Source organism: Mirounga leonina, unplaced genomic scaffold (assembly GCF_011800145.1).
Source record: "Mirounga leonina isolate KUSES-001 unplaced genomic scaffold, KU_Mleo_1.0 Mir_115, whole genome shotgun sequence".
Lineage (NCBI taxonomy): Eukaryota > Metazoa > Chordata > Mammalia > Carnivora > Phocidae > Mirounga > Mirounga leonina.
Window position 1 is genome coordinate 27,851,261 of NW_023270268.1, and position 72,089 is coordinate 27,923,349.

General features: G+C 40.1%; 1 protein-coding gene across 2 annotated transcripts; it reads right to left on the minus strand.

Moving 5' to 3' along the window:
• Positions 1-20,257: 20,257 nt before the first annotated feature.
• Positions 20,258-59,297, minus strand: MRPL3 (mitochondrial ribosomal protein L3). 2 transcript variants are annotated; one of them, XM_034994663.1, is made up of 10 exons: positions 59,037-59,297; positions 57,843-58,027; positions 56,516-56,607; positions 54,519-54,617; positions 46,443-46,542; positions 44,299-44,359; positions 32,575-32,683; positions 27,697-27,774; positions 25,528-25,605; positions 20,258-20,750 (listed from the first exon to the last, which is right to left on the minus strand). In XM_034994663.1, exons 1-10 carry the CDS (start codon positions 59,126-59,128, stop codon positions 20,598-20,600), a joined length of 1,047 nt encoding a protein of 348 aa, XP_034850554.1. In that variant the 5' UTR covers positions 59,129-59,297; the 3' UTR covers positions 20,258-20,597. The 2 variants fall into 2 exon arrangements, with proteins under 2 accessions (XP_034850554.1, XP_034850561.1); XM_034994670.1 differs by lacking the exon at positions 25,528-25,605 and having other exon boundaries at positions 59,037-59,280.
• Positions 59,298-72,089: the final 12,792 nt, after the last annotated feature.

A 72,089-nucleotide genomic window follows, 5' to 3' on the forward strand; every position in this document is an offset into this window, starting at 1 on the left:
GGAAGGCCACCTGCACTTCTCAGTGGCTGCAAATCGTGGGTCCCCACTTACCTCCTCTTCAGGCTCAATCATTTGCCAGAATGGCTCACTTTACTTATGTTTACCGTTTACTGGTTTCTGATAAAGAATACAGCCCAGGAACAACCAAATGAGAGAGATGCATAAAGCAAGGTATGGGGCTTCCATGTCCTCCCTGGGCCTCCCAGCACCCTGAGATAGTCACCAGCCCGGAAGCTCTTGGAATCTCCTTATTCAAGAGTTTTTATGGAGCTCAGTCTCCATCCCCTTCCCCTCCTTGGAGGTGGGGCTGGAGCTGAGAGTTCCCACCTCTTGATCACTTGGTCTCGCTGGTCACTCACCCCATCCTCGGACTGTCTAGGGACCCCCCCTAAGTCACCGCATTCACAGGAACTCAGGTGTGACCAAAAGAGACGCATCATGAATAACGAAGGGCACTCCTCTCACTCGGGAAATTTCAGGGATTTTAGGAGCTCTGTTCCAGGAAGGACCACATATACTTCTTACTGTACCACAGATCGTGTGCACTGGTAGAGGGTTGTCTGATGTCACTTCTCTGTCACTGAATAACTTTTCTTTTGCTTGCCTAAGATTTTACAAAGGTAGCACAAGTCTGATTCTAAAGAGAATGGATTCTGGAACCTGACCGCCTGGGTTTGAATCCGACTCCACCAGCATCTGTATGGTTTGGGAAGTGATAGGATCTTCCTTGTCATGGTCGGGGTAGATCAGGCAGTCCATGGAAACGCAGTCCGGCACAGAAGGTGTGCGAGAGCCGGGGGCAAATTAGGGAAAGAGCCCTTTACGTTTCATTTGCTCTTTAAGGCAGCCAGAATTTAGTGTGCAAACGTGTGTATCTCTCTTTCTAGAAGTATTTGCAACAGTATCTCTATCAGTGTTTACAAGTCAAATGTGTGTATTTGGTGGGGCACAAACCAAATAACATTTTCCTTCTTTGACTCTGCATGTTTGTAAACAGCACCGTTTGAAGCAGAATGACATCATATGAATTCGAACAGCCTATACTTCTGTATATGAAAATTGTAAAAAAAAAGAGAGAGAGAGAGAGAAGAAAAGAAAACAAAGCATAAAGCTGTTATTTATGCTCTGTTGTTCTGTGCCCATTACTAGTGGGTATACATACAGACTGGGGACATATTGCTTCTATACAAAAAATTTTGTATTATCAACCATGAGCTTTATAATTGCCTACCCTGTAAGTCATCCCTCTGGGAAGGATTGTCATGTCAGCATGATATGGAAGTGTGTATAGTAGCTTATTAAGTGATAATTTAGTAATTTATTTAATTAGCAACTATTCTTGTAGCCATTTCACTCACTGGGGCGAGTGACCAGCAAGACCAAGTGATCGGGGGGTGAGATACCTTTATTTATTTTTCTTTTCTTTTTTTTAAGTAATGTCTACACCCCATGTGGGGCTTGAATACAAGCCTAAGATTGAGACGCCCGCTCCACCAACTGAGCCATCTAGGCACCCCAATAAAGATCCCTGTAACTTTACATACATGGTCTTATTTAACCTTTATAACAAGTGGAAGGAGAAGGTCTCCCCAGGATAATGATGGCACAGAGGCACAGAGAAGTTAAGTTACTTACTCAGGATCATGATCATAGTGGGCAAGCAGCAGAATTGGGATCAAAAACCAGGCCAATCTGATGGTAAAGCCCCGTGTCCAGTCTACTCTACCGTAAGATTTCTGATTCCTTCCAGGCCTTGTCTTGCCTTCCTTGCCCTCACTCGGCCTATGCAGCTTCTCCCCTCAACCTCCTTGATGATGCCTTGGGTTTTATTTTTAACGTGTGGGGTAAATACGAGGGACAGACGAAGAACTGTGGGTAGGCAGTGGCTCGGAAACCAAGTTTGAATTGTAGGTTCACCAAATGTATAGGCAGAAGAAAAACAATTAAGATACAACAGTTAAAAGAAAAGACAATATACAGAATTTATCCATCCATCCAATTAATGCATTGCACTCAGATTTGTGACAGGCGCTCTTCTAGGTCCTGGGAATGTTCTGAGGTGGGGCCCGGGACAGAGTCCCCAAGGAGCCAAAGGGAAGACACTTTCAGTAGATAAGGAGGCAAGAATCATACGTGGACTTTCATATTGTGGTGAGGGTGATGAGGAACATAAAAGCAGGCAGGGCAAAGTGATGAAGGTGCAGCCTTTCCAGGTGGGGTGGTCAGGACAAGCCATCGGGAGTGGTGGTGCAGAGCTATAATGCTCTGATTGCAGCTTTCTGAAACCAAGGGAAAACCACGTAAAGAAAGAAATATTCCGGGGGCGCCTGGGTGGCTCAGTCGTTAAGCGTCTGCCTTCGGCTCAGGTCATGATCCCAGGGTCCTGGGATCGAGTCCCACATCGGGCTCCCTGCTCGACAGGAAGCCTGCTTCTCCCTCTCCCACTCCCCCTGCTTGTGTTCCTGCTCTCGCTATCTCTCTCTCTGTCAAATAAATAAATAAAAATCTTAAAAAAAAAAAAAAAAAAAGAAAGAAAGAAATACTCCAAAATCCTAATGGTGGGTGGGTCCACTAGAGAGAAGACTGTATGCTTTTTTCCCCTCTCCTAGTCTCTATTTTAAAAAGTTTTTGTAAAATCCTTATGTATTTTAACTATGAAAACAACTATTCAAAAGGGAAAGAACAGGGTGCCTGGGTGGCTCAGTCAGTTAAACGTCTGCCTTTGGCTCAGGTCATGATCCCGGGGTCCTGGGATCAAGCCCCGCATCGGGCTCCCTTCTCGGTGGGGAGTCTGCTTCTCCCTCTACCCCTCCCCCCTGCTTGTGCGCGTTCTCTCTCTCTCTCTCAAATAAATAAAATCTTTAAAAAAAGAGAGAGAGAGAGAGAGAAAGAACAGTTGGTTGAAGGGATCCCAGACTCCTCCTGGGCACAGCATGGCTCACACTCTGGGAGGGACGTTTTTGCTGTTCACACTAGCCTGGGGAAGGGGTAGGTCTCAGAGGCACGAAGAGTTTTTGTTCTGTTGGAAAGTTTTGGTTCCTTAGCACCCGACAACATTGAAGTTAGGTGAACTCAGGGATTGTTTGAGAAAAGGAAAGGAATTTTTGCAAAAGGCTTCAGGCCCCGGTGGTTCTAGCCCCTTCTATACTGACAGCCCTTAGTAATGTCAGCTTACCTTGGGCCAACCCAGGACAGGTCTTCCCCTGGGCCTTCCTCTTCTGTCAGCCCAGGTGCCATATCTGCCTAATCAAACACTGGAAGTTTGCACAGGCCATGACATTTCAAAAAAGGTCACTTCCCTGAAGGCATTCCCTGAAAATGTCTTCTACTCCAAAAACGGTCCCTCCAACCCTGCCAAGAAATGCTATTTTGGAGCTGAGGGCTTCTGGGTTTGTGTGAAGCCACAAACTTTCTGCCTCCCATTGGGTAGTGACCCACATCACCCAAGGACAGGTCAAGAGTAGAAATGCTGGCAAAGAACAGGCTAGAATCCGCGTGCTTCTCCAACTCATTTATTTGTCATTCTGTGTCTCGCTCCCATTCCTGTGCTCCCTGGTGGCTGCTCCCCAGCTCCCTCAGCTCTGTGACCCAACAGGAAAGAAGTTGGGAAGGCGGTTTCTCAATTCCACATCATACTTGTGGTGGATGCCACAGCCGGGGGAGAGAAGGGTGCCCCCACTCCTGCATTAGTGTCCTAGGGCTGCCATGGCAAGTTACCACAAACCTGGGGTGCATTCTCTCAGTTCTGGGGCAACCGTCTGACTCTCAAGGTGACAGCAGGGCTGCACTCCCTCAGGAGGCTCTAGAGGAGAATCTGTTCCTTGCCTCTTCCAGCTTCTGGTGGCTGTTGGTGTTCCTTGCCGTGTGGCTACATCACTCAGTGGTCACACTGCCTTCTCCTCGGCCTCCTTCTTATAAGTACCCATGTGATTGCATTTAGGGTTCACCCGGACAATTCAGGAGAATCCCCTCATCTTAAGATCCTTACCGTAATCATATCTGCAAAGTCCTTTTTGGCCACGTAGTGTAAGGATTAGGACTCCTGTATATTTTTTTTAATATATATATATAAAGACTTCATTTATTTGTGAGAGAGTGAGAGAAAGAGAAGGAGCAGGGGGAGAAGGGCAGAGGGAGGGGGAGAAGTAGGCTCCCCACTGAGCAGGGAGACTGATGTGGAGCTTGATCCCAGGGCACCGAGATCATGACCCGAGCCGAAGGCAGACGCCCAACTGACTGAGCCCCCAGGCGCCCCACGACCCCTGCACCTTTTGAGGCACTGTTTTTTACCTTGCGACCCTCCCCCCGAAAGAATGCTTCCCTGCTTCTGTGTGGGAGCATTAAAACTAGCTGCCCTGAGGCTCTGCCTTGAGCAGAAAGGCTTCCTTTATTAACACTGAAGGTGTATTTAGGGACGAGGCAGGTGACAGGGCGGGAAGGGGGCTGGTGCTCAGAAAACAGGCATCTCTTGGGAGAAGATTCTAGAATGGCCCAAAATAGGAGAAAAAAATACGACAGGTGGGAGCAGAGGACAGAACAAAGGATAGGCAGAGGGCTTGTGGGACAGGGAGGAGGAAGATTCCATGCCTGCCCATGGTCTGGGCAACAGTGAGGCAGGACTCAGCAGAGACTAGGCCACTCTGAGACTCCCTCGCACTGCGTGCAAACACAGCACTAAGCTAGTTGGTGGCACTTTTTTGTTAAATGAACCTCCTTCTAAAATATTGTAAAAGGGCTTATAAATAGGATAACTCAGATCTTGGGGGATGGGTAATAAAAGGTCATGCTCCCAACAGGAATTGGTTCCTTTCTGTTCCAGAGACATTCAAAATGCCACTTGCTTCCACTAGACGTCAGTGCTTCTGAAGATGACACCCCCATTCCTGATTCTCCTTTGCTCCTTGTTTTCTCCCTCAGGACCTCTCAGTTCTACTTCAAACGCCTCTTCCCTTCCCTAGATTTTAACACTGCTCAATGTCACCCCCAGAAAGACCCCCTGCAGGATCTGTGCCATCACCTGAAACCATTTGTGAGCAGTCTGCCATCATCCGTGTTCACGAATTCAGGGGAAGCAGTCAACCCACTGCGGTGATTTCGTCTAGCAGTGTTCAGCTGCTGAGGCCGGGCCTGGGAAGACAGCAAGGCCAGCTCTGCTTTGGTGAGATCAAGGCCTCTGAGATAAGACGTCGGAGCTAGAACAGGAAGTCGTGGTCAGAGAAGAAGGGATCTGAAATCAGGAATGTGGAGGTCTATTCAACCCTTCTATCTTAAGTGGCTACTATGCGCTATGTGCTAGGAGAATTCTATGATCAGGTGCCTTAATAAATCTTATCTAGAAGGAGGGAGGAATAGACCAAGGCTAATGCTGGACCTGACAAAGAAGCAGTGGTCACTCCTTTTAGCCAGGAGAGTGGGATGTGTGGTCATCTTTGTGGTTTGGACAGTGTTCATGTGTTGTGTGTGTTCAGACACATTTGTAGGGTGTTTCTGTTTTTGTCTCTATCCTTCAAGGTCGCAGAGAGATCCCGTCTGTTGCAGATGCTCTGCGCACATGTTATGTTCGATGGGAGGGCACCAAGCCAGCCTTCGAGTGTCAAGGACCGCTTTTCTCTCTTTTGCCCCACGCAACTGACCAAATGTTAAGAGAAAGAAAATTCCAGCTTTCACTAAACGGGTTCTGCGATTCTGACATTCCTGAGAATGGTTAACAAATTTCCCAAGCTCCCAGCAGCTGACATACGATGACTTTTGAAGACGAATTAAAATTTCATGTCAAAACCATTTACATGCAAGAGCAATGAAACATTTGAGTTTCACTTATTATAGGTATAGTCTAGAGACACGTAGTCTCAGAAGCTGACCTACTTTAAAATTTTGATAATCTTTGGGGGGATTAACTCCTGGATACTGAATAATTTACTTTTAAATTCTATTACAGTTGCTGGTTTTTTATTAACAACATACTTCCTATTCTCATAATCTTGAATATGTAGTGACCTCCCAACATTATAGTTACTGTAGCAAATGAATACATCTGGAATAAATATATGATTCCCAAATTCATACTATTCAGGGTAAAAGCAAATAATACAGTGTTGATGCCCAAAGGAGGGTATCGGGGTCCTAATCACCCAAATCACCAGGCTAGAGTGGGAGCACACAATGCTGGTCCTAGGTCTCCAAACTGAACTCCCGGCTTCAACCACATGGGGTACTTCCCTCCCAGTCCCTAGAAAGGCAGCTCTTGGTGGGCAGAGACATGTTCTGTCTGCTTCACCGCTGGATTCCCAATGCCTAGCGTGGTGCTTAACGAATTGTAGGTGCTCAATAAATGAATAAATAGATTACTTAAAAAGATAGACAAGCAAAGCTCGTTTCTGCCAAGTCAGCTCTAAGGAACTTCAGACCTTGTTATTCAAGACAGCAGCATCAGCATCTACTGGGGTCTTGTCGGGAATGCAGAATCTCAACTTCCACCCCAAATTACTGAATCAAAATCTGCATTTTAACAAGATTTCCCAGGGCAGCAATTAACATGCTAAAGTTTGAGATGTGCTAGGGTACACATATCTCCCTTGGCGTTTCTCAAGTTTGGCTGGCTATCACGGCAGGGAGCTTTGTAATACGTATGACTACTTGGGTCCCATGTCCAGAGATGCTGATATACAGGTGGGGTTGAAGAGCAGTGATTGTAGCCCTGTCATCTGTGTGACTTTGAATAAATTACTTAGCCTCTCTGTGCCTCAGTTTTCTTATCTGTTAAATGGGCTTGCCAATGCTCTCCAGCTAAGGACCATTAGGAATACACTGTTGGGGAACAAAGTTGATTTAGTGGATGGTAGCAATGAGGGAAATAGCACACCGCAAAGGGCCAGGAGGCATTTCAGAGAGAAGGCATTAGGAGGGTTGTTTTGCTGGATTAAATTGTGAGGTGCATAGCATGTCATGATAAAGCAATCCACTTTTGTTTCCCTTCTGTCTGTTTTTATTTTGTTATTTTTTACCATGCTGAATAGAATTTAAATGTTAGCCATCCCTTCGAGCATCCTAGATGCATTAATTTTCAGATTTTTGTTGTACTGCTTATAACTTTAATTTCGTGTCGGGGGTATTCATTCTGATTGTTGATTGTATTGGCTTTCTCTTAGTGTTTGGTTTCTTCTTGTGTTTTTAGAATTTTGGTTTTGAAAGGGAGACATTTCATTGATTTCCTCTTAAAAATGTATTTTTTCTTTCTATTTTTACCTCATTGCTCATCTGTCCTCATCTGATAGTTTTGTAGTTGCTTCTACTTTGCTTCTGGGCCCTTCATCCAAAATGATTTCAGAAGAGCCTAATCTCTGGTGCTAATGGAGACGTTGCAAATCCAGGTACTGGGCCAGGGGGAATTTGGTATATCTCTTGGTTATAAAACTTAGACTGGAATCTCTGACACAGCAAATGTCATAAACAACAATAGTTTGGGTTTTTTTTTTTTAAAGATTTTATATATTTGACACAGAGAGAGAGATAGCGAGAGCAGGAACACAAGCAGGGGGAGTGGGAGAGGGAGAAGCAGGCTTCCCACAGAGCAGGGAGCCCGATGCGGGGCTCAGTCCCAGGACCCTGGGATCATGACCTGAGCTGAAGGCAGACACTTAACGACTGAGCCACCCAGGCGCCCCATAAGAAACAATAGTTTTGTTTGTGTTTCTTTTCCCTTGTCTTCATTTGAGGAAGATATTGGAATGGGAAAGCCATTCCCCTAGCTTCATGTAACAAGCTCACTTTGGTCTCCCCTCTTGGGGCAAGCGTTTTGATCCCTTTAGCCCCATGCTCTCATTTTCTTTCTTATTCATATCTTAAGAGGCATATGCTTCGGTTTGTTCTCTGTTCTATGTTGTTGGTTTCCCCCGCCCCCCACCTTCTAGTTTATTTGCTGTGAAACCCGGCTATACCGATTTACACATTTTGACTCTCACTGCTGTGTTTTGGAGCAGAAGGGGTGGGGAAAATGTGACCTCGTTTAACTTTGCTGATGAGAGGTCCTAACTTGCCCTTTGTACTATCAGCCCGTGAGTGCGTAAGCTCGTGAAGGGCCAGGGCTGGGAACAGCTCACTCATTGTCCCCAGACTTAGCCCAGTGCTGAGGACATGGGAGAGGCTCCTCCATGAATGTGGATCTAATTAAGTATGCTGACTTGGGTAATGCCTGCCTTCTCTTGCAGCCCAGGTTTGAGAATCTATCATCATAGTCCTTTTTTTTTTTCTTTATATGATTTCTTTATTTATTTTAGACAGAGAGGCGGGAAGGGGCAAAGGAAGAGGGAGAGAGAAACTCCAGCAGACTCCCCGCTGAGCGAGAAGCCCAACACAGGGCTCAATCCCACCACCCTGAGATCATGACCTGAGCCGAAATCAAGAGTTGGACACTTAACTGACTGAGCCACCCAGGCGCCCCCCCATCCCATTTTTAAATCTAGTCTGATCATCTATTTTTTATTGTAGTGCTTATATCATTTACATTTAATATAATTATTGATTATAATATAAATGTATTTATAACTGCCATTTTGCTATTTTATGTCTCATGTATTTTTTCTTTTCTATTTCTTTCTTCTTTTTTATTATGTTATGTTAATCACCATACAGTACATCATTAATTTTTGATGTAGTGTTCCATGATTCATTGTTTGCGTATAACACCCAGTGCTCATCATAGTCCTTTAAAAAACTTCTTCTCAGAGAGATAACATATATGCTCTTTGATTTCTTTGTCCCATAGGTATGGCTTTCTTCAGTTCTGTATTTGCACATTAAAAAAGAAGACCAAACCAGTTTCAAATGAAAGCCACCCAAAGGTAAAATCTTACATAAATGGTCAAAGAAGGGAAATTAGGAAGACGGATACTGTACACTCCTCTCCATCTCCAACTCCTACATTTACGGCCAAGCCTCACTGCAAGTACCCTGGACATTTTCCTAACCAATCTCCCTGCCCATCCTTCTCTGACTTGGATTCCTTCAGCAGCGATGGGTAAGCTAGATCATCCTGTTGCACATGGTTCTCTGGTACTCTAGGATAGTTTTGTTGTTTCATGTGTGAAAGCTCTGAGGCAAATTTTGAAGTAATTATTTCCTGGTATCATGTCACCTCCGTCACTGCATCCTTCACTTCCTGTTCCTACCCTCTCATACAGGTGACTTGCTCTCAACTCCCCATTAAATTTTTTAAAAATTTAATTTATAACCAAGGTATAATGTGTATAAGCACACACATCTTAAGTCAACAACTCACGGCATTCTTACATATAAACATATGCACTCACGTAGCCATTACAGAGATCAAGCTATGAGACATTTCCACCACCACAGGGGGCTCCTGTGAGCTCCCTTTTTTTTCTTTTGTCTTTTATAAAATTAGACATTTTTTTTTGAAGAATTCAGTCCTTTATTTCTTTTGGAGGCATTGCCTGACATTCCTTAATGAATAGATTCAGGTTATGCATTCTCAGCTGGGCTATTACACAAATGATATTATGTCCTTCTTAGTGTATTATAGCTGGTGACATATGATGTTCATCTGTCCGTCATTGGTGATGTTCATTTTTATCAGCTGGCAATCACTCTATAGTTGGTATTTCCCCTTTCAATTAATTTAAAGCAATCTCTGGGGAGCCACTTTAAGGCCATGCCAATATCTTGCTCCCCATCAAAACCTATCCCCGTCCCCTTTGATTTAGTATCTTTTGATGATTCTTGTCTGAACCGGTCTTTATCGTGTTGGTTATAAAATGATAATTTTCCACCTCTGGCGCTCCTGCCTCACTTACTGAATGTTGCCATTCAACATTCTATTGCAAGTGACCATCCTCCCTTCTCTCACTTACTTATATTTATTATTGGTATGGACTTTTTTCAAATGGTTTCAAATTAATAAGCTGACTTTCAAAAATATCTTTCTATACTTGTTTTAATTTTTAAAAATCTGTTTATATCTTACGCCAGTATCACAAGAGCCTTGTTCACTCTTTTTTTCCCTAAATTTTATTTATTTATTTTAGGGAGAAAGAGAGAGAGCAAGTGCGAGTGCACACAAGTTGGGGGAGGGGCAGAGGGAGAGAATCTTTCAAGGAGACTCCCCACTGAGTGCGGAGCCTGATGCAGGGCTCGGTCTCATGATCTGTGAGATCACAGCCTGAGCTGAAACCAAGAGTCAGATGCCCAGGCATCTCAGGCCTTTTTTCATTCTTAAAGCAGTGTCAATGGTTTAGAGTCTCAAAAGATAAATCTTTTTCCCATTTTTCATTATCTAGAATTTTTTTGTATATTTCCTCCAGTTTATTACTCTGGATGAATTTTAGAAACTTTCTTACAAAATTTTACTCCCTATGCCTTTTCTCTTCACTGCCTTCCCTCAACTCTGGTGGCATTATGATAGAACTGTGTTGGACCTACAAACCAATTTAGAAATAACAGGCAATTTTGTGATATGTAGTCCTTTCATCATGAACAAGTCTGCTCTCCATTAATTCAAGTTTTAATCTGATCAACAACGTTTATAATGAACACATTTCTATAAGCATAGGGTACACAGATGTGCTATTGCTCTGTGTTTTCTCAGAAGATTTCAGACTTTTACAAGCATGTCACTTTGTCACTATGGTGCTGGGGTCAAACGAGAGAAAAGCAAATAAAATAACCAAAGACATGTAAAGACAGACAGACAGACAGACAGAGGGAGAGAGAGAAAGGAGACTCGAGACTCTTCAATATGCTAATTTTATTTGCTTACCAAATCAGCCTTCTGGAGGTTCTACTTGTCACCTGCCGGGCATTGTATTAGATGTGGGGACACAGAGGAGAAACCAGACCAGAGAAAAGTAAATAAAGTCAAATGGATAGAAGGCAAAACAAAGTCTTCAATATGCCCATTTCATTCCCTTTTTGTACAGGGCCTTTTGGAGACCCCCCCCATGTCACCCTTGAGACACTCCCAGCCCTGGGGACACAGAAATGAGTAAACCACAGGCCTTGCCTCTGGGAGTCCACAGGAGACTAAGGGGCCTCAGGGTTGATACCTAATGAAGTGGGGACAGAATGATCATGAACTTCTCTATCAAATTTCAAAAGTCTTGACTATAGTGTGGCTTCCTGGAGCTTGAAGACAGCGGTCTTAGGCAGGTAATAGGAAACCTTGCTTAACACAGCAGGTGGTAAAGTGCTGGCTGGAAATTATTAATGTAGTCTGATGATGAGCTTCAATAAAATGTTATATGACTAATTCATAATGTGTTAAGTTACAGCCTGGAAAAGCTGCACACATACCAAATAAGAGCACATGGAGCAGAAAAAAAGCGAGGAGAGTATATATGATGATTTTTTTTTTAACATATTCTTGAGAAAAATATAATTTAAAATCTGGAAACTCTTCCTGAGAGTTTCACTCTCTACATCCTGCTCCAAGGGACAAAGCTGTCTGGGGAAAGGGCAGGGATTCCCAGGGGCATCACCTGGAAGCATTCAGACCTCTGCTCTCTGTGCTCTGCAATACACAACTAAGATCATTGGACACCACTGGCCATTACAATGAAGGGGTCTGAAAAGTGCTCAGCAAATTTTTTTGGCTCTGTTAGTTTCTCAGCACCTTTTAGGAGGCTGTCAACTCCTGGGATGTGGCCTAGATCACTTGTGGCTCCGCCAGACTAGGCCTGAGCTCCCAGACGCAAGCATCATGCACCCGGTGGGGAGAAATGGCCCAGGTCACCATGCAGTGATGATTCTAGTCCTGGGCGCCATCTGTGGTTTCAGGTGAGGTCCCCAGGCCATAACTTATTTCTCCCTCCTTCTTTTCTTCTTCCCTCCTCCTTCCTTCCATTTCTCCTTCCCTCCCTTCCACAGGTATTTAGGAAACATTCTAGTGTAGAACCTCCAGAATAGTGTAGAACCTCCAGAAGGCTGATTTGGTAAGTGAATAAAATTAGCATATTGAAGAGTCTTGAGTCTCCTCTCTCTCCCTCTCTCCCTCTGTCTGTCTGTCTTTACATTTCCTTGGTTATATTATTTGCTTACCACCCATGAGATGGAGAGAAAATTGGGATATGGTCTGTAAAAAGCTGTGAGAGTTCTCTATTCAATTAAATTTTTAATCAATGCTTATTTTTTAAAAAGTTGGTTCAGCAGTTTTAGTTGGTATGACCTCTTTGATATTCTGGAAACTCAGGATTTTTTTTTTTTAGGTTTCATACTGTCTTACTGCCTGAAGCTATTTGCAGGTCTAATCAATATCTGTTAGTCAGGCTTAAGACCCTTGCTCAGTTCAAAATAATCTTTCTAGAGCTGGATGAGAGGGTAATACGATTGTCTTGACCTGTCCTGGGAGTGAAGGGGCAGAAGCTCTCATGCCCCCAACCCCTCGACCCTCTCCTCTGAGGATGGCGAAATAGCCCTGTCAAGAGAGCAGTTTCACCCCGTCGTAATTAAGAGGGGCCTCCACCAAGGTTCCACGGTCTGGTGGCAAGACCCCACCCTCACACCCCGCTCTTCCTCTCACACTGACTTCTACCCTGCGTGGGAGAAACTATTCCTCAGGAAAGTTGTCTAAACATGTTTACAGGTGCAGCGAGGAGGCACACGGGGCTCCTATCTCTTCATGGTGGAAAAGTGGGTGAACTCAGTGGTATCCTCCAGAATGGTTAGGAAACTTGGGTGCCTGGAAGCTGGGACTCTGCCCAGAATGCATGACTTGGAGTCCGGAGGTGACCTGCAGTTCCTGTCTCACAGCTCAGCCATTCCCTGGGTATTGGACTAGGAAATACTATATCATCTCTGAGTCTCAATTTCCTCATGTACAAAGTAGAGGTGATAACAAATACCTGGCAGAGTGGTTGAAAGGACTGAACGAGACCCTATGTGTGAAACATCTGACACTTTAGTGGGTGTTCAAGAAATGTCTCAGAGCTCTGACTGCTAACCTTCAAGTCAGAAGGAGGAGGGGCCCTGATGTGGCCTGAGAGGAGGATTCACTGAGCAATATGTCAACCCTTAGGAATGTGCTGGTGTAGCTTCACCTTACACCCAACACTCCATCTTCACATCACCTTCTCTGGAGTTGTTCTAAAGCATTCAGCCACGAAAAGAAAAGAACAGTCTTCATCTATCCCAACTTGTAGAAAAAGAAACTAAGTTTGTGCATATAATTCTCTCCACTTTCAAGATTTCCTCTCAGTAATTTTTCCAGAACCTCTGATACTTGCTGCAGGTACAGGACAAGTGAAATAAATAAGTAGCAAATATTGACAACAACAATAACTAACTGAAACATTCAGACTTACTAAGATTGACAGTTTGTTTCACTTGTGATTTTTTTTATCCTTGAGGTGAGATACTGAAGTAACACATTTCCAAAGGAGGCTGAAACAAATTATTTTTATTTTTTTAAGATTTTATTTATTTATTTGAGAGAGAGAGTGAGTGAGAGAGAGAGAGAGATCATGAGGAGGGAGTGGTAGAGGGAGAAGCAGGCTTCCCGCTGAGCAGGGAGCCTGATGCGGGACTTGATCCCAGGACCCTGGGATCACGACCTGAGCCGATGGCAGACACTTAACTAACTGATACACCGAGGCGCCTGAAACAATTTAATACATACTTGTGTATGAGGCTAAATCACAGTTCATAATAGAGGAAACCAAACATATCAATATTATAGGTTCTCTTTAAAGATAGTCATGAATCTCAGCTGTGTAGAGGGATATGGGGAAAATCAGAAGCCCTGATTTTAGTACAAGCTCTGCTCGTCACTTGTTTAGTGAGGTCCTATACAAGTCCTAGATTTCTCATTCTGCTTATTTTCTCAGTTATACGAGATTGACGGTATCTAACATTTGTATAGTTTTACAAGATGTTAGGCATTTTCCCAGGACAGTACTCTCATAAGAACATAAAAACACCTTAAAATATAAAGTACTATACACATATAAAACATTACTAGTATTACATTTTTATAAGCATTTCTCCAATGTGAATGGCTTTAAGGAGGCTCCCAAATAACGGGCCTTGGTACCACAAATGACTTGCCCGTCTATACATCATGTTGTTTTAGGCCAGTGGTTCTCAACCTTGACTGTGCATTGGTGTTACCTGGGGAACTTTAAAAAATACTGATGTCTGGGGCTGAGCCCCAGAGATTCCAAGAATACTGGACTGGACTTCTCAAAGCCTCCTGCGTGGTTCTGATGTGTTGCCAGGGTTGAGGAGCACTGTGTCCAGTGAAGGTAAGACCGGCTTTTGTCAACCACTGTGAGAATTACCTGTGCCTGATGGGCTCCCTTCCAGGGTCCTGGTGTTTGGCTGGGCCTCATCATCACTGTGCAGCTCAAGGGCTCCTGGGCCACAGCACTTTGAGCCTCTTTATGGGAAGTGGCGTCTAACAAGGGGCTTTGGATCTTTAAAACAACCTTCCTCCTAGGCAGAGGTGTCCTTATCAGTGACTGGTTAGGGAATTGAGCCATGCATGCATGGAAGAGAGCCTCCCTGTTCTAATTTTACAGGTAGAAAAAGGTTCAAGTTTTTTTTTTTTTTTTTTTTTTAATTTATTTATTTGACAGAGAGAGAGAGCACAAGCAGGGGGAGCAGCAGAAGGAGAGGGAGAAGCAAGCTCCCTGCCGAACAAGGAGCCTGATGCAGGACTCGATCCCAGGACCTGAGATCATGACCTGAGCCGAAGGCAGGCGCTTAACTGACTGAGCCACCCAGGCGCCCCAAGGTTCAAGTTTTTGTAGAACAGGTCTCTTCCTGTTTACTTTCTTTTTATCCGTTTTTTTTCCTTTGCTTACTTCCTCAGCTTTGATTCATGTTTTCCTAAATACCCATTTTTCTCTGTGGATCCTGTCGCCTTGGTTCTCATTCATAGATATTTTGGCAGCAGGCCGGCTGTTACCAGCAGCTTGTGAAACTCTCCGAGGAGGGGAAGGGTGCCCTCCTTATAGGCACCAGTTCTCCTGCTTGAGGGGAAGCATCGCTTCAGTGTTTCTGCTGTTGGCAGAGCAAAATGGACCATGAGCCAACAGCCCTGTGGCCATTTTTGCTTCACCACTGAAACACATCATTGTAGATGAGGCAATTTATGCTGGATGCCCAAGAAAGCCATCTTTTATTGTTCATCCTGACACAGTCCCTTTATACAGTCATCCATGCCTCTTTGTCAGGAAGTTTGTGATGGAGTATTTAATTCGTTCCTTCTCAAAGCAGATTTGATGCACTGTCTGAACTTGATATCTTATCCCTTTTTCTTTAAAAACAATGGACTTTTGTCCCAACACATACTTGGTGATCGTATAAAGTCCGTGTTAGGAGGACCGAGGTCACAACTGTCCCTTTCACTCCTCCAGTCAAAGCCAGGAAAGAACAACTAGGTGCCTCTCACACCAAGAAGATGCTTTGGCCAGCTTGAGTTAAAGTCACTGATGTGCTTTTATGGGGTTACGGGTTGCATTCGTTAAGATTAATTTGGCTTGTCTAACTTGCATGGGCCACCTCATTAGTCTAAAAAGAATGAAAAACAAGGCATGAGGTGGACTCTAAGTTCTGAGGTTTGAAAGCAGAAAACCAAATGATGAAATGAAGGCTGGCAACCCACACACTCAGGACTCTGGCTATTTTCTGGAGGGGGTGAGGACACCCTATTTGGGTCCTCTTCTTTCAGGGACTCCTAGGCAATTGCTAGAGGCAAAATGGATGGCATTCTGCATGGCAGACACATTTGTCTTGTAAGGCATGCTCTGAGAGACCATGGCCATTTTTGGGACCAAGCTCCCTCCTAGAGCCAGGAATTATTACCAGAAGCTGGCAGATGAGGTCTAAAAGCATATACAGCAGTAAAACTGGAAACTGAGGGAGAAATGTGTTATTATAGTAGAGTCAACTTGGTAGAAACTTCCTGAAAGTGGGGCACCTAGGTGGCTCAGTTGTTAAGTGTTTGCCTTTGGCTTGGGTCACGATCCCAGGGTCCTGGGATGGAGGCCCTGCATCGGGCTCCCTGCTCGGCGGGAAGCCTGCTTCTCCCTCTCCCACTCCCCCTGCTTGTGTTCCTTCTCTCTCTTTCTCTCTCTCTCTCTGTGTTAAATAAATAAATAAAATCTTAAAAAAAAAAAAAAAAGAAAATTCCTGAAAGCGGAAGAAACCTTGTCCATCATTAGTCAAGTAAATCTCATGTGAAGAACTGCTTCCTGTATAGAAAACAAGTAGCCATGGAGTGACCCATGTGATTCTAAAGCTCCTGAAAATGTTTGCCCAAGGCGCCTCATGGCACAGTGACCTACCTCTGTCTGTATTTAAATGCTTGCTTTTGGTTCAGCAAAACTGAAATCAGCAACATGGCCTTCCTCATCACTAAAGTGCTCCACTACAGAACTAGTTATAAAAACAAGGTAAACAGTTGAAGTCCACTCTCCCCGCCATGCTTCCTGCAAGAGTTGGGGAGAACTTCCAGAGTACTGACCTCAGATGACACAGGCAGGAATGGGCATTTGTGGAATAATCGCAAGGGCAAGAAATCAGCCATGGAAAAGCAAACTACAGTTGATGGAAGGCATCACACTGCAGGCTAGACCACGTTGCAAGGTGGAATGGCCCAAGGAGCCATGGCAGGATATTTCCCCTGGAACGAGAATGAGGAGTGATACAGATACTTAAAGGCATTCACCTGGGGCGCCTGGGTGGCTCAGTTGGTTAAGCGACTGCCTTCGGCTCAGGTCATGATCCTGGAGTCCCTGGATCGAGTCCCGCATCAGGCTTCCTGCTCGGCAGGGAGTCTGCTTCTCCCTCTGACCCTCCTCCCGCTCATGCTCTCTGTCTCTCATTCTCTCTCTCAAATAAATAAATAAAATCTTAAAAAAAAAAAAAAAGGCATTCGCGTGAGTATCCATCCCAGAGAGCCAAACAGTGGACCGGGTGGCAGCGGTCTGAATGCCCCCCTACCCCCGCAGTGGGTTTGGCTGCGAACAGCCCACACAATCTCTGTGGGCAGTGGCTTAGGACCAAGGTCCAATTTCACTGCAGAAACGAGGGTTCTCATTTTGACACTTTTTTTTCCCTCAAAGACACGTTCTTTTGATTACTAAAACAGAAGCTGCTGAACAGGAGACAAAGCTCCCACAGACTGGTGGAACTTACCCTGCGATATCAGGAACCCTGAGCGGCTGCTTTAGCTCACATGCGTCGTAACACTTCACATTAACCCTGCCCCCAAAACCCAAACCCCGTAGTTCTGTACATATCTCATCCTGTCTTCTCAGATGCACTCGGGTTCCATTCACAAATTTCCCTTTGGAAATAAGCTGTAAAAGTCATAGTCCCCCCCCCCCCTTGTGAAAAGTTGAAAAGCAAGTCTGTATCTCAGCATTAAATGTTACAGAAAGCACTATTTATTGACCTTGAAAAATGTAATCTCCTTGCAAATTATATCCTCACATCTGCTGTAGGTAAGAAATGCTTTCCTTGACATTTTAGTGTTTGTGACAGCTTGTCACCATCCAATTTTCCCCCCATGCCAGGGCCCACTGTGGAGACAGGACTAGAGAGCATTAGCATTTCAGCTTCAGCTACTCTAGTAAGGTTATGGTCCTGGAAAGGAAGCAGGACAACCAAAGCTTAGTGTAACTAGTAAAGCAGATGGGCCTTGACCAGTCGGCTTTCCTGAGGAAGGAAATGGCCGTAACTGTCGAGGCTTCTTCCCTTTCCACTTGGCTCAGTAGACTACAACTCGTGTTACTTCTTCTGGGCTACTGAAGAATTTTGCAGGAACGGGGCCCAGATCTTCTTCAATAGGTAAGGTATCTATTCAGGGTCCTGGCAGTGGGGAGTAGGTGGATGAAGGTGGGGAGTGGAAGCGGATGCTTTGCTCCCTGGCTCTCTTAGAAGATAGGGTTCATGCTCATTATCCTAAAAGAGGATCAGAAGTTTTCTCCTTAAAACTCAAATGCAGATCCAAAGACCACTTGAAGACTCTATAGACAAATGGTGATGGTTCTAGGGCCGGCTCTCCAGTGGAGACGGCTCCCTGCCTTCTTCAAAACACTGCATGTCCTGGGCAAATGACTGCTGAAAGGCTCCTTGCTCTCCCCGTCATCTGTCATCTGGTTACCTTCAGGTGCTAGGATTCTCTCCATCTCCACAAATACTTCAGAGCGAAACAAGATTTTATGTTCTCCCAGCAATGATTGTTCATTTGCCTTGCAAGGGAACACCTGCTTTCCTTTGGTGTATCAGCAAATTTCACGCATCCCTAAGTTCATTAAAATCTTTTGATCAAATGCAACTGAAGTAGTAGAATTAGGCATATGGTATACCGAATTTCAAAGTTAAGTAAGTGTAAGTCCCAAAGCGTAGTATGGGGCACACCAAACTAATGGTTATGATTTTATGTTTTGGCTATTCTTAAATTTTCACGTTCACATCCATTTTTGAATCAGTTTGAACAGTTCAATTGGCAAATCCTGTTGATATTTTAAAAATAGGATTGAATTCTTTACAATATTAAGACTTCCCACTCATAACCATGGTATTCTTCTCCACTATTTCTTTTATATCCTTCAATAAAATTTTATCTTCTCCAATAGGACCCCAGAACAATCGTTAGGCTTTTTTTTTCTAGGTAACGTTTTAAAAAACTGCTATTGTGAATGATATCCATTCCCTCCCCACCCCATAAAATTTCTCAATTGAATATTGCTGATATTAATCTTATTTTCGGTCACCTTTCTGAACTGTCTTCATTGGTTCTGATGGCTTGTCAGTTGATTGTCTTTGATCTCGGTAGATATTTCTTACAAATAATATTGTTATCACTTTGTAATATTTTTATCATTACTTTTTCTTGTCTTAGTAATTGTACTGACAAGGACCAAAAACATTGTCGAATAGCGGTGGTAAAGGGTATCCTTGTTTGATCTCTGACAAGAATGTGTCTAGTATCTTATCCCTGAATACATTTGAGATAATCTTTTAACAAGTCCAGGAATTTGTAGTTTGATAAGTTATTCTTAATAAAAAATGGTACAGTGACCAAGAATACTCCAGTTTAAAATAGTTCCTCTTGAGGAACTCGTGATTAAAGAGAAATATGTAAAAGATCAATGTTGTTCTACTTTGGTACCCAGGCAGCTCAGAGTCAAACTGAGTGTAACTCTGTCGTACTCTGCTCATCTGTATTGTATTGTCACTATTCTTTCCCAACTTCCCACCTTTTTTTTTTTTTAAAGATTTATTTTAGAGAGAGAGCACACCCATGAGCAAGTGGAGGGGGGTGGTGGTGGGCAGAGGGAGAGGGACAAGCAGACACTGTGCTGAGCACAGAGCCCAGTGCAGGGCTCAATCTCATGACCCTGAGATCATGACCTGAGCCGAAACCAAGAGTCCGACACTCAACTGACTGAACCACCAGGCACCCCTTCCCACCTATTCTGATTTATATTATCCTTGGTATTTTTCCTCTTCATTTACTATTTTATTGTATGGACTTCCTGTCATTTGCAACAAATCTTAGTGGAATTAGGTGAACAATAAATGAAAACTTTAAGAAAATGTGGCTACATTTGGATTTAAAATTGAGAATGAGAGAAATGTAATATAAGCAAAAAAAATACTTTTTTAGTTATCAGGAAATTATATGGAGACCTAACATTATGATTAATAAGTCTCTTGGGTGACCATATGAATCAAGTCTCAGAAAACGTCTGGAGTTAAGTTGGATTCTCTGGGTCCTCAGGAATCTGGTACAGAGGAAATCCAGGAGTTCAATGAGGCCTGCTTATACTTATATTGTTAAGCTTATTTGGCTTAAGTAGCCATTAGTAAATACATCTTAATTTCATACAATGAAGGAAAACCCAGGGGCCATTAACATTTTCAGAAATAGGTGATTCACAAGTTTGTTGAATGTACAATCCCAGGCCATTTCAAATCCTTCTGGGAAGGTATCAGGAAAAATGATTAAACCTATCTATAGTTGAGTGATCAAACTAAAAAATATTCCTCCCAACAGAAGTGTAAACAGGATCCAAAATTTATGATTTTATTGTTTTTCCTTCATCAGGCCTTTATGACATACATATTTCTGTAATTTAAATAAAAATCTTACTTCCTCTGTTTAGGGCTCTAAAAGTAAGAATGATAAAAATGAATTTTAGGAAATGGTTTCTTTTTCTGAATAGGTTATACCATAACTCCCAAATGGTTTGCCACTGTTCCACAGCCATTCCTTCACAAAGACAGACAAATCTTTAATAAAAGAAGTTTAATTTACAAGCATCTTAAGGTAACTTGAGAAATATGCAGTAAAAAAAGAATGAACCTCACAAATTACAAAGATTTTGTTCATGTGCAAACTGCCAGTCCATTTAAATTTGGCATATTCAATCTACTTAACTGATCTGTTTAACGTGGTAATTTTTTTTTTAACATAATTTAGTTTGGGGGATGAATGATCTATCTATGCCCTTGACAAAGATGACAAGTACAGTATTGTGATTAAGAAAGGAAAACATATTTCCTGGTTATATTACTGTTCTGGCTCATCAAAGCTCATAAAATATGTTAAGGTTCTGCCACGTCCAGTGAGGTTAGGTAAATGTAATAGAAGGTGCGCTGGGTTGACACACATTTTCATCATACAAATCTTCTGGTAGTTCTTCTTCATCTCCATCAGGAAAATATGTAGGAAATGGTAGATTTTTACAGAAGTCCTTATATGCAGGCAGATTAGAATCTCTGATCTGTGGGTAAGGAGACAAAGATATTATTAATAAGTATTACCAATTAAGTTAAAGATAAGGTCTGTTTTAATTATTAATTAAAGAATATGTGTTCCTACATTTTCTAATGTGAATAACACAACTGTTATATGAAGTAAAAGGAACTCAATGTATTCTTTTTATTCCAATAAATTTAATTAATCCAATGACAGAAATATAGCCTTCCTCAAGTTAATCATCTACTCAAAATAAAATTACTGATATTAATTTATATCTTATCCATAACTTATAAATCTCTAGAACTGCCCAATAGGATAAATTATATTTTACAATTATTACTTAGATATCAATTATATCCAAACTATGTACCTAAAAGTTATTACTACCATATTATTAATTTTATTATCTACTCCTATTACATATTTTTATTATTTTATTTTCTATCATTTTTTTTTAAAGATTTTATTTATTTATTTGAGAGAGAGAGAATGAGAGAGAGCGAGCATATGAGAGGGGGGAGGGTCAGAGGGAGAAGCAGACTCCCTGCCGAGCAGGGAGCCCAGTGCGGGACTCGATCCAGGGACTCCAGGATCATGACCTGAGCTGAAGGCAGTCGCCCAACCAACTGAGCCACCCAGGCGCCCCTCTATCATAGATTTTTTAAGTTGAGTTTTAAAAAAATAACTTTTACCTAGTATTTTTGTTAGTCTTAAGTCAAAGGGCACATAACCAAAAATATCAAGTTTTATTAAGGAAATAAGCTTACATTTAACAAGTATTATCACTGAGAAAATAAGGACAAAATAGTATTTAGCAAAAATAAAAATAATCCACACGTCTTTACATTAACTCTATTAACACTTTATATTCTAAAAATATGCTAATTATATCTGTGAATTCATAAACCAAGGAACAGTTCAGATATTGATATGATCTAAAATGTTGGGCTTTATTTTTGGAAAACATTATTGGATTCTTTAAAGCTTCTGACTCACTCTACAGCTTTCATTCAGAGAGAAATAAAAAAAATTACATGTAATTATACACACAGAGTAAAATAAGGCATAATCATTTTGGCAATAAGAAATGAATAATTTGGTTGAAATTAAGTACACAGCTGCTAAGAACAGCTAAGTACAGAAAAACATCTATTTTAATCTCTCTCATTAAAATTGTTCCAAGAAATTTTCAGTAAGTTGCCCAGGAGAAAATAAACTCATTTTTTTTTTTTTTCCCAATTCACTAATCTTGGGTTGAACTTTAACTTGAGGGAAAAAAAGTCCTATTCTTTTTTTTTTTAAAGATTTTATTTATTTATTTGAGACAGAGAGAATGAGACAGAGCATGAGAGGGAAGTGGGTCAGAGGGAGAAGCAGACTCCCCGCTGAGCAGGGAGCCCGATGCGGGACTCGATCCAGGGACTCCAGGATCATGACCTGAGCCGAAGGCAGTCGCTTAACCAACTGAGCCACCCAGGCGCCCCCAAAAAAGTCCTATTCTTTTACCAATTTAAACTGTCTCAAAATTTAGAACTGAAAACCCAAGCAAATAAACAACAAAACCAACAACAGCAAAACTTTTTGTGCTAATTTGATAAATGTGAAAATTTAGTCATAAATGATCTAAGTAGCAAATTCTCAGTTGCTTTTACATTTTGATAGATCTCTCCTCCCTGAGGAACATTTCAGATAAAAGCACTGTTTATATATTCTAATTGTAAATGCTACAGTACTATAAATTAATTGGTTTGAAACATAAATGATGACACTTTATTTAAATCTCTTTTGTCTTGGCTCTAAGGCTGAGGGCGAAAAGCTTGCAACCCATCTTTAACAAATGTGTAAGACTCTATAGTATGTATTTTTGTGCACTTAATCTAACCTCTGGCTTCCTTATTCCCCTGCCCTCGCCAAAACTCCCTCAACTCTCCAGCTCATTCTTTTTATATTTCTGTATATTGGCAAACCAGTTCAAATCCTTTGAGGAAAGGTGAGGGGTAGGACACACAAGCAGACACACATACAAACCAGGAAATCTAGAATAAACTTAAATTCTAAATTAGGGTATAGGAATGAGCATACACAAATAATAACATACACTACATAATGTTGTAAATAAGTTCTTTAGGCTCTCTTAATAGATTTAGTGAATCCAAACAACAAAAATGCTTACATTGATTAAACAGGTTGGTCATCCCTAAGACTAGCTTTACTAACTTTAGAATAAAAAAAGGTATTGGTAGCCCTGTACTCTGCAGGGTGGCGGGGGCAGGGTGCAAAAGCTCCTATGGGATGAGAGAATGTTAAAGAGGCTGCCTGTCCATTAGGACGTGCCTCAATCTCCATGGGCAAGGGGGTTTTATCACTTGCTATGGAATCACCTGGAGGAACAGAAAAAGTGGGGTGAATGTTTTCAAAAAGTGTACCACACTTCTGACACTTAAAACACAGCCCACAAAACACTCACCAAACCCATCTTTAATGTCTGGGACAGACATTTGTGTAAGGTTACAAAAGACACTTGTTTAGACACTCTGTTTCAAAGATTTTTTTTCAAAATGAGTTTTTAAACATCAAAATATGGTGTTTTTTTTTTTTTTAAGTTTATTTATTTATTTATTTGACAGAGAGAGAGACACAGCGAGAGAGGGAACACAAGCAGGGGGAGTGGGAGAGGGAGAAGCAGGCTTCCCGTGGAGAAGGGAGCTGGACGCGGGGCTCGATCCGAAGACCCTGGGGGATCATGACCTGAGCCGAAGGCAGACTTAATTACTGAGCCACCCAGGAGCCCCAAAATACGTTTCTTGCAAATACATTCATTAGTGTGTTAACAGTTCAAAATGGACTAGACATTCTTTGATGCTAGTTTCTTTTTTTTTAAGATTTTATTTGAGAGAGTGCGCACACGTGCTTAAGAGTGCACGGGGAGGGGGAGGGGCAGAGGGAGAAGCAGGCTCCCCACTGAGCAGGGACCCCGATGCAGGGGCGGGGCTCGATCCCAGGACCCTGGGATCATGACCCGAGCCGAGGGCAGACCCTTAACTGACTGAGCCACCCAGGAGCCCCTATGCTAGCTTCTTGAAATATATTTGGACTCCTCTTTTGGAATTGCCTTTGGTGTATCGTCTGAATGTCTTCAGTAATGGCAAGCCATCATTCTTTCAGAAAGCGGAGTTTTTGGAGGCAATTTTTTTGTTGAAGTAGGTGGAAGAGTACTAAATGTTGTTGCCTATAAACTGTTTCTAACAACCAGTCAGAATATCACTGCACATATTACGGTTTTTCAAGACAGGTGACCTACTCATCTATATTTGGCATCCAAGAAAATGCCGAGTGTACCTGAGAAGCCATAGCAGCAGTAAGGTGCAGCTGGAAAGCCAGCCTAGAACCGTGTATGCAGTAAAATGGGGACAAACGGGAGATGTGACAACATTTTGTCAAACTTTAAAAATTCATCTGCTATACAGTATGATTTCATTATGGAAAAGAATCATTTCCCTCTTTTCTCTTTTATTAGGTTGTGATATTTATAAACATGCAATAAGCCTGGAATGTAGAAGGATACATCTAATTATGAAGCCAATATGTTCTAAGAAGTACAATGACAACCTGCCAAACTTGACAACCTGTCATTGTGTCTATGACTAGGCCACCTGGAGACTGGAAACCTACTTAAATCTAAAAACATGCAAAGTAAAAAAAAAAAAAAAAGCCGAAAAACTTGTAAGAATTCATAAGATGTATTTTTTCTTTAAGAAAAATGAGAATCCAGTCAAAAAGTTAATTGCAGAAAGGGAATTTTAATTACTGTAAGATTAAAACAAGTATCATACTTTAGACTAGTAATGGAATCTACTTTGAGAAATGAAAAGAATACATAAAGACCCAATCTGAAAAATTTGAGGTTTAAGTTTTTAACCTATTCTTGTTGTTACTGTTAGAAAATTAATAAAGAATATATTTCTGGGAATATCTGGTATCACTTCTACTATAAATTTATTTTCAGAATGGAAGATTCAAATTTCAAAAGTGATTTCTCATGTTATATTATGTTGGTCTAAATCCCAGGCAGAATATTTATTTTCTATTTTATTTGATAGGCGTAAGTCTGTGAGAGTGCAAGAGTTTTTCTTCAAAATTTTCCTGTACGTTTCTTTTCTTCTTTTGTTTTTGAACATAAAATGAACATGTATATTTTTAAGAAAAACACTAAAAAGTATAATCAGAGCAATGTTAGTAACAATTATAATAAATCTCTCCTTAAAATGTCTACTTTTACCACCTTCCTTTTTTTTAAAGTTTTATTTTTCTTTCAGTAATCTCTACACCCAATGTGGGGCTTGAACTCATCACCCCAAAATCAAGAGTCACCTGCTCTTCCAAATGAGCCAGGCAGGTGCCCTTTTATCATCTATCTTGTTGACTCTCTCACTGAATTTCCATTTCATGTATTTCCAGTGCCTGTGTCAAAGTATTTTGTAAAAAATTAAAAGTTCTTTTTTGGAAGGATACTGATATTTTGGCAATTGTTATCCTAATATCCTTTTTGTATTTCTAAAGAGCCTCTATTTATTGGTCCTACCCTTTGTGCAGATTCATGGTTTTACAAACATAGGTTTTGGCTATTTTGTACAATTTTTTCAGTCAGGTGCTACTGAAAAGTGGAAAAAATTTAATTTAGCAGATAATGTGGAGAAACGGCCCCTTATCTTCAAGCCACATTTATGAGCTAAAGAAGAATTTATAGCACACATTCATGTAACTGAACAATGGAAAATAAAGATGGTTTACATACATACCTTTACTAAGCAATTTTTATGTCCAGGTACAGAGCCATTTACAAAGATTATATTGTGCTTTGTGTTTATTCTCCATACCTAAAGGAAGAAATGAAATAGAATTTTAAGAGTTAAAAATTTGAGGGCGCCTGGGTGGCTCAGATGGTTAAGTATCTGCCTTCGGCTCAGGTCAAGATCCCAGCATCCTGGGATCGAGTCCCGCATCGGGCTCCCTGCTCCTTGGGAGCCTGCTTCTCCCTCTGCCTCTCTCTCTCTGTCTCTCATGAATAAATAAATAAAATCTTAAAAAAAAAAAAAAAAAAAAAAGTTAAAAATTTGGGAATATACTTGTATTAAAACAAGCAATATGTTACTAAAAACTGAGGCTATAAGTAGCCTATGAAGTAATCATCATATTAGCACTTCAAAATGTTGAATGAGAATAGGAAAAATTCAAATCCTATTGAGGACTTGTAATATATGATTATAACAGATATGTCTTATGGAAGTGGTAGCAAACACTCATTTTAAAAGATTTGATTATTTATTTTAGAAAGAGACAGAACAAGTGGGAGGGGGAGAGGGAGAGAGAATCTCAAGCAGACTCCATGCTGAGCACAGAGCTAGACGTGGGGCTTGATCCCATGATCCTGAGATCATGATCTGAGCTGAAATCAAGTCGGATGCTTAACTGACTGCACCACCCAGGCACCCCGCAAACTCTCATCATTTTAAATATAAATGTGACTCAACAACCAAGACTGCTTGGATATCTCAATGGACTCTGCTGGCACCATTAACAAGTGGAAATTCAATTTTATTTTATTTTTATTTAATACTAGCTTGCTGTAACTAGAAACTGGGGAAGCCACAACCTTTCTGGGTCTAATTTTCAAAATAAGTGTGCTGAGCAGATGGTCCTCATGTGGGTGGCCTTTCATGCGGAGTAAAGCTTATACAAATGGGGGAGGATGGTCAAGAAATGGTAGTGAAAGAACAACTCATGTGGGGGGAAAATCAAGTCTGACCCACAGCTCATAGCTCCTAGTGGCTAAATGTTAAATACTATGGAAACTGAAATATTGCACACGTACACACATGCAAATACACACACACACGCACAGAAAATACACAGAAAGATACAAATAGGTGATCTCTCATAGATGTAAAAGTAATAGAAGGGAAAAAAATCTTAGATTTAATTACATAAAATTTAAAAAACTCTGCTGGTCAAAATTTATAAATAAAATGTATCTAGAATAGGGGCGCCTGGGTGGCTCAGGCATTAAGCGTCTGCCTTTGGCTCAGGTCGTGATCCCAGGTCCTGGGATCGAGCCCCGCGTCAGGCTCCCTGCTCAGCGGGAAGCCTGCTTCTCCCTCTCCCAATCCCCCTGCTTGTGTTCCCTCTCTCGCTATATCTCTGTCAAATAAATAAATAAAATCTTTAAAAAAAAAAAAGTATCTAGAATAGAGGCTGGAAGAACATAAACCAAAATGTTAACAGTGTTTATCTTCAGGTATTGTTTTTAGGAGGAGCTATTTTCTTCTTTGTACTTTCTATACTTTGAAACATATACACATACACATATAAACATCAGTTATTTGGCAAATTCCTCAAATTAGTAGGGACTGAATTTAACTACCCCCCCTTTAAATACATATAGTTATTTTATAAAGATGGATATATACCACAATCCTTTCTTTAATACTATCTTTTCCCTCCTGTTTTCATGGTCTCCCTCTCTCCTCCTCCTCCACATCTACTTCTATCTTCCCACACATTCGACATATAATCCAAAATACTCTGGCACGGAATTCCACTTTTCTCTGTGCTTATATAACGGCACAGTAACATATACACAGAGGGAGCTTTTGTTCATTCTTTTATAAAAGGATAGTATTATACACAATGCTTTAGAATCTAACTTTTCTCATGCACCATCTTGTGGAAATCTTCCAGATCAAACAGTAAATGACTAACTTTCTTTTCAATGACTGCACATCCATAGCTTGGGTGTTAAATGAACACACTACCACGATTATGGGTACAACACACACACACACACACACACACACACACTTCAGGTATCAGAACGACCCTATGCAGACACAGATGCGGTACATCCTCTGGTGCCTTTACATTCAGGTATTAATTTGATTATTCCTAAAACAGCCATTTCAGAAACTTACTTTCAGTCCATATGCTGTCCTATCTTTGTTTCCCATTTGTCCAGGCATTTTAGTTCCAGGCCAGACTCTGGCAACATCCTACATAAGAAAACCAAAATTAGCACTTTTAAGTACTCTCAATTTCCAATAGCACTGATCAAACCGAAATGCAAAGCAAGATAGGAGTTATTAAAGTGTTTTATTTTTTCCTCATTCTGCTAGGCCCCAGTAAGGAACTAAATGTGGATTTGGACACAATTACCCCAGAGGATTTCCCTTCTAAATTACAGCAACAAAATAAATACAGGCTAAGAAACAACTGTAGGAGAAAAACCGGTAACAAGAGAGTAGCAACTTCGCTAATACTGGTTGAGAAGTAGAAAAGAAAAGAATTACAAAATGTAAACCCACGTCACACCACCACTCAAAGAACAAACTTGACTGCCTGGTCTGTTTTCACTAATATTCTGCATTAACTGACTTAATGGACTCCATCTACACCCCTGCTGCTGGGATGGCCTACTCTTCCACCCTCGCTTTTGACGTTACTTTCCTTCCCCGGAATGATTAAAGGACAGAGTTGGTTATTGGAATATTGAGTTTGTTTGTCTAGCTCTGGTTGTCTCTGATTCACATAAATCAAACAGCTTCACATGGTCTCTCTGATTTTGGCTTTGATAATGGATAATACTGTATCTAAAGAAGCATATTTTGAATTACATCTAAAATGGGAAAGCTTCTCATGACACATGAATTCCTGGAACATAAACACTTCTGTATCACTACTCTGACATCAAAAGGTAAAACTCTCAGTGGAAGTAGCTCACCATAGTATGAGAGTTGGTAAACAACTCAGGTTAAAAGACAATTCTGTGTGTTATAGACTAAATATCACTCTTATTCATTCTATAAACATATTCTGTGATAGGTACACATTGCTTAACATTACTAAAAAAGGACTCTGCCCTCCCCAATTAAATTTACATTCTCACTGAAAGTACAAACTCCATGAGAGACTATGGACTCTGAGAAACAAACTGAGGGTTCTAGAGGGGAGGCGGGTAGGGGGATGGGTTAGCCTGGTGATGGGTATTAAAGAGGGCACGTATTGAATGGAGCACTGGGTGTTATACGCAAACAATGAATCATGGAACACTACATCAAAAACTAATGATGTAATGTACGGTGACTAACATAATAAAATAGAGTTTAAAAAAAAAAGTACACCCTCTTAGGATTATAAAGGTATTGACTAGCTAATACTTAATAGCAGTATTTACAAACACAGAATGGTGCATTTCATGACAAATGACCAACTTGAGTCATAACAATAGGTTCTTCTACATGCCTAATTTTAAAAGAGCTTTATTGAGGTATAATTCACATACCATACATTTTACTCTTTTAAAAGTATACAATTTAAATATTTTAATATATACAGGGAGCTGTGTATGACCACAAGCAATCTTAGAACATTTTCATCAATCTAAAACAGAAATTCCAAATCCGTTAGTAGTCACTCCCTCCAATTCCAGCTCTATTCAACCACTAATCTACTTTCATCATGAAGATTTGCCTAGGATGGACATTTTATGTAAATGGAATCATATAATATGTAGTCTGTGACTGTTTTCAAGGTTCACCCATGTTGCAGCATGTATCAATACTTCATTCTTCTTTATTGCTAAACATTATTCTATGAATTTGCCATATTTTAATTATTTATTCACCAATTTATGAACATTTGGGTTGTTTCTATTTTTCGGCTATTTTGAATAATGCTGCTATGTACGCACAAGTGTTTTGTGCATGTTTTCACTTCTTCTGGGCATATACCTAGGAGTGGAATTGCTGAGTCATATGGTAACTTTACACTTAACATTTTTAGCAACTGCCAAACTTTTCTAAAGCAGCTGTTATCATTTCCACATACCTATCAACAATGTATGAGGGTTCCAATTTTTCCACATCTTTGCCAACATTTGTTACTATCCATCTATCTTTTTAATTCTAGTCATCACAGTAGGTGCTGAAGTACTAGCTTACTGGGTTTTGATTTGTATTTCCCTAATGGCTAAAGATGTTAATTATTTCTTCATATGCTAATCTGGCCATTTGTATATCTTCTTTGGAAAAATACCTATTCAAATCCTTTGGATTGAATTAGGTTATCTTTTTAAGATTTATTTAATTATTTAAGAGTGAGAGAGAGAGAGAAGGAGGGGGAGAGCACACAAGCCCACTTGCAGGAGCAGGGGAAGGGGCAGAGGGAGAGGGAGAGAGAGAATCTCAAGCCGACTCTTTGCTGAGTGTGGAGGCCAATGTGGAGCTCGATCTCAGAACCCTGAGATCATGACCTGAGCCAAAATCAAGAGTTGGATGCTTAACCAACTGAGCCACCCAGGCACCCCAAATTGGGTTATCTTTTCATATTCTGGATTATAAATTTTAGCAGATTTATGATTTGCAAATATTTTCTTCCACTCTGTGAGTTGCCTTTTCATTTTCTTGATTGGTACTGTTTGCAACAGAAAAGTACATTTTGATGAAGCCTGAGTTACCGGTATTTTCTTTTGTTACTTGTATTTATGGCATCCTATCTAAGGCTTCGCCTAACCCAAGGTCATAAAGAGTTACTCCTACATTTTATTAAAAGACTTTTATAGTTTAGCTCTTAAATTTACATCTATGATCCACCTAATTTTTATAACAATTTATTTCCACATAATTTATAACTGCATAATTTCACATTCATAAAGAAGTTGCAAAATACAAAAAACTCTCATACTCTTTACCCAAATTCACCAAGTGTTTACATGTTGCCCCATTTGCTCTACCATTCACTCTACCTCTATATATGCACATCTTCCCCTGTACTATCTAAAAATCTGATGGCAGACATGATGCTCCTTTATCTCCAAGTATTTCAGTGTGTATTTCTTAAGAACAAGAATATTCTCTCATATAACCACAGTACAATTTATGAAACTCAAAAAATTTATTATCTATTCTGTAGTCCATATTCTAAATTTTGCCCCAATAATGCTCCCCCAAGTCCAGGATCCACTTCAGAATTCTACGCTGTAATTAGTTGTCATGTCTCTTTAGTGTCCTCAAATCTGGAGCAGCTCCTCAGCCTTTGTCCTTCATGATCTTGACATTTTTGAAGCCAATTATTTTGTAAATTATCACTCACTTTGGGTCTAATGTTTTCCCATGATCAGATTCAGGTGATGCATTTTTGGCAGGAATCACCACAGAAATGATGATGTGTTCTTTTCTGTTCTTTTTGTGTTCACTAGGTTAATCCACTCTAAGGCTATTATCTTTCCCTTTGTAATTAATCGATAAGTTGTTTTGGGGACTCTGTATATAAACTCGTCTCCATCAAGTTTTCAGCACTTGTTTCAGCATCCACTGATAATTCCTGGCTGAATCAATTATTCCTACAATGGCTGTCAAAATGAAATTCTAACTCCATCATTCCTTGTACATTTATTTGCTAATATTACACTGCAAAGAAGAGAAGTCCCTTTTCTCCCATTTATTAACCTATCCATTCACTTTATGCATCTGTACCAGTGTGAGATCATCAATTCTAATTTTATTCCATTTTCTGTCATTTTTTACATTTCCAGATCAAACCATCCCAAGCTTTACAAGCGGGAGCTCATTTTAGCTGGCTGCTGTGTCCTTTTCATGTGCCATCATTTTTAAAGCACTTCCTTTCTTCCTTGTTATTTTAATTTCTAAAAGAATTATTTTTTTTATTGAGGTCTGATGGATATATAGCATTAAGTTAGGTTAAGGTGTACAAAGTAATGACTCAATACTTGTATATATTGTGAAATGGTCACAGTAAGTCTAGTTAACATCCATTATCATACATACTTACAAAAAACTTCTTTTCTTGTGATGAGAACTTTTAAGAACTATTCTCTTAGCAACCTTTAAATATGCACTACAGCATTATTAACTATAGTTACCACGCTGTAAATTACATTCCTCACTTTCTTGAACAAGCTATTTTGGGTTCATCTTATACTCTTCCTGCCCCATGCATGAAATTGGCCATTTCTCCAATGAGTCCAAGTTCTTTCAGTGGGCAATGATATTCAGAAACTAAGATCTAGGCTCTAGGTGTGGCTTGCTGATATAGAATATTTTTGCTTTTAGGTTCTTTCAGCAGATAGCTAAGGAATAAATATACACACACATACCTATCTATATCTATTTCTCTTTCTTTATGTACACATACAGTAAATGTGAATGATGGATACCTGCAATCTGAATTCAACACTACACGGTTTGTTCTGATTTCCCTCCTTTTCATACCTGAATATCCTTTTCCAGCAGTAAGAAACTTGCTCCCATTATCAATATATTTACTTATCCATTCAATCCTACAACTTAGAGAAAATTATTTCAGAATACAAAAGTCCTTCTCCATTTTCTATGCTCTTATTGTTTGTGTCCCCATTTCCTCTCTACTACTTCTCCCTTGCACCATGATACTGTCCTTGACAATCTTTCCCAACTGTCTGTGTTAGGCAAAAATTAATTTGTGAAAGAACTGGTGGGGTAGATGGAAGGACATTCTAATCCCTGATTTCTTGCAGCTGACTTCAGAGGGTAGGATGGGAGACAGAGATGGAAATGAGAAAGTAGGCAGGAATGTACTGAGAATACTGGCTGTAAGTATAGGGGTTGTTACTAAATGATTCAAATCTGGTTCTGGAAAGTAAGTGAGGCCAGGACCCATAAAAATGTGACAAGTACTGTGACCCACCTGGAGTCAGATTAAAATTATGTGACCTGACCCCAAGGACAGACTAAAGCACTCTATGTGTAGAAGCTGAGTATTTAGCATTAAAAGGGGGGCCACTAAGTTATACTTACACCAGTTGAAATAGCTCCAGGTCTCCTGTGGGTTTTTGTCTGACCATGAGTAGCAGGCTGGCCTTTAAATCCCCATCTTTTCATGACGCCTTGAAAACCTTTACCAATACTGAACAAGATAAACATTAGAATTTACATAATAAACAGAGCATAAAATATTCCCAATTGTACATTTTCTTAATAGTACCTTAGAGTTTTGACAACACTGCTGATCTAAATACCTAGGAAAAGCTAAGCAAGAGAAACTGCAAATGAACATTTCTTTATCTATGTCCTAGTTTGCACCCTTTCCTGGAGCCTCATTCCATACAACATGATTAATTCAAGATGATGAGATAAGAACAAGTTAAGCAAAGGGAGTTCTTTCTGAGCAGGGAGTTTTATCATCATAATCCTGTGGAACAACACAGTAAAAGTGGTAAATTTTTAGACATTCCCAAGTACTCATAACTATGGGGCAGTCAATCGTTAAGATCCCCATCTCCTGGTATTCATGCCCTTCGGTAATCACCTCCCCTGGAGTCCGGTTGGACTTAGGAACTCATGTCTAAGGAATAAACTATGGCAAAATGGTAAGATGTCACTTCTGACATTAGGTTATAAAGAGACTGTGGCTTCCAACTTGGCACACTCTTCCTTCGAGGCTCTGAAGGAAGTCAACTGCCATTTCCCATACAGTGTCATGTGGCAAAGATGTCTCCAGCCAACAACTGTGGTTCTGAGGCTTGCCAAAGGCCACATTAGTGAGCTCAGAGGCAGTGCTCCCCAGGTTGAACCGAGATGACTGCAGCCTTGACAGCCTGACGGCAGCCCTGTAAAAACCTCTGAGCCACAGGCACTCAGCTAAGTTGTACTGGGATTCCTGACCACGGAAACTGTGAGGTAATAAATGTTCGTTGTTTTAAGCTGTTAGATTTTGGGGTAATGTGTTAGGTGGCAGTAGATAATATAACAATAAATAAAACAATAATGCCCTAATGCTGGACAAGTTTTACTTTTATAAGATATCAGAAACATCTTGGTCTCAAGGTTTGAATAGAGAAATAGAATCAGAAACTAGCAATTTCTTAAAAATCTAGAATTTCAATTTTTAAATGAAACCGCTCTATTTTCAAAGTCCACTAACTAGAGAAGCATTCTGTGATGCAGGTAGAAAGCGGAAAATACTAAGGTTCAAGAATTATTAAAATTTGTCTCTGTCAAATATATCAGTACGAAGATACAATAAAAGGGCTAGAATAAACTCTAAGACTGTACCGGAGATATTTTTATACTCTTAAGATAATACCTTCTTCACGTTTCACTAGATAATATGTCAACCTATTTTTATTTTTTTAAGATTTTATTTATTTATTTGACAGAGAGAGAGAGAAAGAGAGACAGAAAGGGAACACAGGCAGGGGGAGTGTGAGAGGGAGAAACAGGCTCCCCTGAGCAAGGAGCCTGACGCAGGACTCGATCCCAGGATCCTGGGATCATGACCTGAGCCGAAGGCAGACACTTAACAACTGAGCCACCCAGGCCCCCTGAAGTCAACCTATTTTTAATGTCATATTTCCTAACTCTAACAAAGCTATTATAAGACAGCGCACAGTGCAGGCCACTAACGAAAAGGACCAAAAGTACAAGATAATAAAAACCATCTTATTTCCACAAGGACTTTGCTAAGCCTTTAACAAAGAATTATCAGAGAGTAATGGATTGAAGTAAGCCCATACAAACAATTGTTTTAAATAAGTCAAGAATTCAGCATAAAAACAATGTAAACTATATGTAGAACCTAACAGCAGATCATCAAACTGCATGTCAAAAGTTACCTGTATATGAATAATTTAAATGTAGTTTACATCATTTTCTTCACATTAATCAACTGAACCATCACTTATGGTGTGCACATAATTCTGCTCTGCCCCAAAAACTCAAAATAATGCTTATTCCTGGTCAAAGAGCTAAAACAGTAATTTAACATATATTAAATGAAAAACCCACTATATATTTTGCAAGGAGATTAACATCTAAGGACAGAAACTATAATAAGCAAATATTTTACTGAAAGTTTGCTTCAGAAACTTAAATATTTCTAGTTAATGCTGAATTTTAGAACATATTTGAAAAATAAAAAGCTTGGCAATTTAAAAATAAAGAAGAAATACCTATAAAGTCATTTTAGCCTACGGATATTGTCTGGCCAATAACACTTTAAAGATAAAAAGAGGGGACTGGCAACACTAATCTAAACTGAACATGTTTTAAAAATACCACATTCTAACACTGGCCATTCTTGGTAGAAAGTTTGCTGGTACCTTCTGAGTTCTCAAACTGCTTTGCTTTACTTAGAAAGAAAGAGCGCCAGTGTGTACACCAATAAAACAAATGCCAGGTAAATTACAGAAGACAATTTAGCTCATTTTAAGAGTAAATGCTTATAAGATGAAAGTGGTATCCTGAAAGGGCTAATTATCTGTCAGCTAATTACAGACTGCTTTTCAATCTAGCTCTAGAATGCATCATGGTTTTTATACTGGGTACAATGGGAACGTCTTCAATAAATAACCTTTAAACAAAAGGATAAATGATATGACAAATTATTGGCTTAATTCAGATTATGGAGAATAGAGTGCACCTGTTGATCCATGGGTGGTTCAGGTATCTATTCTACTAGTTCTCTCAGCTGTCACCCAACATGAGAACAAAAACAAAACAAAAGCCAAGAAGAGAACTGATCTATACTTAGCATACCCAGGCACACTTCAAATATAAGGTTTTCAAAGGTCACATAAAAGAAAACCTTTATATAACAATGATACACAGCACATAACACACACGCTTTATCTCCCCTACCCCTTTCCTGCTGCAGTTTTTAGTTAGCAGAAAAAAAGTCAAATAAAGGAAAATTCAAGTCAGAAAGAAAACAATGTGAGAAGTTCCACATTTAGTGAGACAGATCAGAAAATTAGGAAAACATAAAAATATATTTAGAACATTTATACTTGATAAACCAAAAATTCATTAAAAAACTCAGAGATCTTATTTAAATTTAGGAGACTCTATTGTCCTTGTTCTCAGTCCATTGCCCCTGAGTACATTTTAACCTCAGGAAGGGCAGGGGATTATGATTATTTAACCCTTGTGTCCAACCTAGAAAAGTCAGTTATTTTGTTACTGGCTATAGCTGTGTCTTAGGAAGAAAGATAATTAGTTTCCTTTATTTTGTCCTGTAGTTTTCAAATGTTGTGTAATGCGCATGCCTTTTATAAAGTTTAAGAAGATGGTATTAAGGGGAGGAGAGGCTTAAAGGTATGACAGTCATAAGTATCTCACAGAAGAAAATGCTTAATTTCATGTTTCCCACTGCATTCTTGAAGTCTCTAGAGATTACTGCTATGTGAATTTCATTCCCTTGGTACACTGCGTCAAAAGCACAAATGTCTACCAGCAGACACACAGGTTTTAATACAAACCCATCACGAATTTCCCCATTTTGTGGGAAAGTGCCCTTGACTGCATGATTCTAGATATATTTGTATAGGGGATAAAACAAAATGTCTAAAGGTGAAGAGTGCTCTCAACTCGATTCATTCTGAGTACTTGGAAAACTTCCCCTAAAATTCTCATCACTGAGGCTTTCCCTTGACATGGGCTTCTTTTATCTCTCTCTCCTTGGTATCCCTCTTTCTCCACTTTGTTAATTCCCAAATCCAAAGCCTTTTATTAAACTAATGTTTTATTATGAAATAACAAACTGGAAAGCAGAGAGACTAGTACAATGAATCCCTATGCACCCCATTACCCAGGGTCAAACATTATCAACTCAAGGCCTATTCTGTTTCATCTATTCCCCTCCTCTGCAACTCCAATGGATTATTTTTAAACAAATCCCAGATACCATATCATTTCATGCAAAAATATTTTAACATGGGTCTCTTTTAAGGATCCTTTTTAAGAACAAAACCACAATACCATTATCATAATCTAAAAAAAACTAGTAATTCTTTACTATCAAACACCTAGTCAGTATTCAAATTTCTATGGCCTTTTTTAAAATAGAAAGAGTAGTCCTCTATTCTTCCTGTTTACCACCCTCTCCCGAATTAGTCTCAATCATCATTTCCTCCCTATTTTCCTGCTTCCCTAATGCTCCTTGAGACATTCCTTTCCCTTTGCTGCTACATGAAAAGATGGACTTAGAGACCTGTTGCTGACCCTCTTTTCAACAGAGTTTACATCAGGGGTTGGCAAACTATGGCCTGCAGTGGCCACTTGTTTTTGTAAATAAAGTTTTATTGGAACACAGCCTTGTACATTTATTTACTCATTGCCTACGGCTGCTATGGAGCTATAATGGCAGAGCTGACTAGTTTCAACAGAGAACATAATGGTTGTAAATCTCAAATATTTAGTATCTGGCTTGTTGAGAAAAAGTCTGCTGACTCTTGAGCCTATTACTAATAAGCCAGAGTTCCACAAACCTTGCCCTTTGGCAAGAATTCTGCTACTATCCTATTCCACAGACGTACTGACCATATCCAACCAGAAGCACCCTAGCCATTCAATTATAATGTTTCAGAAATAGAAACATAACATCTTTCTTCAAGCTATCCTCCTTCCTCGCCACTAGAGTGACATTCCCAAGATGACAGTCTTTTCACACAAGCTGTCCCCTGCTTTAAAAAGCAAAACAGCAACAACAACAACAAAAAAGCAAACTAAACTATAACCTTAAGTGGTTCCCAGTAACTTCTTTAGCTTGGGGCATATAAGGCCTTTTATAACTGGGTCTAGTCGACCTTTCAAACACTGCCTATCACAACTCCTCATCATAGCAGATTATTCCGCGAACCCCTAAGTATGCCACTCTCTTTCCTGTCTTTGCTCATTCTGTTGCCTCAGCCTCACATGCCCATCTTACTGCACTGTCTTTCTACTCTTACCACGAAAAGAGAACCGAAAGTGTTTGTCATCAAGCGTCATATGGGCTACAAAGTACTTGATTTTCTTTATTAAAAATAATCAAAATCCATACTCTAAGTAGAGGTTTTTGTATCAGAACCATTTCTAAATTGAGCTTTCATGTTCTCTCTTTAGCTGATTTAAAGCTGTAAAAAGTTTAAGTCACTCATACATAATCTCTCAGAGAACCAGTAACTAAGTACTAAATGGAAGAGAGGACTCTTGACTTCTCTAAGGATGCCCCAAGATCAGGTCATATTTTTATGGAGGTGAGGATGGGAAGATGAAGAAATCATTGGTTTAAAACCAGCTTCTCTATGGTTAAACACTGAATACAGGGAAATGGAGATTCACATCAGGTTCTGGCCAAAATCATGACTGGGCTGCTTCTTTTTTTTTTTTTAAGATTTTATTTATTTATTTGAGAGAGAGAGAATGAGAGAGAGAGAACACCTGAGAGGGGATAGGGTCAGAGGACGAAGCAGATCCCTGCCGAGCAGGAAGCCCGATGCGGGACTCGATCCAGGGACTCCAGTATCATGACCTGAGCCGAAGGCAGTCGCTTAACCAACTGAGCCACCCAGGCGCCCGACTGGGCTGCTTCTTTATGAAGCTAAACCACTGAGAACAGATTAGAGTAAGATGGTATCTTTATTTGTGAAAAAGTAATGTGGAATATTACAAATCAACAATCAAAAGAATTTCTTGAAGGATATAATTTAACATTACTTTGCTATGTTTTAGAGTCAAAACACCCAAAAAGATTTCAATTAAAATTTTTTTTTCTAGTAAACAAAAAAGGGCAATTTTTACTAAAATAAATTACATGCATATAAAAGGCCCTATTAGCTAATTCACTATCTCCATCAGGATTAGCTTTTAATTTATGATAAATAAGGCACAAATGTTTTAATCTTTAATTATAGCTTCTCATTTCAACAAACTCATGCAGATAGATATTATCTACTTTCATCTCCACACATCCCAAGGATAAAGCATCTCTCTGAAGACCCCTGCAAACCCTGGGAGTCAATTTCTACTGATTCACTGTTGTCTAAACCTATTTAATCAGCGACGTACAGCTCCTGAGCCCACAAGTAAGGCATGGTGGAATTTTTCAGTTGCTTTGTGTTCTATCACATTTAGTTAAAAGCTGGCATGGAATAGCTGTATAGCTGTTACTTTCTAGGATGAGTTTGTGACAGCATGACCTGAAATGTAGAATGCATTCTGTTTCTGTCTAAAAACCATAAACCTCCCATCAATATCTGGGAACATTTTTATCAACAAGTGACTGCTAAGAGTGCACTGCTTATAGCTTCCCGACTTCAAATCTAGCTTATTCAATAGTACAAAGAGCCAAATGTGCAGTGATTCCTTTGAGTCCTCTTTAAAAAGGAAGCATTTCCTGGCTGTCCTAAATAAACCCAGAAAACCACAATCGTCCTAAGTTCAGTGTGCATTTCTCAAAAAAGAAAACTCAAATAACTAAATAATTTCATAATATCATGGAAGGACATAACAGTTTTCTGCAGGTTGTTAGCCACACCACTTTCTTCAGTAGACCAGAAGACCATACTGCCGTGTACTGTTGAATCTACTGTTATGTCTTACTTCTTCATTAATATAGATAAGAGTGAGTTATGCCACTTGGAAAACTGAGGGATTATTTTTTGTAAATAATTTTTTGGAACAAAAGGAATCTTAGAAACCACACAGTCCCATGCCCTTATGGTAAAGACAATGAAATCTACACTCAGACATGTTAAGCCACTTGCCCAAGGACAGATCCCTGGTAAATGGAAGCATCTGGCCATGTTTTCAACCCAGGTCATACTGCCTCTTGGGAAACAGTTTAGAGCAAAAATATGAAAATGTCCAGCACATCGGAGTGGCCTGAAGCTATTTCAAAGGCATCCTCATTACTCAGTAATGTTTAGATGTAGCAGGTAGTATGCAATCTTAAAATTACCTAGAGTGCTTGGAAAGCTACAACTTTGCTTTACAAGTCAGTCTTAAGGAGGCAATAACTAGACATATTAGAAAATCCCACAATAGAATTCCTAATGACTTCATGATTTTTATTCATTTTAAAAGATATTTCCTATTGAAAAAAAAGATTTTTCCTTCTAAAATCTGAAACAAATTAATAAGCAGTAATATCAACAATAGTGATAGTAGCCAATACTCCTGAGCATTTAATATGTGCCAGGCCTTGAGCTGATAGCTATCTGTGTGTTATCTCATTCAGTCTTTACAACATGGCTATGAGGCAGGTGCTATAATTATTCTCATGTTAAAGATGAGGCAACAGAGAGGTTGAGAAAGCCATCTAGGTCACACAGCTACTGAGAAGCAAAGCCCATCCTTTTAGCCATTCCCTATACTGCCTCTCATTAGGCCTTAATTTTGCTGGTTTTGAGTTAAAAAAAATGCTATCTCATAGTTAAAAGTGAGGCTATTATAAATGATTATTATACAAATTTTTAAAGCAAAGAACAAAATATAAATATAAAACACCACCCTCCAAACTCTCCTTTATCTTGAAACAGACATTCACTTTTGACTGATTTAAAAAGGATTAGTTTTTATAGAGATGATTTCCTTCTACACTTAATCACTCGTTTTGAAAACTGTTTCATTACTATGCTTAAAAATGTACTGCTTTGAATAGAAAATAAAGTAACTTATTAAAAATGACATAAAACTGGAAATGAACAGGGCCAAACAGCAACAGTGTCCTGAAGGCGGCACACGCCTTGTTTCCCTCCTAGTGTTTGAGTAAACATCTGCGAAACAGAAGAACAGGGGGCTAGTGGGGAAGCTTTCTGACAGAGGGAGGGACTGGGCATAGAGCTCAAAGAGTCTTTGCTCTTTTAAGAATCCACCTGGCATTTTAATCACCTTAAGACTTTGATGGGCAACCATATTTGTACATAATGTGATATTTTAATGAAAGAACCCAAATTAAACAAATCTCAGTAAATGTGCAAAGGTGCTCTACCAGTCATCTAATCTCCCCCACTCCTTTCATTTCTACTACCAGGGATAACATTATCAAGGTAAGTGCCTATTTTTCTATTTTGAGGCCAAAGGGCAGTACGAATTGAAAGAGCACTGATAACTTTCAAGTAATAAGATTATGTCTGAAAATATATGGGTAGTCCTAATTAGCCCAGACTTGGAGACAAGGTTGTTAGATTATCCTTTACCCAGAAAGAAAAGAATCTTTTAAAGTAGCTGAATGAACTTTTTCTGACTTCAATGTGGGCTTTAGAATTTAAACAAGGGAATAAATAAATAAATTCCAGACAACCAGAAAAAAACCCCCTTACTTCAGGTATGCCACTGTCATGACTTCAAAGCTTAATAAAAGACCTGGCAGGAAAGTGCACCACACCCACTGTTACGGAGATATCACCACCATCGGTGTCCTTCAAGTCCTTTCAGACAAAGACCTAACCGTTTCCCCCTAATAATGCAGAGTGCATTTTTACAGTTTTCTTTTTGTCTATTCATTCTTTCATTCTTTTCTGATTTCTTCCCTTTTTTAAAAAAAAACCTACAACATATAATAAAAGCACCACTAAGATTCACCAGAAAACAATGGGCTAGGTTGAGGATAGACTCAACAGTCACACCCCATCTCACACACTATTTATATATTATCCATAGCTGTTTCCTCCTCAAACCTGAGAGTGAAAGAAAGGAGAACACTAGACCCCAAACCATCATCTATTAGAAGTTACGCCGGAATGTAACTGCCATTACAGAACAAGAATAGAAACTTTAAAAGGGTGCTAGGGGAGGGTGTGAGGGACACATGATACATGCTAGTCTTAAAATTTATTTAGAATGATTTACACAAAACTGTCAGATTTCAAAGACAGCGCTTTATTAGCTGTTAACAGAATAATGCAACTAAAAAGTTATTCTTCTAGAATGGTTTTATATATTAAATGTAAAAATCTTTCCCATTAATCTAAATTGAATTTAGATTCTCAAACCCTCTGGATGAAAAATTATTTTTGTTATAAAAGTAAAAATTAAAATGAACTCTGGTAAATATGTATTTACCTCACACTCCAAAGTAACACTGGTAAATACTTAGTTGTATAGAGAATAATACACAAACTTGGCACAGGTAAATTGTATCTTTCAATGCAAGCAGAGTTCCCAATCAATTATTAACAGAGAAACATTTAAAAATTTTAGGGAAGTCTTCAAGAAGCTGCTACTGTTGGTCACTAGTCACCTTAAAAAAATGCAGATGATGTCATTCTCAAAGTGGATTCTATTAACACTTTATTTTCTTAAATTATATGGTATTTTGTTTTAAATTTTCTTAGTTATTTCTAAAATACGTTTAGTCGAGCAATTAAAATTGAAGGTATAAGGTAAAAAAACTTGAAATACTCAAAATGTAAGTGTAGATTTAACAAATATAATTATTACAGCATGAGAAAAATGAAGATTTTCAATTAGAGATTAATTTGAGATTTTTCTTTTCTAATGGAAAGATGATGATGAAGCCAACTGATTACTAAAGAGACCAATTTTCAGTTTTATGCTAACTAAAATGTGAGTACTAACTAGGCCTACTTTTATTGACACTGTTATTTGAAACTGGATTGATTAAATTTGCTTGCTTTAAAACAGATGTTTCAATGTTATAATTTGAGTACAGGTTTAGGGAAAGGAAGGGATTAGGATTCTAAGCTGAGGAAAGAAGTAGGAAGGAAAAACGGTTCCACTGGTGAGCCCTTGACTATTCTCCAGGCCAGTGGTTCTCAAAGTGTGGTCCATGGACTAGCAGCATCCACATCACCTGGGCAGTTGTTAGAGAAATGCAAATTCTCAGGTATTAGTCAACAGAACACTGTATTGCAGCCCACACCTTCTCAAATGAAGGTCCTCCCTTCTCCAGAGTTGTATGGCAACTACTTTAAATCCCAGGGCTAGTTATTCTCCCAGCTCTTATCAGCTACCTAGGCCCGAGGCTGGCACCAGGCTTTACAGTCTTGTTTTCTAGGTACATGATCTTAAAACAAACTAAAATACTTTCCTTTTCACTTTATACTCACAAGAAGAAGGATGAAGTTTTTAAAAATAACTTTTTAAGAAGCCAGAAACCCAATGGTAGTGTATGAATGAAATCATTTGCTAAACACAGGCATCTGAAAAGCTTGGCTCTAATCCAAGCTAGTCACGAATCCCACCACAAAGCATCTGCTAACAAAGGTCTCTGACTTTGTAGGACTTCTCGGAATATCTCATATATTCTGTAAACTATGTAATGGAATTCACACATTATTACCTCTGTGCAAATTAATGGAATTACTGAGGTACTTTATTATATGTAATAATTAATTCAGAAATTAAAAAGTAAAATTATCTGATTCACAACACACACACATCTCCCCGACTAACCAAACCAAAGCTTTCCAGCTCTAATATTCTGAGTTCTTGACAAGGGAAGGCAGAACAAGAAAAGTTACCAAGTGATTTTAGAGGCCCCAGTCAGTAGGAATGAATCTGCAACAATCAGGATGCGGGGGAAAAAAAAGGAGAAGTCCATAATCTCTAAAAAGAGGACCCACTGTATTGTCAATCTATCTGACTTCACTTCTAAACAGCTAATCAAAGGTAAGAGCTGTCTGCAATGGCTCATATTTGAAAGTGGGGGCAATGATGGGGTGGAAATAAAAGTGTATCTAACTGACTCCATTAAGGAAACTAATGCTGGCTCTGGTTTCCTTGGATAAAAGCTCTTTGGCTCAGTCACTGTGATTGTAAGACAATCCCAGAGCACATGTGGACCACTGTCAGAATTACATAGGCTGCAGACCTTGTTGAATGACAAAGAAGGAGGAAATCAAGGCACACAGAGAAGTAAATCATCATCTGTGTTGACGGAACAAGAAACAGGAATAGCCAAGAGCTGATATTTGGAGTTTAGTTTAGCCTAGTCATGCAGATTCTACTAACATATACTGAGCAATTTCTACATAAACATATATAAGGGCTCAGTTACTTCATTCTCTAGTGAAGTAACCTTAACCAAATTTTGAAAAACTGCTTCTCCTCCCAGTCTGAATATGACTCACAGTCAGCATTTCTGTTTGTGTGATTAAGTGTAATTAAGTGTTGATTTCTCCCAAATTAAACCCTTGTTTGCGGATAAAACATACCTTGTTTTTATGAAGTCTCACTGTCTCACTTGTCTAGTACTGAGAGACAATGCCATGCTACCAGAGGCTTAAGGTGTAACACTACTTCTTCCTGCTTCGGATAGGCTCTTAACACAGTTAACAAAATGTTTTACAGTTACCCTAGGGGAACCTTAAGCACAACAACCATCACAAACAGTATGTTTCCTAGAGTTGGAAAGAACCAGCATTTACTAGATGACACAATCTCAAAAGAACTCCATAGCATTGTTCATTTATAGATCACCATCAAACTGTATATAGCCTTTGGTCTTAAAAATAGAAGTGGGCCCAACCCACAAAGAACCTAAGTAATGTGACCTTTCTTGTAGTCCCATTTCAAGAAGCATACATCTCAGTTTCAAACCTGTAACTTGATGTTCACATACAACTAATTCAGTGCAATTTAAAATCTAGTATAGTCAGTAACATTATAGAATTACAAATGAGAATAATGGTTACTTAATCTTTATTCACTGCCTTGAAAGACTATACTTTCACTCGCTCCATTATGTTTTAATATATGAGGAAAACAAAAGGAAAAGAACCTGTTATGTGGACCTACGTTTTGGCTGTGACATCCACATACTGTCCTGGGCGAAAATGAGCAGCATAAAGAGGGGTGCCTTTATGAAAAGAAAACAAACAATCGATATGAAATTTGTCAGCCCAACTTCACTAAACATAAACTACATCTAGGAAGCCTGTCAGATTTCAAAAAAAGTAGAAGATTCTCTTCACAATTATAATTATTAGAAACATCAACAATAAAATAATAAAACTGTTCATCAAACATGCCTTAATGGACTGTACGTGGGCTGAAGAACAACATGTCCCAGGACAAGGCCCACGGTGCTGGAGTCAGGCTAACAGACCATGGGTAGCTGATGGGCTTGTGCCTTCACAGAGGCAATATGGTACTGGCTGAAACGGGCAATTCACAAGACAAACACAGTGTTCTTGCTGGTAAATACACGAATTTGATGATTCTTTGTTGTTTTAGTGAATAATAATATACTGACTTAAGATATGTTTCCTACTTCATATAACAAAATAAAAACAAAAGAATGACTCAAAAAACGCTGCGGCTGGATCAAATCTTTTTTAACCATTAGAGATAAGTTATCCAAAAATAGGAACTTTTTTTAACTTTTAACTGTTTTGATCCCAGGTCCATTGTATACTGGGCAGTGACTACAGTATGTGTGATATCCACATAAAGCCCATATATATCAGATTTTTGGTAGATTGGTCACTGTGCCAATAAATTCCTGTTATTCTAGCACATGCCTGGATAATTTTGAATTCTGAAAAATTGTCATTATTGATACCCTTAGTTTTATATACTAACATTTCCAAAACTAGTTGTATGTAAATAGAATCTTACTTAAAAGGCACTTGAAAACATGTTATTTAGAGGAATTTTGTAAGTGAAAGCCCTTCACAACATTTTGTTTGTAACAATTTGGAATTAACACTATGAGAACTATTTAATTTGACAATCTGCAAATATTTAATAGGGCACTTACCATATGTACAGTTAGAAATATAAAAGGTAAGACAAAGCTCCTGACCTCAAAAATTTATCTAAGACTCAACATTAACATCATCAGAGACTTTTTTCTCAAAAAAAAAAAAAAAAAAAGCCATAATAGAGTAGAGAATGCAACTGAATGCTAATTATGGCTTACTTAAAACAGGGAGTAAGGTACTATGGGATTTCAGAGGGTAGGACCTAACCTAGATTTTTATGGGCAAAGAAAAACCCTGAATTAAGAAAAATAGGGGAGATTAAAACTGACTGAATTTCCAGGAGGTTGAATAACTTGAACTGCTGATACCTGACCACTTTTCACCCACAAAAACAATTCCACATAGTTTGAGCTACAACAAAAGTTAACAGGGACTTAATTTTTATACTTGTTACCTTAATTCCGTTCACTTTAGCTTCAAACTACAAAACTTAGACTTCAATAAATACTTTTAATTCTAGCTTAAATCAAGGCTGATCCTCTATCACTCCAATTAATAAGGCTTACTTACTTCATGAAATTCAGTTCAGATATTAAAATACCAAATCTTAAAACATCCTTCCACTATCTACTTGTTAGAACTCAAGTTCAAGAGATCAGGAAGCCTTTCTCAAGTTCAAAGATGTGAAATGCTGTTGACTACATAAACCAATAAAACCATGCTGCCAAATCTTACTTTTTGACATTTCAGGGAGTGTAGGTAAAATACTTCAAAATTTTTAAGTTAGAATCTTTACATCGAAGTGCTATGGTCAATCACTTTCCTGTTTCATGAAAATTCTATCTCAGTGAGAGTCTAGCTATTTTTCACTCATTAAAATGACAGCCTACACAGAGTGAACTTCACATTTTAAAGGTTAGTGTATTTTAAAAAATAAAAAAATAAAAGTTAGTGTATTTATCTGTAGTGGCTTTTCCAAATGTGAAACTCTCTGTACATTAAAAACAAAAGCGCTCCTCCCTCTTTAATGAAAACAAAGAGTTCTCTACAGTTCTTTCCACTCAAAAAAGAAAAAGGCTTGTTTGTCCCTAGTGATTAAATCAGATACCGCTTTGTATTTAAAAATAAATGTTTAGGACTTTGTATTGTGGATTCAGCTTTACTGAAAGGCCTAACATTAAACAAATCACATATTTGGGTATTTTTGTCTCCCTCCTCTCCCCAGCCTCGGATTACCTGGCTTAATCACAGCATTATCTGTTACATGAAAGATTTTAACTTTCTGTTTTGGCGGCAATCCAAGTTCTTGGTAAAATTCCAATATAGACGTAGGTTTCTAGAGGAAAAGCAGCATACGTAAGTAACCCATTATACTAAAGGTGGAGTTCAATGCACAGAGATCTAAACCAAGTCCTTAACAACCCAGAGAACAAATCATTAAGAGCATTCTGTTCCCCTAATGAATAAAGAGCACCATATTCTTATTTAAGGGAGGTGAGATTTTTATCTATAATCCATTTCACCCAGGATCCAACCAGGTGCATGGCGGAGCTCATATACATTACATGGTGGAAGATCTTTATTCTGTAGGAAAAAAACAGAATTGTGCTCATACTTGAATTCTGACTGGAGACTAAATATCAAGAACCCCAATCCTGGGAAATTCAACTCTGTCTACTCTGCACCTGCTTCCAAGCAGCTGGAAGAAAACATACCGGGTCACATTCAAATGTATGATCACAAACTTCAAAGTGAGTCCCAAACGTGATCTGGCCAACCTACATTTCCCTACTTAAATCCCTCTCACACTCTCCAAAGCCCCTTTTCACAATCTCTTTTAAAACCTCCAGCACTGTTCCCTCCTTCTCCCCTCTTTGAGCTGACCATGTTGCTTCAGATTTCACTAAAAAACCAGAAGAACAGGAGCATTTCCCCAAGGTCTTATCACCCAATCAAACTTCCTGCACAAGCACTTACCTACTGCCATCCCCCACCCCCCGCCAGACTGCATGAGATGCACATGGGGCACTTTTAGAAAATGCCAATGCCAAGGGCCTTCTGTTTGGAGACTGCAGCTTCACTGATCTAAGGTGTCATCCAGGTGTCAGTGTGTTTTTTAAGCACTCCCTATGATTCTGATGTGAAACTGGGGCTGGAAATCACAATGACAGGTAAGCTGTCCATGTTCTTATTAGAAGTCAAATCCCTCACTATGTACTCATCCTACCCTTCTCCCACCTATTCAATGGCTTTACTCCTGAAATTGTCTCTACTGCCTTCTGAATCACCAATTTCCCCCTTTCTACCGGAATTATCCTATCAGTATACAAAGATGTCACAATAACTCACATTAAAACAAAACTTTCCCTTGCCCACATAGTCTCCTTTCCATTCCCCCTTATGACAATGCTCCTTGAAAAACTTCTGCTGAATCTACTTTCTATCTTCCCATTCTCTCAAACCCACTTTAACCCGGTGCTTGCAGCCCTTAAATAGTCAATGCAAAGTGCTCATCAAGGTCACCAACCATCTCTATGTGGTCAAATACACAGGTCAATACTTATCTCATTGGCTCTACCAGGAATGCTTGGCACAGGTGACCACTCTCTCCTTGAGACTTGCACTCTCTCTCAGTTCTTTCATATGCTAACAATCCCACATTTCTAACCTCCACTGCAAATTCTACTCTGAACTACAAATTCATGCGTCCAACCGCTAACTCAGTATCTCACTTTGATGTCATACAGCAATTCAAGTTTGATATGTCTAAAATTGAACTCAACTCCCCCCCCGCCCCCAGAAACCTGCTTTCCTCTGGTTTCCCAAACCTCAATAAAGGACAACTCCATACTTCTGTTGCTTGGACCCAAAATCTTGTGGTTGGTTACCTTTGACTCTTTTCTCTGTCACATCCCATGTCCCACACACCAGCAGTTCCTGCAGACTCTATTTAAAAATAAAGCCCACATCAATTACTTCTCCTCTGCACCTCAAACCACCATCTTTTGCCTGGATTATATTAATAGCCTCCTAATTGGTCTCCAAACTTCCACACTCCTGACCCTATGGTCTATTCTCCAGTCACAGGCTGGCATGATCCTTTTAAAACTCAAGCTAAATCATGTCTCCACAATGGCTTCCATCTCATGCAGAATCAATCCTAAATCCTTAACATGGTTTACAAGGTTCTATACAATCTGACCTCATCTACTACTCTCCTCCTGGCTCACCCTGCTTCAGGTACAAGGCATTCCTCACATTCCAAGAACACATTAAACAAAAACCTCAGGGGGTGCCTGGGTGGCTCAGTCGTTAAGCGCCTGCCTTAACGCAGGTCATGATCTCAGGGTCCTGGGATGGAGCCCCGCATCGGACTCCCTGCTCAGCGGGAAGCCTGCTTCTCCCTCTCCCACTCCCCCTGCTTGTGTTCCCTCTCTTGCTGTGTCTCTCTCTGTCAAATAAATAAAATATTTAAAAAAATAAAAATAAACAATAATCTCAGGTCCTTTGCACATACTATTCCCCCTGCCTAGAATGCTTTTCAGATTTTTGCAGGACTTGCTCCCACATTTTATTCAGGCCTCCATCTAAATATCAACTTACCTTTCCTGATTATTCTATCTAAAATAGCACCACTTTGTCACTTGCAATCCCCTCAGCTTACTTTATTAGTCTACAAAGCACTTTTATTTGTTGTGATACAAATAGAAATGTTTTTTTTTTTTGTTTATCTTCTAAGCCACGGCCTCCCTGTTTCATCCCCAATCCCACCAAAATGTAGGCTTTTTTTTTTTTAAGGTTTTATTTATTTATTTGAGAGAGAGAGAATGAGAGACAGAGAGCACGAGAGGGAAGAGGGTCAGAGGGAGAAGCAGACCCCCCACTGAACAGGGAGCCCGATGTGGGACTCGATCCCGGGACTCCAGGATCATGACCTGAGCTGAAGGCAGTCGCTTAACCAATTGAGCCACCTAGGTGTCCAAAATGTAAGCTTCTTGAGAACAGAAACTTTAGTTGCTGCTACATCCCCAGCTCCTGGTAGGTCCTGCTGCCTGCTTTTCCCTCCACTCATGCCCTTTTTTCTGTACTGTAAATATCCTTGAATAAAAAACATCTTTGAATAGAAAACTTTATGAATATCTCATTTCCTTAAAATAATGTCCTGCGTCTTTTTTCTTTTCTTAGTTCTTAAGACTCTTGATACAGACTGCTAGAAGACTTGACAAAAAAGTTGTACCGCTTTATATTTCCTGATGTGAACAGTGCCTCTTTCATGGAACTATAACCAACACAGGTGTATCTATCTTCCTGATGCTCTTTCCCCTTCAACTTCCCCTCTCATCACAAAAGAAGCACCTGCAGGTGCCCAAGGAACCACAGTATTCTATGTATGCTTACCTATGTCTGCCTATGTCCGTCTCTTGGCCTGTAATTCTTCCCCACCCCTGTACCTCCAAAGCTCATTAAAAATCAAATATATGTCTAGTCTCAGCTCCAGTAATACTTCCTGTCCAGATTCCTGCCTGGGCAGCCTTGCCAGAGCTGACTACTCCTTGGTCTATGCTATCTCTAGACCTTGCCTATATCTCAATTATTGTCCACATTACCTTAACACTTATCAACTTACACGAATGTTTGCCCGCCTGCTGGAGCACCTGGATGGCGAACTGTTTTATTCACCTGTGTCTACAACTTTAGAGCTAAGCACAGTGGCAAGTCAAACACTGCAGAAGTGAGCTAAATGAATGGTGAAGACACAAAAGATGGAGGACAGACATCCATTTGGGTGTAAAGTCCTGGTTTGCCTCTCCAAGTCACCACACCTTTCCACTCTTGCTGCTGCATCAGTTCTTAGCACATGACATTACTGTGTTTACAATGTTATTTTCTTTTTTTTTTTTTAAAGATTTTATTTATTTATTTGAGAGAGAGAATGAGATAGAGAGAGCATGAGAGGGGGGAAGGTCAGAGAGAGAGGCAGACTCCCTGCCGAGCAGGGAGCCCGATGGGGGACTCGATCCCGGGACTCCAGGATCATGACCTGAGCCGAAGGCAGTCACTTAACTGACTGAGCCACCCAGGCGCCCTACAATGTTATTTTCAAGTCTAGTTATTAAAAAATTGTAGGCCTAAAATAAAGATCTTATTCTGCGGATGAACAAATCTTCAAGAAACTAAACTACTATGAAACCAAACCAAGAGTGATTTGTAGTAAAAAAAGCAAGAACAGCAGCAATTGAAAGACCCTAACCAACTTAAGACGATGCTGATGATGTACTGATAACCAAGCATCACTGCCCCAATCCAGTGGTGTATCTGCACAGCCAGTCTTAATTATAGATTATATGAATATGTAGCAATCTTCAGTTACTTGATGATTTCAGTTTAAAATGTAAACTGTTAGTGCCACTTTGTAACTTACTGAGAAGGCTGCCTTTGGTTGACATGAAATTGGGTGGCACTGGCCTGTAAGCATAGAAAGTTAATTTCTGGATCAGCCCACAAGCCCTGGGAATGTCCTTGGGGCCCTCCAGTGGACCCATGCAACAGATGCTGAGAAGCCCTGCTCTGGATGCCCACGAAAGGTTGTTTTGTACCTTACAGTGTTCCCTCAAAAGTTATGCTTTCCTCCTTTCCTCCAAGAGTAATAACATAAGTTCATCCCTGTCATTCCCTATAGTTTTGCCTCCCACAGGCTGAAATCTAACACTGATAGTCAACACCACCCTTATCAAGGCCCCTACTTTTCTTTTTTTAAAAGATTTTATTTACTTGTCAGAGGAGAGAGAGAGAGCACAAGCAGGGTGAAGGGCAGAGGGAGAGGGGGAAGCAGACTCCCCGCTGAGCAAGGAGGCTGACGCAGGTCCTGGGATCAATGACTTGAGCCAAAGGTAGATGCTTAACCGACTGAGCCACCCAGGTGTCCCTAGGCCCCTATTTCATCTTCAACCATGCACACTTCCTTCACATCAAAAGCAAACACATAAGTTCTCATTTAAAAATGTGCCTCCTTGCAATTATTTTCCTGATGTATCAGATTTAAATTTATTACATTTTAGAACACTTTAAATTTATTTTTGACATTCACATATTCTACCTGATGATTTTAAAAGCATATTCTTTTATTAATATCAGTTTCTAAGTATGTGAGGAAGCTTCTAAGAAAAAACTTTTACTTTTTCAGAAACACAACATAGATAAGATAAACATCTTGATCTAAGTAACCACAGACTGAGACATAAAAGGTAAAACATACTCTTGATTATATTCCAATTTCACTGTAACTGAATACTTTAATTTTTTCTTTTAAAAATCAAAATATCATAAAACTAACCAGGTATCAGTCATGAGAAAATCCAAATGCTCAAGTTGAGTTGAAAGCAGCAGCAGTGTAACTGAAGGTTTTTTTTTTTAACTTCCAAATAAATGATTTCAAAAGGCAATTTAAAAAGACTGACAGCAGTGTCACACTTGGATAATCCCATCTATGAGGCTGCATTTTTTTTCTCCCTCTTCAAAGTTCTCTGCAATTATCCTTCTCACAATGAAAATGCTTCTCTGCTCCTAAGATGAATTGATTTAATCAACTTTTAAGGCCACTTAACTTCCTATGTTTATATTTATAATAAGTTACAAAAATAGCAAAAGCAAAACAGTGTAATTTCTGGGAAGTCTAAATTCTTTACAGGGTAAAACAAAACAAAACAAAACAGTTCTAGCCCTATTATAAATAAAACTGATTCAGTCAATTCATTTTAGAATACTTAACTATTTGATATATTATATTCAAAGGTCTATTTGTTTTGTTGTTTTTTTTTAAGATTTTATTTATTTGACAGCAAGAGCGAGAGACGGAACACAAGCAGGGGGAGTGGGAGAGGGAGAAGCAGGCTCTCTGGTGAGCAGGGAGCCTGATGCGGGACTCGACCCCAGGACCCCGGGATCATGACCTGAGCCGAAGGCAGACACTTAATGACTGAGCCACCCAGGCGCCCCAGTATATTTGTTTTTAAAACCTTCTATAACCAATCTACTTGCAGTTTGTCTGAGGGTTACAATATGCAAGAGGAAGTTTGCATATTTTTAGTTTTGAAAATCTTTTCCCTTTCTGAACCAAAATTCTTTACTTATGAAGAATTCTAAAACTTCATTTTCACATCTAATTCTGAAGAAAGGTCATTCAAAGACAAAGTTTTTTCTTAATATTGTAATACATGTCCTCTGGACCCAGAAAATTTATTGTCTTCTTTTTTTCTTAAAGATTTATTTATTTTAGAAAGAGAGTGCACACGCATGCACGGACATGCACAGAGGAGAGTGGCAGAGAGAATCTTAAGCAGACTCCACGCTGAGGGTAGAGCCTGACGGGGGGCTCGATCCCACAACCCTGGGATCAGGACCTGAGCCAAAACCAAGAGTCAGTTGCTTAACCAATTGCGCCACACAGGCACCCCTAGAAAATGTATATCTTGAAGAACAAGAAAGACCCTTGTAGCACTCTCCATACCAGAGAAGTAAATAAAAAATGTGTGTAAGTAAGTGGGTGGAAATCCACCACAACATAATAAGGCATCCAAATCATCTTGCTGTGCGGTATATTCACTAAAGAGAATAAAGCTGAAAATATGTAGATCACAGTCTCAAGTATGAAAGTACTATTATTTCTGAAATTTTTTTAAAGATTCATTTGAGAGAGAGAGAGTGCACAAGCAGAGAGAGGGGCTCCCACTAAGCAGGGAGCCAGACTCGGGACTTCATCTTAGAACCCTGGGATCATGACCTGAGCCAAAGGCAGACGCTTAGCAACTGAACCACCCAGGCTCCCCATTTCTGAAATATTTTAATTATTAGTATTCATAAACTCTGTAGGACATTTTCCTAAGTAAAATAGAATAAATTGAGCAGCCAAATACATTTTGGGGGGGAACTTTTGTTTTTTCTTGAGAACTAAGATATTGGAGAACCAAAGGAGACTTTTAGAACTAAAAGGATTTAGCAACCATCAAGTCCAATTCCCTGTTTTTATGTGTAAGAAAATGGTTATTTAAAAAAAGTGGAGTGAAGGGAGCTAATGCGAGAAATCAGAATTAGAACTCAGCTCTTCTGACCCCACATCCACTTGTTTTTCCACTATCTCATAGTTCTGGGAAGTAATGTTTACAGATCTGTTGGTGCAAGAATGGATTACCCCAACATCATGTTTGATTTACATATATCAAGGCAATAAAGTCATGAATTTACAAAATTGGTAATGAAAATAAAGATGATTGTGCTAAACATAACAAAAGCACAGAAGTACAATCAATGAGAAAACAGGCACCTATCAAATCAAAGAATTATTCACATGAAGACTAGCATGTATTTACACATTTAAAAAGTTCAAACATTTGAAAAAAATCTGACATTTTTTTACAGTTTTCATAAATACCTCACTGTGCTTTTCATTACTGTGAAACTATTTAAACCCTAAAATTATTAGGCAATAAACTGTCAAGAATCAATAGCAGACTAAAATATATATAGACTATACTACCATAATATGCAAAGTAGCTAACTTCTCTAACACTTAGGAGACAGGGCTAAATGGCCTCTAGTCCTATCAAACTATAGGACTCCAATGATTTTAACCACCTTGAACTCACCAATCAGTATATCCCACTATTTATAGGACAACTCCACCTGAATTTTCTGTAAACACCTCACACACGTCTTTCCTCCAAAACTGCCCTTTCCTTGTCGCTATACACAGTGTACAACAGTGAAAATAAAAACAACTTACTGATTGTATGATATACTGTACTGTATTCTCATATTTATAGTGATGATTTCAGATTAAAAAAATTATACACACAAAGAAAGTTCTTTCTAATATATACAAATTAATCCCCACATGCTGCTGGTGTCAGGTATTGAGACAACTTAGAAAAAAATGAGAAATTAAACATAAATGACAAAATAGCTACCATCTACTAAGTGTCTGTGACATGCTAGGCACATACGAAAAATCTTATTAATCCTGGTAACAAACCTCTTAGGTAAGTAGTATTTTTATCCCCATTGTACAGATGGGCAAATACTTCAGCTTAGAGGATAAAGTTACTGTTCCAAATACTGAGGAGAGGTACTGGAACAAACTCAGATTCTCTCAGAATCCCGGGCTCAATGGCTTCACTAGACTGCCTTCCCTCAAATCCATAATGTACCTCATGGATAAACACAAATTTGTGACTATGGAATAGCCTCAAAACCTAAAGAACTCAGATCTGAAACTAATGAAATGTACTCTTCTAAAGAATGAAAACACATCCTTACATGGAAACGTGATACAGTTTTTCCTCCTACAGTTAGGGCTGCCATTTTTCCATTATGGTTTTCCTTTGGAGTATATTTTAGAACATGACAGTCTTGTACCTAAGGAAACAAATATAAAAAAAACTAAGTATGTGCTAAGATACACTTTAACATATCATACCAGTCACACTGAAGCCATAGGACAATTAGGAATTCCCTAAAGTTATCTCATCATTCCTCTAACACCAATCACAATCTTAAAATATAGAAGTAAACTTAAAAAAAAAAATGTCAAGCACAGAGCATACAGACAACACATACAGAAAAGTGCCTAAAACATAAATATACAACAGAATGAGTATTTGTGAAGAAAATACGCATTTACCACCAACCGGGGTCAAGAAGTAGAATCCACAAAGCCTCTGTCTCTTTCTAGTAATTTCCCTCCCCACCTTTTTTTTTTTAACCCCTAGAGCAGTGGTTCTCAAAGTGTGGTCCTCAAACAAGCAGCATCAACATCACCTGGGAACTTGGTGAAAATGCTGATCCTCATGCCCAGCCCAGACCAAATGAATCAGAATCTCCTTGTTTTACAAACCCTCTAGGTGATTAAGGCTTGCTAAAGTTTGAGAAGCACTGCCCTAGAAATAAATACTATTCTTGACACATGGTAATCATTTACTTACTTTTCCTTACAGTTGCTACCTTTGAAAGCATGTGGTTTATTGTTGCCTGCTTTAGACTTTGTATAAACAGAATCAGATTGTATGTACTTTTCCATGTTTTGCTTCTTTCACTTGTTTATATTTCTAAGTTTCATCCATATTGCTGTGTGTAACTCTCTTCTATTCATTTACATTGCTATCCAGCATTCCATTACATGAATACCATGACTTATTTATCCATTCTGCTATTGGACATTTGGGTTATTTCCAGTTTTGGAGTATTAAGAACAATACTGCTATAAACATTCTTGTAAAATAATAAAGTTCAAGTTTTCTATTAACACTCAGGAGTGGAACTGCTAGACTACAAGATTCACCTATCTCAACTTTACCACATAATTATGCTAAATTGTTTTCTGAAGTGGTTGTACCAATGCACAATTCCACCAGTCATTCCTGAAAACTCCCCAAGTTCATTAGAGTTTTAGAAACTGTAATCTTCTCTTTGATCATTCGGAGTTAATAAAAATGTCCTAAGGCTTGTAGGCCCCCTGGGCCTATGTGCATGAGCTCTCATTTCGATCACCAACATCTGTCTAATCACTTGTCTAAGACTAGGCCCCAAAGATGAACTCAGGTGTCCAAACTGATTTGGGGAATGATGGTCTCCTAACTCAGTAATCTTTCTCTAATAATAATCATAAAGACAACAGCAGCTAACGTATATTGGACAGTTAACACTGTTATAAGTGTTTGATGTTTATTACCTTGTGCAAACCTCACAAAAACCTTTGAGGTAGGTAATAACTATTTCTTTTACCAAATACAATTATATCTTTTGCAGAGGAGGCAGAATGTTTCAAGGAACATAGCGAGGAAGTGGCAGATACAAGATCTAAAGTCAGATATTCTGGTCTCAGGGACCACATTCTTAACCATTAGTTTGTCTTATCTCAGACAACAAAATGCTGCTTCCCCAGACAAGAATGTTACATTCTAAGTTAGCAAAGAGATCAAAATTTTATTTTTGAGTTGAAAGAATGAAAATAAGATGGAACTAAGATTTTTTCCAATTATAAATTCAACTGGTACAGCTGTGAGAAGCTAGGTTACAATCTTTTTTTTATTCATGGTTGTAGTTATCCTTATGCCAGTATCAAGAAGGTCATCCCTCAGGCAAGAGTGAAACATTCACTGAAACAGAAGTAAAGTTCTTTAATAGCATTTATGCTTGACATTAGCCCATTCTTCATCACAGCCATGTATTTCAGGATACAAATACTGTCCATGCAGGTTTGCACAAATAGATCTTGCACACATACAGATCTGTTACATCCTCTGTTTCTTTCTTACCTGAAGTAATGTAACCACATGCTTTTGACCATCTTTGGTCCATAAAGGCATCATACCCAGCTTCAGTGCTATAAGGCCTACTCTAGAGGAACCTGGTAATTAAAAACAAATCAGTGTTATTACGAACTTTTTCAACATTCGCCAACATGAAGCAACAGTATTTCTACACTGTGGTTTCATTATGAGCAACAGACAGTTAAGAAACATGCTAATATATTCATAGAGTAAAACACTACTATTCCTCAGAGCTGTAAAAGACTTCAACCATGGCTGGGTAACACACTGTTACTCAATAAATCTCTGTATAATGAATAAATATATGGTAACTGTACAAAACAAAGAAAATAGGTAAACTGATATATTCTGGTTTTAAAATAATGGTATTAATAGAGGACATGATAAATCCATCATTATGCTTTGCTTTCCTAGTATCAAGTCATATCTAACGTCATTAATTAGAAAACATTTCAAATTCTAAGAACTTAGCTGGCGTTAAGGGATGACAAAAGTGGTCAAGTTGCTAAAATATGTCAGCCTCCACCATGCCACTTAGATTTCTTGCCTAAGTTAGTAAAGCTGCTCCACTAAGAATTTTTTTTAAAAGATTTTATTTATTTGTCAGAGAGACAGCGAGAGTGCATAAGCAGAGGGAGCGGCAGGCAGAGGGAGAAGCAGGCTGCCCACTGAGCAAGGAGCCAGATGCGGGACTCGATCCCAGGACCCTGGGATCATGACCTGAGCTGAAGGCAGATGCTCAACCGACTGAGCCACCCAGGCATCCCTAGAATTTCTGATCACTATATAATTCAACTGTCACAATAAACCCCAAGCAAAGACCACTCTCAACCTCAAATAAGGACAGGTCTTATTTTTGGTCTGGCTACACATGGGTTTACTACTCTACTAAAGCACAAGGAGCTGATTCTGGGGTTATGCTTGGCAAACCTGGAGTGCTAGAACATTCCAACTGAAAACATCTGTGTGACACAGTGTAGTTTAGATCATACTTCTCCAGCTTTTCTTCCCTGATTTATTTTATATAACTTTTTTTTATCTGAAGGAAATAAGAAAACATATGCAGAATGATTTTCCTTTCACCTACAAAACAGCTTCTTGAGGAAGTCTTGATTACCATCAGACATTTGCTAATAGTAGACTAGCATGCTAGAAATAACCTTGCAAACCAAACCACAATGAAACAGACACACTTAAGACACGAAAAGTAAATTCAAGAGATGATACATTCATCAAGCAGTCACTATGATTTTGAATGTTCCAGTCACACAGTAACTAGGAAATGAGAAACCATCAAATATAAAATAACTACCTGGTTCCCAAGGATGTAGAGGCCATGGCTCATCTTTCAAAGGACACAGTTTACTTGCTAACTGGGCTTTATTTTCATCAGAGACCAACTGCTTAACAAATGGGACATTTTCTTCAGAAAGATGCTCATCCCACCAAGTACCACTCCTGCCATGGAGACCTCTAACCAAAAGCCAGATGACCGTTCTGTAAAAATAAAAATTATAAAAGAAATCACAATATAAAAAGTTCCTCCATTTAATGTAGGGAAGGGAGGTCACATGAGTTGGAAAGTGTAGTCTGGGCCTTAGGAAAGGATTTGGTATCTGTGCAAGTTTTTTTTTTTCCCTGACATTCCTTATGATAATAATGGAGTTCACACTTTAACTGTTAATGATTACTCTAGAGTAAAAGGTTTTCATTCTCCTCTGGAATAAACGAATTTCTAACAGAGATGTCCTACCTAGACAGAGGAGCAGCTGACCCATTTGTATGTGTACTTTAATAGTTTACATCCAGTGGAGGTGGCAGAATGTGGGATGCTGATCTCTGATAAGCTCACCTCTTCCCAGCAATGACAAGGCCTAGGCTCAGAAGATCCATTAAAGACATGATCTCTGAGCACGTGAACACACCAAGGAAGACCTTGTGTCGGAAGGAGGTATGTAATTCTTGCACGGAGGGTCAGAAAAGAAGTAAGGCTTTCTGTCGCCTATCCACCTTTTGTAGTCAGGTACATCCAGGTTAGAGTCCCAATTTTACACGAATTAGTTGAGTGACTCTGGGTAAGTTACTTCCCCAAGCTTTCCTTTTACCTGCAAACTGCAATCATGACAGTAGGGAATAATGACAGTGTCTGTGAAACGATTAACAATAGCAATTCTATCTCGTGAGGCTACACGAGCTAAGGCGCCTAATATACCTAACAAAGCATTCAGTACATAGAAAACGCCCACTAATTGGTAGATATTATTGCTGTTGGTAATGCTCTCTACCAGTCGCTGGCTCATAAACATCAAAAACAAAAAATCACCCCTTCACTCCTTTAATGGGCACTTCTTGGAGTAACGCTCCTCACTCCTCCGTGCCTGCGTTCTGGTACTGCGCCCCTTCCTCCTCCACCCGGGGCAGACCCCTCCGCACTGGGCCATGTCACTGTTCCAGGTCTGTGCTTTGCAGGGACCACAACCCCACACCCTGTCTCTAGCCCACCCACCTGTTTGCCGAGCCCCGGGCAGCACCCAGGCCGCCCGCGCGGCAACCCAGCACCTGGGCGCCGGCCTGAGCCAGCAGCCTCCAACCAGGCATAGAGTGGCCGGGGAGGGCTTGTCCCGCTCTTCTTGCCGGCGCCCCGCCGCTCTGCTTTCAAGGCGTCCCCACGCTGCAGCCGCAAGTCCGCCACAGCCTCCCGGGAGCGTCCCGCCCGGTGTCTCCCGCTGCCCTCAGTGATCGGAAGAGAGCCCCGGAGCCACTTCCGGTCCGTTTCCCAATGCATTCCGGGCACCAGGGTCATCCCTGGAACTAGAGTTCCGCTTCCGGATAGTCCTACCTTGGATCCGGGTTAAGATCAGTAGATGGTTGGGCAGGGACTGACGACTGATTAGTCTCTCCAGGGGGTGAAAAAAGGGGATGTTTGGAGTTAAAACTTTGCAAGAATGAGGCGAACTAGAGACAGGCTCCTTAAGGAAGCGAAATCACTTCTAACTAATGTGCATTGTGGGGCAGCTCATTGTACTAAACAAACCCCGATATTGTTATACTGGTTTATGTTGAAAACAGCCCCAAAAGGAAATTGATATTTTTATATTATAAATGAGGGAACAGAGACTCAGACTTTTGGTGCTGGTCCAAAATAGTACATCTGGCAGACGGACAGAGCTGGCACTGAAACCGGGCCGGCATGTACTAACTTTAGAATACGGCCAAAGTGATGATGCGTGGCTTGCAGGGCTGGATCATACAGAGTACTGCTGCTTCTGTCTTGGTCCCTTGGATTGCTCCCTATGGGGAAGGACAGCGGTCGTGTCCTGCAGACCCTCGAACAGCCCTGTGGAGAGGCTCTTTGCCAGCCAGAAGTGAGCCACCTAGAAGTGGATCCTCCAGTCCCAGGCAACCCTTCAGATAACTGCATCTCATGAAAGACCTTGAGCCTGAACTGCCCAGCCAAGGAACTCACAGGTTCCTGACCAGAAGAAATTGCCAAAGAGAATAAATGACGACTCTTATTTTGACTAAGTTTTAGGGTGATTTGTGATGCAGCAGTAAGCAGCTAACATACCTTCTGTAGAAATAAAGCCTTGTCCTGTGTTCCAGACCCAGCCTAATCAGCATGCGTGTGCCTTGGGCACTCATTCTACTTCTCCAAGAGTCCATTTCCTTATTTGTTAAATGGGTGTTTGTAGAAATTTGGACACAAGAACTTAAGAATTTAGCTATTTCAACCGTCTTTTTTTATTAGTGATCTGGCTAGCCTGACTTAAAATCTCCAGGCAATGGGCAATTCCTGGTTACTACTTGGAATTCAGTAGGCTCAAAATCTTTGCTTTGTTTGCTCTTCCATTCAACCAATTGCTATTGCGGTTACCCTGGACACTTCCAAATAATATTTTGGGCCTTGGAGGAAAAATTGCATCTCTTAATTCTAGCCAGGCTACCTGGTTTCCCAGTTACATAAGAAAGGCTCTTCATTGAACAAGCATACCTCGAGGCATGGTACATGTACAAAGCTGGAGGAAAGACGACTTTCCTATCACTGCCAATAGCTAGCATTTCTTGTGCATATGGAATGTCTTCACTCTTGTGGAAATCTATCAAAGACCACTGGGAGCACACCTGAGTTCATACAAGGTTAAGTTTAGTAAGCTTGTGACAACAAGAGAAAGCATACACCTGATGATGTCTCTATGAGTTGGGAGGGGCTTGTTATAAGATTTGGACTTATGCCAGGTGATTTTAAGTTGGCATCAGGGAAGCTGGGACTTATTTTGGGACACTATCAAGAAGCAAGGGCAGTTCAGCAATTGGGCATCTGGGAAATTTTGTTCTGGAGGCAGGAGGAACAAAGTGAGACTTGGGATGATGTTGGTATGAGGGTAGAACTCACTCAGATCTTGCCCTACCTCGGACACCATTTTGCCTCTCTGGGGCGTCAGTTCCACATTGGAACAAAGATAACCTCTATAATCTCTTTTTAGTACTACAATTCTATAATTCAAAAAGCTGATTTAACAAATGTTCCCCTTTTTAAGTAAAACATTAAGAATAGATTCATTTCTGAATTTCTGAAGCCATGTCCAACAAAGGGGAATCATCACAGTAGGTTTCAAACCAATGGTTTATTAGAAATATCTTTTCTACGTGTTTCTGCTTTTAGGCTCTTTAGTTAGTTCTTTTTTTTTTTTAAGATTTTATTTATTTATTTGACAGAGAGAGAGAGAGGGAACACAAGTAGGCAGAGCAGCAGGCAGAGGGAGAGGGAGAAACAGGCTCCCCGTGGAGCAGGGAGCCTGACGCGGGGCTCGATCCCAGGACCCTGGGATCATTACCTGAGCCGAAGGCAGCCACTTAACCTACTGAGCCACCCAGGCGCTCCTCTTTAGTTAGTTCTTATAATGTTTGTGATATATCCTGTATGGTTGGCTTATTGCAGACTAATTAATTATTCATTGTTGTTTAACTTACATTTTACATTCATTTATGCTGTCTCTTAGTTCACAACATGCCTCATATTTGAAATTAAAAATCTTTTTGAGGTGAGTTTAAACTTTCCATTAAATTATCCTTGGCTTTCTTCCATTTTTCTAAAAGCTGTGAGAATTTAGCAAGTTCTAAAATCAAGAAAGATGTTATGAAGGTGATCTGAGCATTGGATGGGGGAATAGATAACATGAACTTTAAGAAGCTTTGAACATTGAGATTCCATTGCTAGCTGAATAGAAAACTTAAAAGGCCATATTGCAAAACCTACAGATGCTCATTCAGTAAGATGATGAATTCTGTTTCAGTGTCCTCCAGTAAGGCCAAGTTACAATTTTCAACTTCAATATGGTGCTTTTAAAGACATAATTTTTATTCATAAATTCTTAACTCAGCCCAGATATTATAGGGATCCAAGAGATGACCATACTGGAAAGCCTAAAAAAAAAAAAAGGAAGAAGAAGAAGAGAGGAGGAGTAAAAGTAGGAGGAGGAGAAGGAGGAAAAAGAGGAGTGTGCCCCTGTAGTGATGTGGGTTTGAAGTTTCTCAGCATCCTGCCCTCCTCTGTTTTATTCAGAATTGTTCTGAAACTTAATGTAATTAAGCCCATCTACGTTGCTTTAAAATTCTTTGATGACTGAACAGAAGCGTTAGCTATAGACAGTGGAACATCACATGCGAGGGGACCAAATACTCTAACCCAAAGCCAGGTCCTTTTTCCTGGTCTTTCTCCCGATGCCAGTGTAGTTCTGATGGCTGGAGTGTGGTTCTAAACCAGTGAATATTCTTGTCACCTGGAATCATGGTCATGTCACCTGGAACCTCCTCTGAGCCCAGAAGATACCGAGTCTTGAGAAATTCCTAGAGACTGAGTTCATTTGGGATTTTGATTATTCTTGGAAGGGGTCCCAGAAGAATGAGAAAGAACTAACACATCACTCTTGCTGAGTGGCGGGCACTGTTCTAAGTGCTTTATATATGTCAAGTCCCTACTCACCTATCATGTAGGTACTATATTCTCATCCTCATCTGCAGATGTGGAAATTGAGGCACAGAGAAAACCAGCAACTCATCCAAGGTCACAGACCTTAAGTTTGTTAAGTAAGTGGTAGTTTTAGGAGTTGCGCCCGGGCAAGGTGACTCCAGAGCCCAAGTGCCAACTTCTCTGTTGTACTGCCTCTTTCTCAAGAAGAGAAAGCTGGGGCGCCTGGGTGGCTCAGTTGGTTAAGTGACTGCCTTCGGCTCAGGTCATGATCCTGGAGTCCCTGGATCGAGTCCCGCATCGGGCTCCCTGCTCAGCGGGGAGTCTGCTTCTCCCTCTGCCCCTCCCCCCTCTCATGTGCTCTCTCTCATTCTCTCTCAAATAAATAAATAAAATCTTAAAAAAAAAAAAAAAGAGAAAGCTGTACAGCACGACATTGGAACGCTGAACCTGGCATTCAGAGGTTGCCCAGACAAACAAGGACTGGGGATGTTTGTGTTAAATCTGCATCTTTAGAGATTTGATTAGCCTGGATCAAAATCAGTTGGGCTCAGGAGGGAGCAATGAGGCCAAACTTCTTGAGATACTTACCTATTGATTGTGTACAACTTTCTTGTCAGGAAAGAAACAGGAGGCTCTGTGATGTCCTAGATCAGTGCCTTTCAAACCTGAAGGTACTTAAAAATTACCTGAGGATCTTGATAAAATGCAGAGACTGATTTTGTAGGTCTGGCATGGGGCCTGAAAGTCTGCATGTCTAACAAGCTCAAGGTCATGCATGTAGCTGCTGGTGAGCAGACCAACTTTGAGTAGCAGAAAGAATTCTGAACTCAAAGTCAAGAGACTTGGGATCCAACCTCTGCTCTAAACTGAACTAGCAAAGTGACACTGAGTAAGCCACTTCCCTCTCTGTTTCTTCATCTGTGAGATGGTAGAGGAGCAGGGTTTATCCGGCGGAGGCTCCTTCCAGGCTTTTTAAGTGAAATTCTTTGTAGGAGACAGAATAATGCTCTCCAAAGTTATCCACATCTGAATCCCTGGAACCTGTAAATGTGTTCTGTTACATGGCAAACAGGACTTTGTAGATGTGATTAGAGTTAAGGGCCTCAAGATGTAGAAATCATCCTGGGTTATCTAAGTGGGCCCTAAATGTAATCGCGTGAGTCTCTCAATTTCAATTCGGGGAACCTTCCTGGCTGCGAGAATAAAAAAATGTAAGACAGATGTAATGTGGAAAGGGTACAGCCGGCCTCTGCTGGTTTGGAAGATGGAGAAAGGAGTCCACAAGTCAAGCATTGTGAATGGTCTCTAGAAGATAGAAAAGGCAAGGAGTGGGTGCTCTCACCCACAAATGGATGCAGCCCTGCCAACAACTGCAAGTTAGCTCAGTAAAACCTGTGTTGGCCTTCTGACCTCTAAAACTATAAGCTGATAGATCTATGTCATTTTATGCCACTAAGTTTGTGGTAATTTGTTATGGCAGCAATAGAAAATGAATATAAACATTTAAGCCCAAAGTCCTAAAGGCTGACAATTCATAGAATAAACAGACCTTGATTTTGGACCGTTTTGAGATGTGACAAAAAGATTAAAATCCCTGTTGTATCTTCAAGTTTACTTTTGAGTCTGAGAAAAAGAATTCTTGGTAAGAAGCCTCATGTCCATTGCCAATTACATTATTTTGTACACACATATGTTAGAAATATTTATTGAATATCAACTATGAAACATATAGTGCTTGGCACATGTTAGGTGCTCTGCAAATACTGGTTGAATGATCAAATGAATTGAAATCATACTGCACTAAATGCAGGGGGTAATAAAATAATAATGATAATACCTGCTCTGTATGGAGCATTTTACATGCCAAACACTGGGCTCAGAATAGATACCGTCAAGATTGCTCCTGACAATAGTGATAGACATGGTCACTATTTTACATAGGTGATTGTATATGAGACTGCTCAGAGAGTAAATAACTTGCCCAATTAGTAAGTAGTCCAGCTGGAATCCAAAACTTAGGTCTGTTTGACTCCAAAATCTCCAGTCATTCTACTCTTTTGCTTCTAATTCAAATAAGCAAGACAGAATAAGCTCAGTCTTTGAGGAGAACACAGTGCAGCAGGCAAGGCAGAGGAGGTCAAGAACCAAAAGGATAAGTGCCAGAGCAAAGGTATATGTGCAAAGTTCCCCAGGTAGGATACTCACAGGGGAGCGAACATCTGAATTACTCCTTGAGGGGGAGAATAAGAGTGCTCAGGGACCGAGTAGGGAAAGGACATTCCAAGGAAAGAGAACATGGTTCCAGCTACTATTGCTGGGTAATAAGCTACCTCAAAGTTTTTGGCATGAGAACAACCACCATTTTATTATCTGTGGGGCTTCTGTTGGTTAGGAATTCAGAAAGGGCACAGAGGGGATGGCTTGTTTCTGCTTCTTGATGTTTGGGAGCTCAGCTGGGATGACTCAAAGACTGGAGGTGATGTCAGCTGAGGGGCTGAAATCATGGAACATCTCTATGTGGTCTTTCCATGGGCTTACTTGGGCTTCCTCACAGCATGGTGGCTGGGTTCCAAGAGCAAGCATCTCAAGAGAACCAGATGTAAGCTGTGTCACCTTTTATGACCTATCGTCATAAATGACATGGTATTCCTTCACTTCAGGTACAAGTCGGCTGAGATTCAGGGGGAAAGAACATAAACCCACTCCTCAATGTGAACATGGCAAGATCACCTTGTAAGAAGAGCAGGTGGGATGGGAGACATTGTGACAGCCATCTTTTGGGAATATAATCTGCCGCAAACACCATGTTTATTTCCACGTGAAAGAGAGGAAAGCATCTGGGCAGTTGCAGGAATTGACCAGTGGCTGACACATTTACCATGACAGATTTACCCTGGAAAACAGTTCCAGATTATGTCTGGCTGGTTTACAGGAAAGAAAATCAGATTTATTCCAGGTTTTCCTCTGCTCCCTCGTACAGCTTCTGGGTAAGAGTCTAGTACATCCTCTGTTCAGAGAGACAAAGGCCTGTAGGACTGTGTGTGCCCAAGAGGACTTGGATATGACCCACGTGAACAACACACTCTGGAGCAGAAGGGGAGACTGGCCATCGAACGGGGCGAGCCACTGACCCTGAGGGCCCTTCTTGCTGTGCCTGTGTCCCCTGGTGGCAAGGCCTGGGCAGTGGGCTGTGTCCGGGAGGAGGAGCGGCAAACTGCGAGGGGCAGGGAGGGCACGGCCAGACTTGCTCTGGAGTCAGGAAGGGACAGTGGTTCCTCTCTCTGTGGTATTTAGACTCCAGCCAGGCCTGGCAGGGTCGTCATGGCAACTCGCCTGTCCGCGTGGCTGAGCTGAGACAGGATTCCCTTAGTAACCGAGGAGCCCGGGAGATGATGCTTAAAATAATCTTTTATGCCCAGGCAGAAATGCCTTTGCAGTTTTATTAGCCATGAAGCAACACGGGGCATGGCTTTCACTCCCACTTTATTTCAAAATGGAACAAAATGGCTTTTTAAAGCAGGAATTTCCAACCCAGGGCCAAATGCTGTCTTCACTCCATGGAGCACGCATCCCGCTGCGACCAATGAGCATCACCGCCGAGTTTCTGAGAGTTGCTGCTGGTCACTATTATATAAATTACCTTCAAATAGACCAGGCGATCTCTGGCTGAAATCACTGGGCTCCATCTAGTCTCTTTTCCATTTCCTACTGAAGTCTCCCCCAGTCTCTCAAGAGGGCAAGTAGTTATGCTTGGCAAGACTCGACCGCTTGGGCCATTTAACCTGACAGCCCTTACCTCTGACACCCTCCCAGCTCATATCACCTCTTTGATTTTCCCTCATCTGCAAGGTCTGCTTTCCGCCTGCCTCCTCCATGACAATCCCCTCATAATGGCAGCCCTGGCAGTGAATTCCTCTCCTCTCTTAGCCCTGACCCTATGCACACATGTTCTTACATGGTATTATTCTCTTTAGTATAAGTAGCAAGAAGCCGCAAGTTTAGAAACCGAGTCTTCGCGACAAGACTGCAAACTCTTTAAAGGCAGGGTCATGCATAGCTCCTCAGCTGTCCCAGAAACCCTACATTTATAATAAAAGCTCCAGAAATAGTCGGAAATTTTAACTTTGTGACAATGCCAAAGACCACTGAAGTGTACCCTTTGAAAGGGAGAATTCTCTGGGATGTGAATTACACCTCATTAACAAGAAATTTGGAAATCTGTGGAAATCGGATATGAAATCCTGAGAGTGGCCAGAATTACCATGCTAACCAGAGTACAGGCAACACTGGAGCCGTGATTTTGTACATCGTGAGGTGTATGGCTGGGGTGAGAGAGCCTGACCTTGAGTCACCAAATGTCTAACATATTCCTTCCACCTTCTCCTCCACCGGCAGGAGGAGAAGCAGAGGACTTGGTACACCCACGTAATGGCTAGCAGCACTCTTTATTTTTAGAAGTGGGAAGGTCTGGGTTCAGACCCTGTTGCTGCTACTATTTCCATGCACACGCGTGAATCACTTAGTTTCTCTGAGCTTCCTCATTGGTAAAATATGATTTAAAAAAATGCCTCCTTCCCCAGGCAACAGTACAGATTAAACGAAATGATGCACACAATGTGCTTAACACAGTACTTGGCACATAGTAACAACAAAACAAGTGCTGACTACTTTTATTATTAAAAATATTCACATTCACTTTCTGTTAGATATTACAATAATCATGAAAAATCTCGACTCATCCTTTTTTTGACTTTCCCATTGGTATTTTCTCCACGAACAATTTCATCTTGATGCAATTATGCCAGATTCCTAACAAGACGTTAGGGGATCTCTTCATCATTCTTTGGCCTCAAGTCCCTTTATCTCCATGTTTGCTGATCACCTCTTAAGACTACAGAGATGTAACATGTACAAGAATAATGCTACCATTATTTAAAGACACCATTGTCATCATCTGGACAAGGTGTTCATGCCAAGCCCACTCCTCTCTCTTCCTTTCATCTCCTTCTATCCCTTTCTTTCTCCTTGGAATTCACAATCCCCAGTCCAGGAGCACTACAGAGAATGCTAGATGTAGGTCTGCAAACTTTGTCGTAAAGGAAAACAGTCTCCTTGAAGGGAGTCAGTCATGATGGGAACAGCCATGTGTTTGAGAGAACATGTGTTCTCCAGAAATGAAACTACTGTTATACTAGGAATGAAAAATGCTCATAATACATTTAATTTTAAGGACATTTATATAGTGTCTGGTGTGACGCTCAATATTTTGCAAATATTATTTCATTTAATCCCCAGAGCAATCTATGAGGAAAGCACTGTGGCCAGAAAGGTTAGGTAAGTTGTCCAAGATCACATATCTAGTAAACATCCCTAACAAAGCCATGGACCTAGTTCAGTCTGGTTTCGAACCCAGGTCTCCCAATTCCCATTCTATTTTTCCAGTCTACATGATGCTGGGCCTTTGGTTTGCTGTTTTGGATGAGTGAAAGGAGAAGTTATTTGTCAAATGTCTCCTTGCTTAAGTTATGGCCAGCAGGAGAGGGGAAAAATGATCTTTAAAGCAAAATATCAACAGATTGGAAGTGTCTAATGTGAAATGTCATTTCAAGTACGAAAGTCCTTCTGCAAAAGGGAGTTTGGGACTTGGTCAGGCAACCAAATAGAATACATTAGAAATGGATTCCTGGGGGAGTTGATTTTGTCACCTAAACTTGGCACTTTCTCCCAGGGGCACAGGTAAGGTCCCAGTACTGGGCAGTGGGGAGACTTCAAGCAGAATAGTTGGCGGTCATAATGGGTGCTCTCTTGGACTCAAAAGCAGAGTGGTCTTTCCCAAGGAAAAAAAGGTCAGCCTACAGGACAAGGAGCCATTCTTCCTCAAAGTTCCCTCGGTTTCCCCTTGCCTCAAACTTCCAGCAAATTTAGAGAACACCTTAATCACCATTTCCCTTCTGCTTCCAAGAATGTGAGAGAGATTTGATCTTAATCTCTCCATTGTTCCATGCATATAAATCTGAGTACTCTTATTCCTAGTCCTGAAATGAAAAATGCAGTGGCTCATCATATAATGAATGTCAAAGGGAAATAGTAAGAAGTGGTTAGATATAGACTATCAGGAAGGAACACAGTGGGTTTCCCAGAGGTGGAGGACTATAATTGCCTGTCCTTTTGCCCTTTCCCTGCGGTGGAAACTCAAATGATTTTATCCAGTCTAGGAACAAAATGATCCGTTCCTCCTGTTCCTTTTCCTTCTCATGTAAGAAGGGAAGTAGAGGCTGGTTGAATGTTCATTTCATTCAACAAATATTCAAGTACTTTCCATGTTCCAAATCCTATGTTCCATCTGCTATCTGTGTGCTAAATCCTACAGGAAAATCAAAGACGAACCTGTTCTCCAATGTCCTAAGGCAGAATACTTACAATAAAATATTAATGGATAAGTAATATTGTATTAATTTAGATACCTCTCCTCCCTACAAGAGTTCAGCAACCAGAAAGGAGTCAGGGAACCGGGTTGTCTTTGTGGCTGGTAGGAATAGAGAAGAACGGCCGGGCTGCACCCTTTCCCCCTCCCTCTCTCCTGCCATCTTCCCTGTCTGCCCAAGGTCAAGCTGCATTAGAAATCTTTGGTTTCAAGCAACAGAAATCCCACTTCAACTGGATTAAGTGAAAAGGGGATTTATGGGCTTTGGTGGCTGAAAATTCCAGCGTCAAGGCGGGATCCAGAGGCTGATGGAGGTCATCAAGTGGATATCTTATTCTTTTTGTTATTTTATCTCTTAAAATTTCCTCTGTTTTGGCCTCATTCCCACAAGGTGGCGGATGCCTTCTTGCCCACGCAGCTTCCTGTCCTCTCAGTGTAGCCACATCAAAGGAAAGTTACCTTCTGCTGAGAGCTCCAGCAAGTTCTGGGTTGGGATTTTTTGGCCTGGCTCAGGTCACATGTACATCCCTGAGCCAGTCACTGTGACGAGGACCATTGAATGTCTCAGGGTTTCACATTTTTTTTTAGCCTACCTTAATTATTATTATTATAATTATTATTATTGCCATGCTTTTGTCTTCTAGGCTACACAACTTGCCTGGTATGCTATAAATAACGACTTAGAGACCACTTCCTGTGTGCCATCCGTTGGGCCTGACATTTTATTTTATTTTATTTTTTAAAGATTTTATTTATTTATTTGACAGAGAAAGAGACAGCGAGAGAGGGAATACAAGCAGGGGGAGTGGGAGAGGGAGAAGCAGGCTTCCTGCTGAGCAGGGAGCCCGATGCAGGGCTCGATCCCAGGACCTTGGGATCATGACCTGAGCCGAAGGCAGAAGTTGAGCCACCCAGGCGCCCCAGAGCCTGACATTCATAAGATATTATCTCCTTAAGTCCTCACGAGAACTCTAAGAGGTAAAGGGTATTGCTTCCATTTATTGGTGAGGAATCTGAGCTTCAGAGAAGGTAACTCAATTTAATATTCTCTGGGAAACATATTTCTGCCTGACACCAAAGCTCTCGCTCATAACCATCACAGTTCTGCCTTCTTTAGGAGGATCAGGCCAGCTTGTTAACTATCCTTGCTGGAATGGATAAATGTGCATCCTAGGATGAACTGAGATCTGCAGAATGGCAGCTCAGCTAAGCTTGTTCTGTTCTTGTGGATATTAAATAAAGAGACATAGACGGAATGTGGTGGTAATTTCTGGGCCGTGGCTATATTTAATGATATTTTTAGCCACTTTCAATTCATTTAATTTCTATTAAACTCTAAATGAGTTAGTTGCAATTATGAAATTATTTTCTCAGCCTAATCCAGTCTCTCTGGGTGTACGTATTTTTAATATCCCACATTCTGGTCCACCTGGGTTTGACATTTGGTGTTCTGATTGCTTTCCATGATGCAAGGATTTCAATCCCAGTGGATCCCAGCTTATTGCCAAGGATTTACCTTTGGATTGTTAATGAATGCTGGAGGTCCCTCTTAGCACTTTTAGGTTACTTGGAAAAATCATTTGGTATGTGAGAGAGAAGAAAAGATCTTCCTTTTGAAAAACCTCATACCTTTTAATCATCTGCAAAAGAACTTCCTTTCTTAGAAATCTCACCCTGGCCTTCAGGATAGGAGCAATACAGGGGAAATTGTGTCTGTTCATTTTAGAGCGAGCCTGCCAGCCTTGGGTTCTGCTTTCAATTTTATAAAAGTGAAAGTTAATGAATATATATACATATATGCATAAAGGGAAAGAGCACTCCATAGACTATGAGAAATCAGTGTCTGTTTGAAGCTATTTTTTTTTCTTTCAGAAATTCTTGGGTAAGACTAGAGACATTATTCATCATGCGAGAACTTGAAGCTGTATTTACTTTCTGGGGAAAAGTATTTTTGTGTTCTGTCAACAAGGCTGCAGTTTTGGGATCCTCTTATGCTCCCAGGAATCAGAAACACAGACAGGAGTAGAATGGCAGCATGGTGCTCCTTTGTAAGTCCACACTGGGCTTTTGAAAATAGAAACCGCTGTAAGTTTAATCAAATAGGAAATGCATACAAAACCTCAGCATTCTTGGGTAAACCTCAGAGTTAGATTACTCACCCTGAAGACCCGAGAAGGTCAGGGTCCCAGGCATAGTTACAAATCCCAACATTTCTTTGAGTAACTGCAAATGGCAGAAGAACCTTTAAAGCCACAATATGAAGAAGGCTTAGATGTATTCTGACACCGAAGAAGAAAGGAGAATGGGATTGTGAGGATAAATGTGTGGCATTGTTGGTGAATATGAAATTTTTGTAAATATTTAATGAAGTGTTTCTTTTCCTCCAATGAGTTGTTAAATTAATGATGCATTTTATAATCCGCGAGTTCTCAACACAAACAAGGTATCCAGTTTTAAGTGTATCTTCTTTGCATTAAAATTTCCTTTGTTCTGTTCAAGTATTCAGGAAAGCTTCGGTTAAGTAACTGCTGTGTGTTCTTGGCTTGACTTCAGGGAGCTCAGCGAGGGAATTGTGTCTGTGGTGGTGGGAGTGGGGGAGTGGGGGGTGAAGTATGATTTAAAGAAAAACTCAGCAGCCCAGAAATGTGTTAATGAGATTCGGGTGGCAGGAGGTGATTAGCAGAAGGACCTGGAGCCAGGTCCAAAGTGAGAAGTGAGGCTGGGTTTGGGAGGGCAGCCTGGTGAGTGGCTGGACTGCCTGCTAATCTAATCAGCTGGGGTATTAGAACGTTTGTTTTTTTGTTTTGTTTTGCTTTGCTTTAAATTGAGGTGAAATGCACATAAAGTAACACGTACAACAGAAAATCAGCCATTCTAACCTGGACAATTCAGGGGCGGTTCGTGCATTCACACTGTGGTGCACCACCATCTCCAAGACATTTCCATGACTCTGTTCTATTGGGGGTTTTAATGAAAGGCTGGAGAAGTCTGGGAGACATCTGGATTATGTAATTACATTACGTAAACCTTAAGGCACTGGCTACATTCTCTTGTTTTGGAAGTTTGTTGTCCTTAATGGTGTTTGCCTGAAAATCTTTGTGTTATACTGAGAATTTTGGTGTAATGGAACTTAATGCACTGGACTCTGATTTGTGCTCAGCAGC

Coding starts and splice junctions, on each gene's coding strand:
- MRPL3 (XM_034994663.1), bottom strand. CDS start 59,128: ATGCCTGGTTGGAGGCTGCTGGCTCAGGCCGGCGCCCAGGTGCTGGGT. Junction 46,543..54,518: donor AAACTGTATCACGTTTCCAT/GTAAGGATGTGT, acceptor CTTTTCCTCTAG/AAACCTACGTCTATATTGGA. Junction 27,775..32,574: donor CTGGAGCTATTTCAACTGGT/GTAAGTATAACT, acceptor TTTCTTATGTAG/GATGTTGCCAGAGTCTGGCC.